Source organism: Pleurodeles waltl, chromosome 9 (genome assembly GCF_031143425.1).
Source record: "Pleurodeles waltl isolate 20211129_DDA chromosome 9, aPleWal1.hap1.20221129, whole genome shotgun sequence".
In the NCBI taxonomy this organism is placed as follows: domain Eukaryota; kingdom Metazoa; phylum Chordata; class Amphibia; order Caudata; family Salamandridae; genus Pleurodeles; species Pleurodeles waltl.
In genome coordinates, this window is record NC_090448.1 from 191,495,598 (window position 1) to 191,567,686 (window position 72,089).

A 72,089-nucleotide genomic window follows, 5' to 3' on the forward strand; every position below is an offset into this window, starting at 1 on the left:
CCGAAGCTGTTGTGGAGGTCGGTGATCTTGCGATGGAAGAAGGTGGCGAGGGAGTTGCACAGGTCTTTTGAGGGCGTGATGGCGTTGGCGTTGGGGTTGGAGAACTCTTTAACGATGCTGAAGAGTTCTCTGCTGTTGTGGATGTTTTTGTCCAGTCTGTCTGTGAAGAAATTCCTTTTGGCTGCGCGGATCAGGTGGTGGTGTTCGCCGGTCGCGTTCTTGAGGGCGGTCATGTTGTCAGCGGTGTGGTCCCTGCGCCAGGCTTTCTCGAGGGCGCGACAGGTTTTCTTCGATTCCTTAAGGGTGTCAGAGAACCAGAGCGGTTTTTTGCTGTTGGCCTGTCGATGCGTGCGTCTGAGGGGAGCAAGGTTGTCTGCGCAGTTGGTGATCCAGTTCGTGAGGCTGAGGGCTGCGTCGTTGGGGTCGTCGGTAGTGAGGGTAGGTTGGTTGACGGTGAGCGCGGAGAAGAGCTGTTCTTTGGGGATTTTGTTCCACTGTCGACGAGGGATGGGTTGAGTGCGGAGGTGGCGGGTCTCGCGTCGGAATGTGAAGTGGACACAGCTGTGGTCGGTCCAGTGTAGAGCAGAGGTGTGGCTGAAGGAGACGTGTTTGCTGGCAGAGAAGATGGCATCAAGCGTGTGTCCGGCGATGTGGGTGGGGGTGTTCACCAGTTGCTTGAGGCCGAGGTTGGCGAGGTTGTCGAGCAGGGCGGTGGTGTTGGGGTCGTTGTTGTGTTCCAGATGGAAGTTGAGGTCGCCTAGGAGGATGTAGTCCGGCGAGGCGAGGGCGTTCGGGGAGACGAAGTCGGTGATGGAGTCGCTGAAAGGGGCCCGCGGTCCGGGGGGACGGTAGATGAGGGATCCTCTGAGGGTGGTCCTGGGGTCGGTGCGAATCTGGAAATGCAGGTGTTCTGCGGCGAGGGGGGTGTCTTCGGTGGAGGTGGTGACGCTGATGGAGTCTTTGAAGACGATGGCGATTCCTCCTCCTACTTGGTTGGTGCGGTCTTTCCTGGAAATCTTGTAGCCTTCGGGGATGGCTATGGCAATGTCTGGGGCCGAGGAGGCGTTCATCCAGGTCTCCGTGATGAAGGCGACGTCCGGTGCTGTGGAGTCCAGGAGGTCCCAGAGTTCAACGGCGTGCTTGTGGACGGAACGAGCGTTGACCAGGATGCATTTGAGGTGGTTGATGGCGCGTGGGCTGGTGGTCATAGTAGTTGCGTGGTGGAAGATGCGTTTGCAGGAGTGGCAGGCGAAAGGTCCATGGGTACATTTTGGGTTAGCTTGGAAGCAGGTGTTGGAGCGTCCTGGGTTGAGGGCGTGGAGGGTGGTGGGGTCGTAGCGGAGCAGTGGGGTTTGGGAGTGCTGAGGACCAGGGGTCGTGGCGCTGGGCGCAGGCCAGGCGCGGACGGGCGCAGACGGGCTTGCCTCTGGCGCGCAGCGGCGCACCCGCTGCGCAGTCGTGCTGCGCCCGCCATAAAAAGGAGGAGGGGGGGAGGGGTCAGCTGGGGGCGAATGGGAGCTGGGGGGCGGGGGCGTGCAGGAGGTGGCGGCGGAAAAGCGGAGGGAGGGGGGACAGGTAGAGGGAGAAGAGCTGGGGGAGGGGGGTTTAAGGGTGGTGGGGGTGAGTTTTAGGAAGTTTAGTAGTTTAGGGAGAGAGATAGGAGAGAGGTTGGGAAGATAGGGGAGGGGGGGTTGTAGAGGTGGGTGAGGGTGAGAGGTAGAGTGAAAGGATAGGAAGATAGGGGTGATAACAGAGGGGGTGGCGAGTGGGGGGGAAGATAGAGAAATAGGTAGATAGGAGGAGGTGGTGAGTGAGGGAGATAGATAGAGAGATAGAGAGATAGGTGGATAGGTAGATAGGAGGAGTGAGGGAGGCAGATAGCGATAGGGGTAGATAGGGGTGATACAGAGGGGGAGGCGAGTGAGGGAGAGAGACGAGACAGGAGCAGGAGGACAGGCACGGGAAGAACAGAAGACGAAGAACAGAAGACAGAAGACGAAGAACAGAAGACAGAGGACCACAGAAGAAGGTACAGAAGACAGAAGACGAAGAACAGAAGAGTTCATTCTACATGATAAACTTATACTTATGTTATTTTCTCAGAGTTAATTTAATGAAGTATGTATTGTTTTTGACATCTCCAAAACCAATTTTGTGACACTCAGCCATGTTGATGAAACCTGTTTGCTGGAAATATTATTAAGGGTGAGCTCATGTTGTGCGTGCATATAACACTGGGAGGAATATTTACTAATCATTCACACAAGGCAGGGCAGCAAGCAATGTTGTTTCCCTGAATTGTGTTAAAGGAAGAGAGCAGAAATTATCCATATTTACAAAGATATGGAGCATTTCTGCTCTCTCCTGGCACTAGTGAACTGTGTGCTGCCTAACACTAGCGTAGGCACCCTTTGACCACAGTGTTTGTTGCAGCATTTTCAGCTACATATGAAAAGAGGAAATAAGTATGAGAAATAAAGATATTTATCTTTGTTCGCATCACTGGAAATTCCATCATCCATCGGCAAAGGAAGTTACAGCACTAGTCTTCCAGTCATCCATGGCCAATGGCCTGGGAATAGGGAGGTGTTTTTTTTTTCCTTGGCAGTAAGACATATTCAGGTTGGCACTAAGCACAAGGAAGAGGAAACTGTTAGACCAGACAGTCTTATGGTGGCCTTCCTGCCCATCTTTTTGCCTGCCTGCCTCCATTTTCTGACCTTGTTGTTGTTGGTGTTAGGACACTACGCTTGTTACGCCTGAGCACCAGTGCTACAGTGTGTTTGCTCTTTCCCCTAAAACATAGTAACATTGGCTAATACCCATATGCCATATTTAGTTTACTTACAAGTCCTTAGTAAAGTTCACTACTGGTGCAGAGGCCCTGTAAGTGAATTGCTCCTAGAGGTCCTACAGCACTGATTGTGCCCCCCCCCACCTAAGAAGCCCTTTAAACATATCTTAGGCCTTCCATTGCAGACCCTGTTTATGCAGTTTTCAAACGCCATGTCGACCTGGCATGTTCAATCTCTTGCCAGGCCTAAACCTTCCCTTTTTATACATACACTTCACTCCTATGGTAGGCCCTATGTGACCCACAAGTTTTACTAGCCCGGGTAGTTATAAACTCAGAAATGTGTTTTTCACTACTATATGGCCCATCTCCACATAGGATAAATTTAGGATTACCTTATTACATTGTATAAGTGTAATACTCAATCTGGAAGAGTTAGGTTTGTCAAGACTGGTGTCTTTGAACTCACAATTTAAAATCAAAACTTTTGGTGATGTTGGATTTTACATTGCAGTTCTGAGAATGCCACTTTAGCAATTTGGAGCCAGAGGTTCTGATCGCAAACGGCCCATCAGACCATTTTGGGACGATAAAAATGCTTTTTCCAATGTACAAATGGCAAAATGTGATTCAGTTACTTGCATTTTGCATTTGTGAAATGGTATTTTGAGGGGGCATGTTTACGGCATCCCTTCCAAATACCGAATTGGTATGGTGTGCTTTACTATTTTGTAACTGAATTTCGGTCGCAAACCCATCATATTTTCCCCCTAGTTTCACACTGGTGGTAACCCATTTGCATGTGGAAAGTGGTCCCTAAGGGACCCCTTCCCCTTTGACAAAAAATATGTTTTAAGAGCAGGTAGTGGTCCGATGGACCACTACTTACTCTTAAAAAATTTAACTTAATTTTTTCTTTTTAAATGCATCCAGTTTTACATTAAGGAAAATGGGCTGCATTAAAGAAAAAGAATACTTAATTAAAAAGTAATTGCAGACATGGTGGTCTACTGAGCCCAGAAAGCTACTATCGTTGTGATGAATGCACTCCTAATATGCAAGACCTAGGTCTTTTTGCGACCCACTAGGAGTGGCTAGTGAAACTCAAAGGAGTTTCGCACATTAGGAATACCGATTTCCTAATTGCAAATCGGAGAGAATAGCAGTTAGGAAATCGGTATTCCTAATGATAGTATGTCTAGGCATTATTACCTACTGCCAGTCTCCAATACATGGCGGGGATGGGGTGAAAGCTGGCATGTGCATACTATCTAAACAGCCACCACAAAGGGAGGTTAGGTGTGACTGATAAGCCATCAACTTCCTGATTGGTCATCCTGGGCAGGATGGGTGGGAGGAGCTACACTTACACATGAAAGGTCAGTGTCTTGCCACACAGAAAGAGCTGCATACCGCTCTGTAGTGAATCTGGAGCCAGGCAAGGAAGGGATGGTCTTTGTGCACTTCAAATACCCTTCTTTGAAGTCCCCCCCTTTTCAAAGGCACAACTGGGTAAAAGTACTGGACCTCTGACACCACCAATTCAGTACAGTTGTGGACCTGTGGATACTCTGCCAGAAGGAGGGACTGCTGTGCTGCTACAAGGACTGCCACTCTGCTGGGCTCCTACTCTGCTATGCCTGCCCTGCTGCACTCCTTTCCTGGGAGTGAGAAGGACTGGGCCTGCAGCTCTCCATCCCCAGAGCCAAAGTAACTCCAACAGCATGCTGGCTTGCCTCTTGTTCTGAAATCTTAGGGACATCAAAGACTTCTCTTCAATCTAGCAACAGCACCTGGACTTTCTTGCTACAATTCTTGCTCTGCAAGTGGTGTCAACCCATTTCAGGGTCCTTAGAAGTGTGTATAAAGTGCTGCTATTGCCAGAGCTTGTGAATAAACGCAGTTGTGTCAATCGGATCCGATGCATTGCCTGCTGCGAGATTGGAATCAATGCACCATTGCTGCAGGGACTTAACCGGCACATCTCACTCTGAACCACCCCACTGCCTCTGGATTCACCACTTTGGTCCCAACGCATTGCCGCTGCTGCTTGGAAAAGATGGATGCATCGCCGGCCAGCGTGGACTGACTGGGTGCATCACATTCAGAATCACCTGTGGAAAGGTTTATGCTTTGCAAGGCACAGATAGTGCCCTCCTTGCATAAACCAGTCTATACCAGTTAAGGGACCCCTTCTCCCCTGCTCTGGTGTGAAACTGGACAAAGGAAAGGGGAGTGACCACTCCCCTGTCCATCACCACCCCAGGAGTGGTGCCCAGAGCTCCTCCAGTGTGACCCAGACTTCAGCCATCTTGCTTTGCAAGGAGTGGGGGCACTCTGGAGGGCTCTGAGTGGCTAGTGCCAGCAGGTGATGTCAGAGACCCCTCTTGATAGGTCCATACCTGATAAGGTAGCCAATCCCCTTCTCAGGGCTATTTAGGGTCTCTCCTGTCAGTTCTCTTCAGATTCTGCTTGCAAGTTTCCTTCAGGAATCCTCTGCAACAACTTCAGCATCCTCTGGCCTCGGATCAACCACAGCCTGCTCCAAGAAATTCTGTAAGTGCAACAAAGTGTCTACAAGAGACACTTTTCTTTAGCAGCCTCAGCTCCAAGTCAGCAACTGCAACAGTTTCCACAGTGTGCATGCTCTGGGGACTTCCTGTCTTCATCCTGCACCAGAAGGACTGAAGAAATCTCCAGTGGAGTGACAGAGTCACTCCCCAGCTCCAAACAGGCACCTACCAAGGTGACGACTGGTACTCTGGAACTCCTCTCACAGCAACAAGCATCCTCCTAAGGACACAGAGGGTGGACATCATCGACAAAGACTGTCTCGAGGTCCTGCTGACGCAATTTGGAGGAGGTAAGACCTTGCCTTCCCTGAGAACAATGGTACCCCTGTGTATTGTTTCTTCTTCGCCTCCTGAGGCCTCTGTGCACTCTGTGCAAAATTCCTTTGTGCACAGCCTGGCCCCGGTCCCCAGCACTCCATCCTACGATGCTAAACTTGTTGAGTTGTTCTCCGGTGGTGTGGGACCTTCTTTTGTTGTGCTGCATCAACTATATTTTGCACCTCCTTTGAGCCCAGATCCTGTGGCTTCTGGGGGTGCTGTCTGGCATCCTGAGGGCTCTCTAAACTGCTGAGACACCCTTCTTCCTCCTCACACAGAGTTGGGGCCCCCCAGGTACCTCCTGGGTCTATCCAGCACCTTTTGTTGTAGCCAAGGCTTGTTGGTGCCTTCCAACAAGAAATCTCATCTGCAACAATCTTCATACCGTGGGACATCTTTTGCGTCATGCAGGAACCCGTTTGCATCTTCCTAGAGTGCATTTCTGCAGTCTTCCACTAACCGGGGACTCTTCTTTTGCACCTTCTTCTGGGTTGGCAGGGGCTCCTGCCATTCCTGGAAATTCTTTTGACTTCTGGACTTGGTCCCCTTCCTTTGCAGGTCTTCAGGTCCAATAATCCAGCAGTTGTTCTTTGCAGACTTGGTTGACTGCTGCAAAATCCCAAAAACAAGGTGTAGTGTGTCCTAAGGAAACTTGCAGTACTTTACTCCTGCTTTTCTGGGCTCTGGGGTGAGGTCATTTCCTTACCTTTACTGTATTCTTACTCTCCCAGTGATTCTGCACACACTACACTTATCTAGGGGGGAAATTGTGATTCACATTTCACTTTTTTAGTATATGGTTTGTGTTGCCCCTAGACCTATTTTCTCCCATTGCATTCTGTAGGATTTTCTACTGTTTGCATTGTTCTGTGACTATTTACTTGCTAATTTTGGTGTCTAGTATAAATATTGTGTATAAGGAGTATTGTCTCTAAGATATTTTTGGTACTGTATCAATCAAATAAATACCTTTATTTTTGGTAACACTGTGTATTGTCTTTACTTATGTATAAGCACTGTGTTATTATAAGTGGTATTGCATGAGTTTTGCATGTCTCCTAGTTAAGCCTAAGCTGCTCTGCTATATCTACCTCTATCAGCCAAAGCTGCTAGAACACTACTACATTCACCACCAAGGGATAACTGGACCTGGTGTAAGGTGTAAGTACCAAAGGTACCCACTACAAACCAGGCTAGCCTCCTCCAATCACCCTGCTCTCAGAGGAAATGCTTTGTTCTGCCTTCCTGGGAAGGAGCTGCTCAGACCCCAGAAGGGCAGAACCCTGTCTGTGTGGTGGCAGCAGCTGTAGCTGCAATGCAAGCCTCAGAGAGCTGGTTTGGCAGTACTGGGGGTCCATAGTAGAGCCCCCAGGATGCATAGAATTGGCTCCCCTATACCAGATTTGGAATGGGGAGTAAATTCCATGATCTTAGGCACCTTACATGGCCATATTCAGAGTTACCATTGTGAAGCTACATATAGGTATTGACCTATGTGTAGGGCACCGGTGTAATGGCGTCCCCGCACTCACAAAGTCCTGGGGAATTGCCCTGAACTATGTGGGGGCACCTTTGCTAATGCAAGGGTGCCCTCACACTTAATAACTTTGCACCTAACGTTCAGCAAGTGAAGGTTAGACATATAGGTGACTTATAAGTTACTTAGGTGCAGTGAAAATGGCTGTGAAATAGTATGTGCACTATTTCACGCAGGCTGCAATGGCAGGCCTGTGGAAGGGTTTGTCTGAGCTCCCTATGGGTGGCAAAAAAATGCTGTAGCCCATAAGGATCTCCTGGAACCCCATTGCCCTAGGTACCTAGGTACCATCTACTAGGGATTTATATGGGGTGGTCCAGTGTGACAATTGAAATTGGTAAATGAAGTCACTAGCCTATAGTGACAAATGTAAAAGCAGAGAGAGCAAAAGCACTGAGGTTCTGATTAGCAGAGCCTAGGTGACACAGTCAGGCACTATACAGACACACACATTAGGCCATAAACTATGAGCACTGGGGTCCTGACCAGCAGGATCCAAGTGAGACAGGCAAAAACATACTAATATACAGGTAAAAATGGGGTAATATGCCAAGGAAGATGGTACTTTCCTATAGGCACTTACCTTTGGGTGGCTACAACCACAATAGTGACCACTTCCTGTGGGAACGGTCACTTTCTTAAACCTAATTGGCTATTGTCCTTCCATCTAAGATGGAAGATAATGAAATGGAGCGTCCACCTCACAGGCAACACCTTGGGGTGGTGCATGGCAGATGGGGCCGCTCCCTCTACCCTTTGTGTGGTTTCCCGCCTTTGCTCCCACCAAAAGTTGGGGTTTGCAAAGGGGGAGGCCATCTGCTTCTAGCTGCAGGCTTGGGGGTTGAGTATCAAGAGCAGTAAACCCTTTGAAGCTCACCGGTAGGGCAGTGCACATTCCTGAGGGAGGGGGTGTTAGATCCTGCACCCAAGAAGGACATTGTTTTACAAACAAGAGAGACAGGGCGCTCCCACAATGTTTGTATATTGGCCGTCTGGAGATCACAGGCTGGATAGAATCGTTCAGCAACCATGCCAGAATAGTTAGCTTTTGCAGGGGGCACCTCTAAGGTTGTTTCATTTAGGGATAAATCCAATATTGGTAACAGTTTGGATTTATCATTGATACCAAACAAACCAGGGTTCAGAGTGGCCATTATGTAGCTGGGAAACTCGTATTGACCAGTGTCCATCACATGTATTAAAATGACTGCTCTGTTAATTCACTATGTCCCAGGTTTGGAAAGGACACAGTGGGTACATATTGCTCTTGCAACTATGCCCTCACATATAATATGGAGCACATTGCCTTAGGACTGTAACACCTGCTGGAGGGGTGTCTTCCCCATAGTAAATGCAGCGTATGTGGATAGGGCACACAGGCAGTGTGCCATCTGGAGTTTGTGTTTTAGGTTTGTACCAGGTCGTCAGCCTGCAATGGCAGTGCTGGGTGACGGGTGCATCTGGATGCATGGCCGTAGAGGCTGGCACAATCAGTGCTGCTGCCCTCGGCGGCCTACCCACAGTACCCCATGCAGTGGGCACATAGGTACCCAATTACTAGGGATTTGTAGTGGTAGTTAAGGGTGTATCCAATTGTGCCAATGCATCACAACAGTTTTAGGCAAAGAACTCTGGCCCAGGGAACCTGGTTAGCAGGGGCCCTGGGCACTACAACTTGTACGCTGCATCAAACATCAGGCAAAAAGTGGGGGCTAACCATGTCAAAAAGAAGACTTTTTTCACACTTTCCTCATCCCATAATGCGAATGTTAAATTGCAAATATGTTCCACTGAAGGAAATACACAATTTGAAAACAATTATATACATCAGGACACATTTCTTAATTGTTAAATTAAATAAATATTGCAATGATAAAAGCACGTTTTTGTGCAATGAATATTTTCTGTATTGTTTGATACAGTTTTGAAAACACAGTTCTTGTTGCATGCTTTATATCCCAGAAGGCACAATTCTAGGCATCGGCAGGCAAAGAAAGTAAGCTCCATTGACAACATTTTATACAAGAAGCCTGGCAGCAGTGACAGTAACTCCAATATTCACTGAGATGCAGGAAATATGTCTCTTCCATATCAGTGTTATGATCTCGGCTGGCCTTCTCCATTGAAAAAAAAGTTAGAAGTGAAGTATATTTTTCTATCAGAGACAAGTATGTCTAGAATACCGGTTGACAGGTAATGGTAAGAGAGGTAAGCAGAAAGTGACAAGTAGAGATGCAGTTCCGAGATGTCAGTTCATACCTTTCTAATCCTGAAATTGATAATGGCGTCCTTTCAGCATCACACAGATGATGTGCAATTGCATTTTGACTTCAAGAGGAGGTATGCACAAATCAGTCAAGGCTACCTTCCTTATCACATGTTGACAGTAATATAAAAAAGTGAGACTGTACATTTAAATAGAAATATTGTATTATTCATGAAGCATTTTGTTGAAGAAGAAAAATCGTACCACGGCATGACAGACATATCAAACTCTTGTTAAAACCACAGAAATCCATCTCTTTTGAATTTCCTACGTTTTTAAACCTGATATACACGTTTCATTGCTCCTCGATATTTTTTGGTTGGGTTGTAACTTGTATAAAATCATTTTTTTAAACGTAATCAATTTTGGGATTTTCGTTTTGCCATTATAGATTTTTTTAACCCCATTGTTCGAGACTGGGTAAAATGATTAATATTACAAGTTAGAAGAGATTTCATTCATTTTGCGGTTTTGGACACCCCCCCACTCCCCCTTATTTGTGCCCAGGGTGAGAAACGCAAGAGGTGACTTTTACTGTGAATCATTATGAAAATACATGTGTTTCCGGGCCTGGTATTATTGGTTCTTTAAATACTGCCCGTTGTCATCCAGAGCTTATAAACATCAGACCTGGAGTCCTCTGCAGTGCTATGAGTAGCTGTTCCACTTGTCCCCCACCTGCCTACTAATTGCAACATTGGGGAGAAGCAAACCCTCCCACATCTGCAACTAAACAAATGCTGAACTCCTGCTTATCACATGCACCGTCACTCCTTTACCACACCGCATAACCAGATCCCTGACATATTTACCACCTTTTCATAGCAGGTGGTAAATGCGGGTGGAATAAGACCCAATATATTCCCTCGAATAGTGATAAACCACAGTCCGTGTGTTATTTCTCAACTAATTCCAGCTAATCGCTATTCCTGCATCTGAATATGGGAAACTGATAAAAGGGGAATAATGTTCATATCTAAGGTCCTGGTCTTAACATTGTATTGTGCTTTCATTGTGTATCGTGATGTGTGTGTTTTTTACCATTTGATTTATCTTTACTGAAAATACATGCTATTAAAGTATTGTGCTTTTTCAAAATTCCACAATCCTGGCTGGAGTGTGCTATCTTTATCGACTCATCCCTAAATCACTACCTCTGAGTTAGGTCTTGAGTGAGCATCCACGTATATTTGAAGAGTCAAGGGTTTGGCAATCATGAGGACGTGAACAGCACCAATTTCCATAAATCTGTCCCTTCATATCATGTCCTGTATCTTGTTATTAAACACTTTGAGATTAATCAATATGTATGCATTATAATGTGCTGTCAGTATTTTGTCTGTCTTTTCCATATGGAAAAGGCTAGTTGTGTAAATCACTGCATATTTCTATATTCTTTATTGTATTTATTGCAAGAACTATAGAATGAATGCTACATTGCACCTTATCCCTTTTTGGTTGTATCCAAGTGCCATTGAAGATGCTGGCAGAGGACCTTATAGGCTAATTAGCAGAAGAAGGGCAAGCCACAGGGAAGAGTCTAGTTGAAATGCATGCTGGGACGTTTCAGCTTTCACACCTTTAATGCAAATGTTACAGTTTGGTTCTTTCTTTAAGCCTAGGTTTAATGTGTTCCTCACTTGAGAGGGTTCCTTAAGATGTCAGGTTTACCATTTTTCATTGCGTGCCTCAGTTGAGCTTGTAATGGGTGGCAAGTCTCACAGGTATTTCGGCCTCCCGCCCATGAAGCCTTGTGCATGCCATATAGAGTATTTAGTTAATCATTGGCTCGAACAGGAGTCAGTATAGTGTTAAGATTGGTTATAGGTAGTTGGTCTATACCAAATTCCTAAATGAAGTCACCATCTGGCTGCTTGATTCTAGAGCCTTCAAAGCATTTACTTGATTCCATTTGTAAGCCCAGTGGAAACAGTAATCTAAGTTACACATTTTGAGGGCTTTTGCTAGCTCTAACATGAGTTAACTTGAGATTCTGAGGAGCAAAGAGAGCTACAGATAAACGTCCTTAAAGAAGGAATGGACTTGTTCACTGAAAAAAGTAGAATCGAATTTTACTATATTGGTAATGATTTTCATTGTAGACTACAATTTATGGTGGATCAAAATGCTCTATGGATGGCAATTGACACAAATGGCTGTGAGGTGGATTCTTGTTTTTCCATAATCAGGATTTCGGTCTTGGCTGTGCTCAGACACAGGAAGCTTTCTTTCACTCAGAATAATAAATGATCCAGACAGGTGGATATATCATTCTAATTCAACAACCTTTGTTGTATGTAAAACTCGATTTGACTGTTATCTGCCTACATTTTAACCAGCGGTGGCTCCTCAGCTGCAAAACTTTAACAACAAAATGATAATGAACTGTGTTTATTATTGCTTCATTGTTCAGGGGCGAGGTGATGAGGGATGAAGTGGATGAAGGGGAGTACACTGTGCACTCCCCTGAATGCGCACATGTGTTTTGCTGGCCTGCACTGTGTTGCCGGGTTGGAGAGAGCAGGCAGAGGCTCTCAGTCTGCCTTGGAGTGCCCTGGTGGGCACTCCAGCCAATCCTAACGCTGCTCTGAGCAGTGTCAGGATAGGCCACAGGGCAAGTTGGGAGCCTGTGCCTGCCTGCAGTGACCAGAAAAGAGGAGCAGAGGTGGTGAAGCAGGTACGTTTTTATTTATTTCAAGTTTAAAATATTTTTATCCCCCCAGCACGCTGCCTCACCCCTTTACTGCACAGTGAGCCGTGACTGATTTTAACATTCTCCTGTGACTAATTTCTACACTGTACAAAGCAGAGCATGAATATTTTGAAGAACAGAAATGTCAGGGATCACTCCCATGGCAAGTCGTGTCAGATTCTGAAGCAGGCAATTTGTTGAGCTCAGGCTGAAGTGTTTGTGCTATTGAGGTATTTACAATATGCTGCTGCTCTTGGTGTGAACTATGACTCACAGAGTACAACACCAGAAACACAGTTCAGGGTTTCAGGGCCTCATTTACGTGTCCATAGCACCACACGGTGCTACCGGAGAGTCTTTTTTTTGTTGCTCTCCGGTGGTATGGTGTGCCAGCCCATATTTACAAGGTCATGTAAAGCCACCTTGCATGGCTTTTCATGGCCTTGTAAAAATTTACTCCTTTCACACATATCACTGCATGAAAGGAGCATTCCATGGGTGTTGCTTGGTGTGTTCCCAGGCAGCACCCATGGAACCTGAAGAAATCTGACACATTCCCACATTTACAAGTCTGGGAATGCGTCAGATTCCCACTCCATTTCAGGGGTGGTGTAAGAGTGATGCAGCGGAAACAAATATCTTTATTTTTCCCTGTTTTTTTCCTCTTTCTATGTGAGCTCCATTCTGAAGCACACACTGAAAGGGGAAACACCTCTTCTGATTGCTTTTGTGCAGGAAGGTGTTCCTTCCTGCACAAAAACAATCACCCCTGCAATGCAGGCATACTTGCACCGTGGTGCAAGGCTGCCTGCGTTGGTGCTGGCCAGCAATTTGTGCACCAGCGGAGGGAGAGAGGACAGAAATGTGCCATATCTTGTAGATATGGTGCATTTCTGCCCTTTCTTGGTGATGCAGGGTGATGCTGGCAGGAAGTTGTTGCACTGTCCTGCACGCAAGCCTCATAAATGAGGCTCTCAGTTTTCACTGCAGACGTCTACAGATCACATGATTCAATTTCAGTAAGACAGCCCAATGGGTAAGTGCATATGCTGAACATCTGGGACTAACTGTCATGATGCAAAATCCGATTTAATTAAAATATTTCAGCAAGTACATGTGCATAATGCAGAGATCCGTATGTAAACTGTAGGTGTAGGTTTCATTTTCAGTAAAAAGGATTAGGATTACTTCACATTTTGATGATCTGTGCATGAAATCTGAATGCCTTGGGCCTCATGTACAAACATTTGGAGTAGAGCAGCACCACAAGCCTTTTAGCTTCGCTGTCCTAGGCCAAGTCAAAAGAGCAGGAATGCAACATTCATACGATGCATTCCTGTCTTTTTCAGCCGGCACAGAAATTGCTGCTGAGCACCAACGCAGGTACCCTTCCACCATGGTGCAAGGGTGTCTGCGTTGTTGACACAATTGATTTTGTGCAGGAAGGGACACTTTTCTGCACAAAAACACTCAACTGAGGCATTTTCATCTTTCAATGTGTGCTGCAGAATGCCACACACATAGAAAACGAAAAAAAAAAATGAAGAGAAATGAAGTTATTTTTTCTTGCTGCACCTCCCCTAGGGAGGCCCACAATTTTGATTCATTCCCAGGTTTATAGATTCATGTAAATCCAGGATTGTGTCAAAACCCATGGGAGTTGCACTGGAAAACCCACTGCAACACCCATGGAATGTCTCCTTGATGTAGAGTAAGGCAACTCAGTGCATTGCGCTGCCCTGCCCTGCCTTAATCCATAGCTATGAGGCCATGCAAAGCAATTAACAACACAAAAGGATGATGGACGGACTACTGAACAATGCAAACACTCACCCCCAACCACAGATCTGGATTTAATCCATTGTTTTTTGCTGACCATTCCACCCCAGTTTGGAGACAGCCATATGCAAATCAGTCCTGGCTGTGTTCCTTGTGGGAACAGTCCAACCTGAACTGCCAAACCAGGTACTTCCTGGACCAGAAACAAGCATCCTAGGACCACCTTCATCAGCCAAGCTAACCTGAATGCAGTGGCACAGTGAGCACAGGTCCCACATCTGGGCATACCCTTCTGACTTAGGGCAACTTTAGCAACACAAAAGGATGATGGACAGAGTGCTGAACAATTCAAACACTCACTCCAGTAACAGATCTGAGTTTAATCCACCATTCTTTTGCTCACCATGCCACAGCACTTTGGACCCAGCCACATGCAAATTAATCTTGACACTGCTCCTCAAGAGAACAGTCCAGCCCAAACTGCCAAACCAGGTCCTCCCTGGACCGAAGACATGCATCCTGGGACCGGTTTCAGGATAGCACCCTTCATCAGACTAGCTTGAATCTAGTGGCACAGTGAGCACGGGACCCACATCTGGGCATACCCTTCACACTTACAGCAACACAAAAGGATGATGGGCAGAATGCTGAACAATGCAAACACTCACCCCCGTCACAGATCTGGGTTTAATTCATTGTTTTTTGTATTCACCATGCAACCCCAGTTTAGACCCAGCCACGTGCAAATCAGTAATGACCCTGTTTCTTCTGGAAATAGTCCAAACCAAACTGCCAAACCAGGTCCTCCCTGGACTGAAACAAGCACCCTGGGACTGGTTTCAAGACATTAGCTTTCATCAGACAAGCTAGCTTCAATCCAGTGGCACAGTGAGCATGGGACCCACGTTTGGGCATACCCTTTCCACTTAGGGCAGCATTAGCAACACAAGAGAATGATGGATGGAGTACTAAAAAATGCACTCATCCCAGTCATAGATCTGGGTTCAATCCATTGTTCTTTTGGACCAGTTTGGACCACCCCATATGCAAATCAGGCTTAACCCTGTTCCTCATGGGAACAGTCCAGCCCAAACTGCCAAGCCAGGTCCTCTCTGAAATGGAAACAAGTATCCTGACACCGGTTTCAGAGTATTACCCTTCATCAGCCAGGCTAGCTCAAATCCAGTGGCATAGTGAGCATGTGGCCCACATCTGGGCATACCCTTTCCACTTAGGGCAGCATTAGCAACACAAGAGAATGATGGACAGAGTGCTGAACAATGCACTCACCCCCAGTCACAGATCTGAAATTTAATCCATTGTTCTTTTGCTCACCATGCCACCCCAGTTTGGAGCCAGCCATATGCAAATCTGTCTTGACTCTGTTCCTCATGGGAACAGTTCAGCCCGAATTGCCAATCGAGGTTCTCCCTGGACAAGAAATAAGCATCCTGGGACCGGTTTCACAGGGTGGCTTTGTGTCACCTCCTAGATATGATTGAGGCACCCGCACCACCAGCGCGTCATAAAAAGTGAGCAGTGCAGGCCTCTTGTAAGTGAGGCTCCATATATTTAAGTATTGTGTTGCTAATTGAGTCAGCAGGTTAAGTGGCACTGGGTCCAAGAGCTTTAGAGTTCCACCCAAGCTTGATTATTGCTGCGTTTCAGAATTCAAACAGCTGCAAAGGGTGCCATTTCCTTCCTTGCTTTAGTACACGTGAAACAGTGACCATGCCCCTGGGAAGCTACTGCGCAGATCATAGGTCTCATTCCAATTTATATGTCTTTGATGGTCAGGGTGCCTTCTACTGAATCCTGTATGCAACATGCAGCTGACAGGCTTGAGTCCTAGTAGGACATATTCGTAATGATTTCCCAAAAGGCCAAGATAAACAGTATCTGGGGCTCGGCTAACAGTCTCAACTATCACAACATGCTCAAGTCACCTCACAGTTCACACCAGCTTGTACTGCACCCGGCCCACGGGCAGGGATGGAAGGGAAATCACTTCTGCCTCCTCCACCACCCCCCACATTCCCCAGTGACGTCTGATGACGTCAGCACACAATTGCTTGCTGAGCTCACCAGAAGCCAGCCGCATGGTTCTTGAAACTCAGCTTGCATTTCTCTTCCGATCTGGAGGCTGGGGCAGGCAGAGGGCATGAAAGGAAAGGAAAGGCCTTTCTTTTCATGTCTCTTTGAGCATTTCTGCAGCCCGATCGTGAAGCGGAAATGCCCACTAGACACCAAGGAGTTTGTCATTTTGTTACATAAACAATAAAGGGGAGCGACACCTTGAGCAAGGGTTGCTCCACTGGGGGCATTTTTTAAGGCCTTTTCTGCCTTTTTTTTACAGGAGGAGAGTGACCCCTCTGCAAGGGTCGCTCCCGTAGGGGGGAAATTGTTTTTAGGCCATCTCGATCCCCTTGGGGGCAGATCAACCTATTTTGATTAGGCCAATCTTCCCCCAAGGTGGGCAGAAACCTCTAGACACCAGGGATTTCTTTGCAACAATTTCACAAAAGGGGAGCGAACCCTTAGGCAAGGGTCGCTCTCCTGGGGGAAAATTTATTTTGGGCCATTTCTGCCCCTCTTGGGGGCAGATCAGCCTATTTTAATTAGACTGATCTTCCCCCAAGTGGGAGGGGAGGGGCAGAAACCACTAGGCACCAGGGATTTAAAAGAAACAAAACAAAATGACAGATGGGGAGCGACACCTTAGACAAGGGTCGATCCCCCTGGGAGCAATTTTATTTTAGGCCATTTCTGCCCATCTTGGGGGTAGATCAGCTTAATTTTCTGAGGCCAACCCCTTGACACCAGGGATTTTTATTTAGCCAATTTCACGCAAAGGGGAGTGACCCCTCAGGCAAGGGTCACTCCACTGGGGAGCACATTTATTTTAGGCAATTTCGGCCTCCCTTGCTGGCAGATCGGCCATTTCTATTTGGCCAATCTGCCCCCGGGGGGGCAGAAACGACTTAGGTACCAGGGATTGGGGTGTGTGTGTGTTTTGTTGGGGAGGCCGCCCGTTGGACAAGGGTCACTCCCCATGGGGGTACATTACCGTTGGCCATTTCTGCCCCCATTGGGGGTCGATCGGCCTATTTTGTAAGGGACATCTGCCCTCAAGGGGGCAGAAAGCCCAGCAGAGACCAGGGAAGATTTTGTTTAAAAAAAGAGCGTGGGGTATGGCCATACCCCCACCTCAAATAAATGGAAACAAAGTTGTTCCTCCCACCAGTGGGGAGACAGGGCAGTTACCCCTGATCCCCCTGAGAGCCTACTAGATGCCAGAGAATTAAAAACAAAAATGGTGGGGTGGTGGCCATCAACCAGTATGGGCATGGTTATGCCCCCACCCCAAATGAAGGGGGTAACAGTCTTTCAGCTCTCCCCCTTGCAAACTAAAACATCTTATCCCATGGCAAGCAAGAGGACATTTGATTATTTTGCGTTTTGGTTTTACATTTGGGCCATGAGAGATTGTCTAACTCTCAAAATTGTCCCACTTGGAATGGTGAAGGCTGCACTTTTTGGACTTTGGGACCCTGCCATGTAGAAAAATCTACGAGACCTAGTCACATCTGAAAACTAAACATCTGGGTGAGTCCAGGGTGGTGTGCTTCACATGCAACCTGCAGCATGTTCTTACCCATAATGCCCTGCAAACCTCCAACTTTGCTGGAAATCACACATTTTCCCCACATTTTTGTGATGGAACCTTCCGGAATCTGCAGGAATCCACAAAATTCCAACCACTCAGCATTGTTGCATCTATACCGATAAGAATTCTGCCCCACTTGTCAGCCTAAAAAGTTTTTTTTTTCAAACTACCCTTTTGGTTCCCCCTACAGTCCAGATTGTCCCCACCAGCCTGGCAGAGGTGCAATGGCAATAAGTAAAATAAAAACAAGCATTTGCAATGCAATGAGTCTCGTTTGCAAAGGTAGGGCTATTAAATTCATAACTGGACTTTTATTGCCACACAAATTGAAAATGAAAAGTAAAACAGTTCACAAAAGCGAGCTGATTCAAAGCGCCATGGCCCCATGAGCATGGGCGTGAAGGAGAGCCACAAAAAGAAAAAGAAGTTTGCTAGCAGTCAAAAGTATTGGCAAAAGTGCAATTATCCATGTAACAGGGTCGACGGCCAAGACATTAACAATACTGCCCCAAAGAGGGACAAGCGTAAAGCATTTGCCAATGATAACAAAGGATTTTTGAAAGGTAAGCCCATTGATTGGTGTGGTTAAAAGCCCAGACAGATTACAACAGGCCAGAGCGCTTGCGCATTCGACCTAAAAACAGCTGTCTGCGCTGCCTGCATTCTGTACAATGTGAAGTGCAGTGGAAGTCTGCGGGCCTTCACAAGCCCACTACAAAAACGGTTCAGCCAGCAATAAATGTTTGAGAAATGCAGGGGCATAGTTTGGTCACTATGATTGGGGATGGTTTTAGCTTCAGATTTCCCAACAATCACACTGACACATGATGCTTAAATACATTATACAACAAGCATATTGCACAGGAGGGCCTTAAGAAGCAGCGGAAAGGGAGAGTAATACAGTTTGGTAGGTGTACTAAGTGAGAGGCAGCACATTATTTTCTGAATTAACCAACATTTTTTAAGTCTTTCCAAACACAGAGAGTGCATTTTTGTCTGTGTGTAAAAATCCAGGGTGAAATCCGATAGGCAACTTACCATACCCTACTGAAAGCACCTGCTCCCAACTATTTATTACAAAATACATTTAATAAGGGGTGGGTGTAACATCCCCCCACCAAACGCCCCCAAAACCCGCCTCCCGCCCGAAACTACGACCCTGAAAAAAGGGAAAGGAGAAGAAAACGGGATAATCCTTCATCCTCTCCTAAAATTATAGGCATCACGGAGACTACTTTTTTCTTTAAATGGTGAAACTCATTCTAAGATTGCCCCGTAAACGCTATTGAAGACTGACCTGTTTTATGGCCGTAACTATTGTTATGGCATCATTGGAAAAGCACAAGGGCCCAGAGGTTGAGGGACCGACGGCACCCGGCCAACAGCTGACTTTTACTACCTAATCGGAGAGAGTTGGGAGATGTTACCTGCTTGCACGAGTAATGTCGGCACCCTCGGACGCCACTATCCTCTTTTCAATTCCTTGCACAAATAATTGAGTATCAAAGTATTGCAACAATTCACACGCCAATGAGTACAGTCGTACTCATTTTAACAACTTTAAGAAGTTAAAATGCAGAGTATGCAGTGGGACAAGGTGAGCTTGTTAATTGGTGTCTTATTTCAAATATTCAAAATAGGCAAACTAATCTACACACCAATCTTATTACTAGCTAGCAGTAGTTCTATTCACCTTGTTTTTTCCCAGTTTGTTTGGCATATTTGATTTCTTTTTAATAGCAATGCCATTTGCACTGGATGAAAAAAATACAGTACTGCTATAACGGTGGCAAATAACGTGATGAGGTGTCTTGATGTAAAATGTATATAAAGACGTTAACATATAGTCAGTCACGCACTACTTAACTTAAAAAAGTCGATGTATATCTAGGTGAGCATCATTGTAGGAGACGAACAGAAAACACATGTAATTTGGTATCCAGCGTGCACAACCGCTCTTTACTTTGCAACATTTCCTTTCTGAAATATCACCCACGAAAATATTTCCTGCGGCATCTGCACTGTGCGAAAACCAGTCCTGACAGCAATAGCTATACAAATATGCCAAGTGTCATCCCAAGATCTATTTCCTCAAAGTGAAGGACATTTTTACATGTCACAGTTGAAACAAAACATTTTCGATGTGCTTCTAAAGGACATTTTGAAACGTAAGGGGCCTGGCATATTCAGGTTTAGTCCTTTCGAAAGAAGAAACATGACAGACAGCACAGCTACTGCGTGGTCCCATTTGAAATTCTCTACAGACAGGTCGTACTTTCCTCACCTAAAGAAAAGAAATGAGGTTTTGCTCACCACATAGTTTTAATTTCAGTTCACATAATCGTACTTACTCATTCAGGAGGAAGGATCGTGCACCCTTACCCGTGACTACAACACGTTTACTCAACTAGGGCTGCAACTCGGCTATCTCTTAGCTATTATTATATGGTCTTAAATAATACCTAAAAGCTTCTACCCTAAATTGGATAGTATTTATCTGAAATCGGAATAGCACAACTCTGGGGCAAAAATACTGACTACAAATAAGTGGTTTACACAATTGTAAAAAAAAGTCAGATTTGTCATCAGCATGTACATATTGAAATCAAAATGTTTGTGTAGTAGATGGACATTTTCAACAATAAAATACAACTTTTTCGAGAAACTATGCAATTTTGCAAAAAACAAAGAGGCAAACCACCCCTAATGAACAAAACAAAGCACATCTAATGCATTTCCTATGCACCAGTAGATCCCACAGCCCACATACAAAAGTTGCAAATTTGGTTAACTCAACTATTTTACCTCACTCTACAGTTATCACACAAATGGAGTAATATTTAATAAATAAAGGAAGACCAAAAGAACAATAGTTCAATGAGCAGAGCCAGGGATATCCGATTTAAAGGGTTAGGTAAAAATAGGACCAAGAAGCAGAAAGTACCACATTGCGCCACATTAACGTAATTATTTTTTATGTTAATGTGGCCCAACGAGGACAAAATAACCGCAGGATATTTACAGTGTGGCGCAATGCATGCATGTGCCAGGCATAATGTATGCAAAGAGTGCGTTCCCCCGTTAGGGGAGCCAGAAAATTGGTGAAAGGAAATCTATGATTTCCCTGTGCCATTTTTTATGAGAAAGCAAGGCGTTAAAAGGGGGCTTCCATTCTTTAGAGTGTGCCCCTATGTACTCTGCAGGAGTAGCACCAGCATTTTGGTGCTTTTCTGCAGACTATATCAATAAAGTCTTGAAAAATTACGCTATTGCCCCCTACCCTGCGTCATGGTGTTCCGTATTTTAAATATGGCGCACACATGGTGGCGTTGGGGGGGGGCTAAGGGGCACAGGGAAAGTGGAACTGCATAAAGTCATAGGTTCTTTCCGACCACAAAGGAGTGCAGACAGAATACAGGGATTGGGTCAGTCCTATTGAAAAATGTTACCTTCTCAAAGACTGACACGCAGATTTTTAAAACTTCAGGATTTCACAGAAGGGAAACGTGTGACAACCAAGGGTCCAGGACTTGGGGAGGCACCTCTTGGGGATCAGGAATTCAATCTAGCAGATCCCAGCAGGGCTCAGGTAGGCCCAGTTGCAGGTCTAGGCAGGGACAGTTGCAGGAGGTTAGTTGGGCAGTTGCACAGCAGTCATCTAGGGAACAAGGCAGGCCTAGAGCAGCAGGAAAGTTCTCTTGGGAACAAGGCAGACCTTCATCAGTAATGTTTGAAGGTCAAGGTCTGTACTGATCAGTGGCTCTTGAGGTCCAGTATGTATACCAAGTGCCAACCTTCAAAGCAAGATAAACCTCTAGTCCACCCCCACATCTGGTTCTAGAAAGTTCTTTACTTCCTCTTTCTTTCTCTGCCCAGGGTACAAGAGGTTTATAGTGACAAAAAGATGGTGTCAAGTCCTTTCTGGGTGTGCTAGAGGCAACCCTTTGAAATGTAGGTGGGGAAGAAAACAGCTCCCCACCTCCTGGCAGGATGGCTCTCTGCAAGCTGCACCCAAGTCCTATTGTTCAGAATCTTAGCCAATAGGATTACTGATGGGGAGCAATTAGCAGCTGGAAACTCCTACACGGCCTCGCAAAGTTTAAGGCAGGAAAGTGCCAACTTTCTAAAAGTAGCATTTTCTAAATTGTGATGTAAAATAAGTCTTTACCATTAACAAACATTTTAAATTATTCATATTTCAAAGTTAGCACCTATTAAATGTAATAAGATAGTTCACTCCTATCCTATGGGAGAGACAGCCCTTAAACACATTTATGAAATTTTTACTACCGGAGCATGTCAAACTTAAAAACAAATGTCCAACTTTTTAAATACAATGCATCCTAGCTGATGGGCTGTTTTGTTACTAATTTAGAGGTGGCTTACATGTATTAAAAAGGAAAGCTGAGACCTAGCAGCAGGTTTATTTTGGCCAGTCAATTTGGCAGTATAAAACTGCACTACAGCTTGCAATGGCAGTCCTTAAACATGTTTAAAATTCTGCTTTTAGATCGTGGCACAATGAGGGCTGTTGCTCACTAGTAGCATTCAATATGCAGGCCCTGGGTATGCATAGTACCATTTATGATAGACTTCCAAAGAAATGTAAACATACCAATCAGGGGTGAGCCAACTGTACCATGGCTGAGGGGAACAACTCAAGCACTTTACAACTGGTTAGCAGTGGTAAAGTGCACACAGTCCTAAAAGCCAACAAAACTGGTACAGATACTGTATTGGAAAAGGCAAAAAAGTTTGTTGGTGCCGAAAGTGCCATGTCCAACAGAGAGATGAAACCAAAAATATAAAGAAAATGAGTTTCATGAAATCAGTGAGGAAGGATATGACTCAGCGAAAGAAAAAAAAACAGGGTAAAGAAGAAAATCACAAGTGGCATGATCAAAACACAAATATGATGGAAAGACATCCAATAAAGAGCAGCAGGCAACTAAAATGTAAAAGAACGCCAGGCAATCATGAAAAAGGAGGTGGCTCAAAACCCACTCTGTGTAGTATTTTTTTATGGAATGATGCGTACAAAACACAGCTGAAGCTCCCTGTAGGAATACCACAAAATGTGGATATTCCCTGTGTATAATAGAAAAAAAATAAGGGCAACAAGAATAAGAAATGCCCTGGATGGAGTTAGAACAATGGTATCAGAACTGATGAGAGTTATCCTCTATCTCAGAGGTCAGACGAAAACAACTAAGCCCCAAAACGCAGACTCCAATGCTTAGAAGAGGAGCTTCATGGATTAGTAGTAGACTTAGTGACATGCACGTACCTTGTGACCAGTGTTTTCTCGTCATGTCCTCAACTTCCCTCTACTCTAGGAGACAGAAGTAGAGCAGTGAAGCCTTCTAGTAAAAGATGTTGTTCACTGGACCAGGAGTGAGACAAGCCTTGAAAGGCAGTAAGCCAATAACAGTTGTGAAATGTTAATAACAATTCTAGCTTTCTATGAATCTGGATGGTGGTCCAACAGAGCAGAGGTTGATGTGAGAAAAGCTGTGGACTCACCAAAAAGGTGAGTGGAAAGAGAAGCCTAGCTTTGATGAGTATGATTAAGCAGGAGGTGAACCCTGCCCACTGCATGTATCAAGTAAAATGAACATAGTACAAGATGCAAATAATGATATTTTGTAGTAAGGTGTGTGAGGGTATGCAAGCTTAAGGTATAGCCATAGCCCACATTTAGCCAAATGGCAATGATAAACTGTACATTGTATAAGACAAGGTTAAAGTAAACAAATAATAGGAGAGGAAGCTGGTCTGTCAATAATAAATGCATTGTGATATAGTGTTTGTTAGAAATGGGGTCTTTGGTTGACAGTCAGGTTACCCCCTGTTCAAGCAAGGACCCTCACTCTAGTCAGGGTAAAAGAGAATCACCCTCAGCTAACCCCTGCTTACTCCCTTGGTAGCTTGGCAGAGCAGTAGGCTTAACTTCAGAGTGCTAGTTGTAAAGTATTTGTACCAACACACACAGTAACTTAATGAAAACACTACAAAATGACACAACACCAGTTTAGAAAAATAGGAAATATTTATCTAAACGAAACAAGACCAAAACGACAAAAATCCAACATACACAAGTCAAGTTATGAATTTGTAAAGATTAAACTCAAAAATAGCGCTTAGAAACAAAAATGCTTCGATGAGGTGTTAACAAGGCGTCGTGACGGAGTCGTTCCCAACAAGCCGACACCGGACGAGGTTGCAACCAGCGATCGATGTGAAGGCATTCACCAAGGATGCCTCATGCAGCAGTGGTTCCAAAGAAGCTACAGTGTCAATGTGGGTATTTGCAACCTGTCCAATCTATGACACAGCAGAAATGCTTGGGGTTGCACTGCACAGGACATGTGTCAGTTGCACTGGATCCACAGAGCCTTGCAAACCCCCTAGGCTCACTTCCAAGGTTCTAGGACCTGAGTGACACCACTTGGGAAGGGTATACTCACAGATGGAAAAGTCCAGGCGCTAGAGTCGAGGTTGTTAAAGTCTTCTGTCTCTAAGGCCCAAGTCAAGAGGCCAACCACAAACCCTTGGAGTCACTGTGGTGGTCATGAGTTTACCATATGCAGGTCCAGTCCTTCTCACATAGGCAAAAGGCCAGCATGCAACAAGTCAGCACAGCACCACTGCAGTCCTTCTGCCTAGCAGAGCATACACAGGACCAGAAGTGTACTGAAGAGGTGGTGTCTGAGGTCCAGTATTTATACCCAGTTGTGTCTTTGAGATGGGAAGAAGCTTCTAGGGACAGAACTTTGAAGTGCACATGTGCCCTGCCTTCCTTTCTCTGGCTCCAGACTAACTACAGGGCATATGCAGCCCTTTGTGTGGAGGCATGACACAGCCTATTTAAGTATAACTGTGCCTGTGCCTGGCTTCTCTGTCCCATCTTGCCACTGATAGCTGATCTAGGCATACCTCAACTCCCTATTGTGTGTGGCTATCTAGGAGGACCACACAAATCCCAACTGTCAACTACACCTAGTCATGTGATCCAGAGGAAGGCTGCAGGCACCAAACGGCTTGGGCAAGAAAATAGCAATCTTCATAACATTTTTTTAAAACAAAAGGGCAACCCAATAACCTCTTGTGAGCGTGGGTATCGAACAATAATAATATAAACGTCTGATGAGGGAATCATTCAAAAGCAAAGAAATGTAAAGATTTGTTATGATTGAAATGCCCAATCCGTGGCATTGTAAATCAGTTTACGTCATTCACATACAACTATTTGACATTACATTGTTAGTGAAAGACAACACAGACAGTCTTGTGAGATGACTGAATTCAAAAGAACATGTATGGATGAACGGAATATACTGGGGTTTAATATATCGACTTGTCCTAAGACAATGTCTTCTCCAAGTGCAGCTACAGCGTACCAATATTTTCTTTTCTCTGTCAATGTATAAGTAACCCACTCTCAAGTGAAACTATGTGAATGTCTTCCATTTCATTGACTCAAAATGTACACAGATGAAGGAAATTGTGCCAGAGAGATGGTCTTGTAGTCATCATTTCACTCTCAAAAGTTATCAATCCAGGATACCATCCTCAGGACCAATAAGATTTATGGAGATACATGGGTGACCTCACTGAAACTGATCACTTTAAAAGTGAAGAATATAGTGAGGGTTTGATAAGAAGGGGAGCCATAATATCTCTTGACTATAAATATTTAAGGAGCACTTCATTAAATGGAGGACTTTATAATGTAACAGCAACCAATCAATGGTAAAACTGCTCACTTTGAAAACTGGTGTTGCGTTTTAAAAATTTGATTTTAAAATCCAAGTTTACCACAAGAGAGGTTCTTTCATTCCAATTCTAAAGAGATAAAAAATTATCTGATTCCCTCTTCCTATTTGGAAATACAGTCTTATTAAAATGCAATGAGGTAACTCAAAGGCCTACCTTGCAGCAGTGAAAACAAACAAATGTTTTTAACTACCACAACATGCAAAACTAAAAAAGTGGATGCCCTACGGTTAGAAATGGGGTCTTTGTTTGGCAGTCAGGTTACCCCCTGTCCAAGCACAGACCCTCACTCTAGTCAGGGTAAGTCACACATAATCCAAATTATCCTGTGCCCACCCTTTGGTAGCTTGGGACTAAGCAGTCAGGTTTAACTTAGAAGGCAATGTGTAAAGTATTTGTGCAATAAATCATACAATAACACAATATAGCACCACAAAAATACACCACACAGTGTTTAGAAAAATATATAATATTTATCTGGATCTTTACAGGTAAAAACGATCAAAGATGCAATAAGTAAATGTAGAGATATCAATGAAAAGTGATATAAAGTGTCCTAAGTCTTTTTTAAAGCAAACAAAGTCTCTTTCAAGCACCAAGTACCTGGTTTGCGTGAAAAATCTCCACAAAGGGCCGCAGAGGAGGAGAAGCGTGAAAACAAAGGGGTGTGCGTTGATTTCTCGGGCTGCTCAGAGCGATCCGTCGTCTAGTTTCCACGCAGGGACAGCTGTGCATCAATTTCCAGCACTCAGTCGTGGATCCTCTTTGGGTTGTGGGGTTTTCAGACACCCCGGGGTCTGTGTGTGGAATTCTGGGCTTGCAGAGCGAAGTCACAAGTACTGCGTCATTCCGCTGGGCGTTGCATGGAAGTTTCTTCCGCACGCCAGGCGCTGCGTCGATTTCCCCTCTGGAAGTCGGGCTGCGTCATCCCAGGTCAGCTGTGCGTCAATCCGGTGGGCCGGGCTTCGAAGTTCAAGTCGCAATGCAGGAGCCGCGTCGATTTTTTCCTTGTGAAGTCGAGCTGCATTGTTCCCGTTCGGCATGCGGTGAATTTCTCACTGTGGGGCAGTTAGTGCATTGGTTTTAGCAAGCTGTGCATCAAACTCTCACCTCACAAGGAGTCCAGTTGCAAGAGAGAAGTCTTTTTGTCCTAAGACTTCAGGGAACAGGAGGCAAGCTCTATCCAATCCCTTCACCACAGCCAGAGAGCATCAAGGCAGCAGTGCAACAGCAAGGCAGCAGTCCTTCACAGAAAGGTGAGTCCTTTGGGCAGCCAGGCAGTTCTTCTTGGTAGGATGCAGGTTCTGGTTACAAGTTTCTTCTCCAGGAAGTATCTGTGAGGTAGAGTCTCTACCTCAAGAAGTGTCTAAAGTCTGTTGGTTTGGGTGCTCTTCTTATACCCATTTTGTCCTTTGAAGTAGTGCTACTTATGAGGGTGGCACAATCAGTGCTGCAGGCCCACTAGTAGCATTTGATTTACAGGCCCTGGGCATCTCTAGTGCACTTTACTCGGGACTTACTAGTAAATCAAATAGGCCAATCATGGATAAACCAATTAATAGTACAATTTACACACAGAGCACATGCACTTTAGCACTGGTTAGCCGTTGTAAAGTGCTCAGAGTTCAAAATCCAACAAAAACAGGTAAAAGAAAATAGGAGGAAGGAGGCAAAATGTTTGGGGATGACTCTGTAAAAAGGGCCAAGTCCAACATCTACTTTTTGAATGCATTGCACCCTGCCCTCTGGGTTGTCCAGGGCCCACCCTAGGGGTGACTAATAAGTATTGAAAAGAAGGATTGAGTCTGGCAAAAGGTTTATTTTGCCAAGGCACAATGACAGTTAAAAACTGCACGCAGTCTGCAATGGCAGGCCTGAGACACTTTTAAAATGCTACTTAAGTGGGTGGCATAATCAGTGCTGCAGGTCCACTAGTAGCATTTAATTTACAGGCCCTCGGCACACAGATAGTGTCTTCTTACTAGGGACTTACAAGTGCCAATTAGTATATACCAATTATACAGTGTTTTAGGGAAAGAGCAATAGCACTTTAGCACTAGTTATCAGTGGTAACGTGTGCTGAGAACCCCAGCCAGAAAAAATGAAGTAATCAAAATTGGTAGTTTAAGAGCAAAGGATTAGGGTGAGAATCATGCCAAGGATGCCAGGACTAACATGTGCCCCCCAGCTGAAAGGAAAGTGGAAGAACTAGTCAACCCCTTGGAGGTTTTGTTCACTATGGCAGAAAATCCTGAAGAGGCCATCAGCGTTCGCGTGGTCAATTTCAGGACGGTGTTCCACTGTAAAGTCTATTTCCTGTAGTGAGGGGTGTGTGGTCTGTGAACAAAAAGCAAAGTTCTAGCTTCTTCAATCCCCAGAACAATCTAAAGGCTTTCCTCTCTATTGCATTCCACCTCTGTTCCCAGGGAAGTACCCTCAGCCTAATAAAGGGTACAGGTTTTCCAGGCCGGCTTCATTTAGCTGTGAAAGCACAGCCCCTATGCCATGTTGTGATGTGTCTATCTGGACAATTAGTTCTTTGGAGAAGTCAGGGCCCTTGAGTACACGTTCAGGGATCATGGCCTCATTCAGGGTATCAAAAGTGTTCCAGCATGCCTCCATCCAGTCACCTGTCTGATATTCTTCTTAGAAGTCAGCTCCGTCAATGGTGCAGCAATGGTGCCATACCCCTTGATGAATCTTCTATAATAATGAGTGAATTTAAGAGTTTCTCATCTCTGTCTAGGTTTTTGTGTCTTCATATAACCTCAGGTGATCATATATCCAAGCTGATATTGCCTCCAATGCTCACTGTCAATTATAGTCAGGGGCCAGTTCTCTCCAAGCAACACATGGGAGCCATACTACTGACATCTGCAATGGAGGTATAATCAATGGAAATGATTTCTTTTGAGTGCTTTCCTTAGAGGGCCCCAGATGGAAGAGCTGTGAGGTGACTCTATTACCTTCAGTTTTTTTGACAACCTCATACATGTAGATCATTGATCTCCACCTATATGCTCGTATCGGGGTCCAGGTTGAGACACTTTTTCTGCATATCTCCCTCTTTGCCAGAAGGATCAGAAACAACTGTAACTTGCTTAGTTTATGATGGTTCAGGCCCAACTCAACTGCTTCCCCTGGTGTCCCAAACAGTATCTGTTTTGGAATGACCTCCCTTAAAATGCTTACAATTGCCATTACCACCAGTTACCAGAAGTGGCTCAGTTCTGGGGAGCTGACAAACATGTGGATATCATTTGCACCTTGACTTCCACACCTTCTATACCCAGGATTACTCTTTTATTTGATCTTCATGATCTTCAGATAGCAGATTTTACTGTAGAATATAGTAAGTTGAGAGATACTTGATAGAGCCCCGGTAACTCCTCCTGGGGTAAGTAGTCTTCCCATATGCAATATGATGGCTTTAATGTTTGTCCCAGCTGCATTTATTAGGTGTAAGTACCACTTGGATACTTCCTTATTCATGGTATTGCTGTCCTGTAGCTCGATTTCGATGATATTGGCCTTGTTATTGGCCCAATCTTTAGCCTTGATCCATGTGTAGAGCTAATAATATTTTAATCTGGGCATGCCAGATTTCACAAGTGTTGACCAGCCACCTCATGACATTAATCTGTCCCCCTCCATTACCTGCCCCTATCTTGTTATCCCGGCATTCCTCAAGGGCCCTGCTAAACAGTCCTTTAAACACTCCAGGGGCCAGATGTAGCAAAGGGTTTTACCCATTCTGTGTTTATGGGAAAAATCGTTGGTACATATGGCCCCAGGTCCATGTAGAGTCCCAAACTGGCAACAATTTGCTGTAGTATGGAATTCCTAGCAACACTTCCACCTTACTTTTTTGAAGAACTTAAGGGCTCCATATATGTGGAGAAAACCTTCATGTGTGTGGTTTTCTAACATGGCTTTATATAGTACACCCAAGCATGCCTCATCAAAGTGAGAAAACACCAGGGAGAGCTAGGCCACCTTTATCTAATGTTCTCCTCTTATTTTTCCAAGATAGCCGGATATCTTTAGTGGCCCAAATACATTAGGTTATTTCCCTTGGATCTTGTCTAAGGCTTTCTTCCAAAAAGTAAGCAGCATGTTGTCAAATAAGAAGGTGAACCTTGGCAGAATTGTCATCTTCAATGATGCAAGGATACCTGGAAAAAGCTCATAGTGACAGTTTAATAGGGAAATGGGTCAATATGACACATGCAGGGTTTTTGCCCAGCTTGACAATCAAAGAGATAACTTCCTCATTCCAAGATGGTAGGAGGGGAGAACCTTCCATCAATATTGAATTGAACACGGTTTTCCAGGAGGGAACTATGGTGGCCATTATGACCTTGGCGGTCAGGTTACCGCCACGCCAGTGATGGCGGTATTACCATCGCCAGGCTGGCAGTAATGAATGCCAAATAATGACCATGACAGTGATCACTCCCATAGACAGCCAATGCACCACACAAACCTCCAGCCCGGTATGACTATTGAACACAGCGGTAGCCACCTACAGGCAAGCAGAAGACATGGGTTCGCCCATCATATTATGACATAGCACAACACCAGGATGTCTGAGATGGTAGCAACAACACCAAAAGCCTGGCGAAAACACATCATTTAAAAGGAGACACTCACCTCCAGGGACACAGAGGAGTCTGCGGCCGCCATGGAACCAGAACTGCAAGTCTTCCAGATGCTGTACCACACCATGGCCATCCAGGAGCAACAACGCTGACAAAGACAATGACGGTGAGTACAGCTGCCTAGCACACAAAGGAGGGAGAGAGGGAAGGGAGAGTGACACACACACAAGCACAACGCACACCATAGACACACACCACACACCCAGAACCAGCTGCTGAGTAAATCAACTGTAACAGGACCCAGGAGCAAAGAAAGCCAGGACACATACCTCTGTTCCAACCACTGTAATCATGTTGGATGAAAATTCAAAATTAAAAAATATACACAACTGCATATGTACATACAGGCCCAAAGACCAATTCTAAGCCTCTAATGCCCACAGGACAAAGTCCAAGTCCCAACTTGACTCCTAACAACATCGGGACTCAACTGTTCAGGGGCATCATGTTGTAAATGGGCATGTACCTCGGGTGCAGGGGGGTGGGTGGGTCGTGCTTCTCATTGAGAGGGGGCTCCTTGTTCACTGGTTCTGGAGGGGGATCCTTGCTCACTGATTCTGGAGGGGGCTCCTTGCCCACTGGTTCTGGTGGGGACCATTTCCCACTGGTTCTGAAGGGGGCTCCTTGCCCACTGGTTCTGGAGGGGTTGACCCTTGCCCACTGGTTCTGGAGGGGGCTCCTTGCCCACTGGCTTTGGAGGGGACTCTTGCCCACTGATTCTCGAGGGGGCTCCTTGCCCATTTGTTCTGGAGGGGGCCTTTGCCCACTGGTTCTGAAGGGGCTCCTTGCCCACTGGCTACAGAGGGGGCACCTAGTCCACAGGTTCTGGAGGGGACCCTTACCCACTGGTTCTGGAGGGGACACTTGTGCACTAGTTACTCAGGTGGCTCCTTGCCCTCTTGTGACGGAAGGGGCTCCTTGTCCTTTGGTGATGGAGGTGGTTGCTTGCCCTCTGTTGATGGATGGAGCTCCTTGTCCACTGATTCTTGAGGGGGGTCCCTCTCCTCTGATGATGGAGGGGGCTGCTTGCCCTCTGGTGGTGGAGGGGGGTCCTTCCCCACTGGTTCTAGAAGGGGTCCCTGCCCTCTGTTGATGGAGGGGGCTCATTGACCACTGGTTCTGGAGGGGGATCCTTGGCCACTGGTTCCAGAGGGGGCTCCTTGGGCTTAGCTTTTGTAGGGGCCTCCTTTGGCTTACATTTTGTAGGGGCCTCCTTGGGCTTTGTTTTTGTAGGGGCCTCCATGGGCTTAGATTTTGTAGGGGCCTACTTGGCCCTTGTTTAGGAGGGGCCTCCTTGGCCTTGGTCTTAGGGGGGGTCTCCTTGGCCCTAGGTTTTGGAGGTGGCTCCATGGTCTTGGTTGTCTGTTTGGGAGGGGACGGCACGTTAGCCCTCCGTTTTTGGGGTAGAGGAGTCTCTTTGGGGTGGAGGGCTGATGTCACACTCATGCACCCCTTAGTGGTAGCTGGAAACTTTGGTGGTGGTACAGTGTCAGACTTGGTGCTTGAAGTACGGGGCTGGGGGCATGGGACCTTCCTCTTACGGGCAGGATGGGGGCGAGGGGAAGAGAAGATGTCAAGATGGGAAAGGAAAAGCTTCTTATGGCCACTGGGGTGGGATGTGGGAGGAGGGATGGGAGTGAAGGTAGAGGCAGTAGTTGTAGGAGGAGGAGGTGTCCTGTACATGGGTGCAGGTGCATGGAAAGTGTGCATGTGTGAGGTGGATGACTGTTGGAGGGTTCTGAGTGCTACTGTTTGTGTGTCTTTGGAGGGGGCAGACAGGGTGGGGAAGGACAAACAGGACATACAGATGGATGCTGTGGTGGTGTCTGCAAGTGAGGTGGGTGTGCTGCATGATGTGGTGATGGTGGTGGCGGTGACTGCACATGTGGTGTGTGGGGTGCATGTCTTTGGGCCTGTTGTTGTGGTAACTGTGGGCAAGGCTGTGTAGATGGCAGGTTCAGGGACTGTTGATGAAGTGCATGCAGGTGTGAATACAGATGTGACTGTGAGGGAGGAGGAAGAGGGGGAGACAGTGGAGGCAGTGGATGATGTTGTGTGTGCATTTGTCTGTTGGCTGTGTGAGTGCTTGGGGACTGAAGTGTGCTGCCTGTGTTTGTCTGTGTGAGTCTTCTGTGATGTTTTGTGCGCATGCTTGTCTGAGTGTGTGCATGGGATGGGTTGAGGGTGAGGAGACTGGGACTGGGAAGTGGTAGTTGGAGGGGGGATGAAAGAATCAGGGACACTGGCTGCCATCAGTGAAGAGGCCAGAGCCTGAACCGATCTCTGTAGGGCTCCAAGCCACTGTGAATGCCCTCCAGGAAGGAAATGCGTTGCTGCATCTGGGATGCCAGCCCCTGGATGGCATTCACTATGGCTGAGTGCCCTACACAGATGGATCTCAGGAGGTCAATAGCCGCCTCAGTAATGGCAGCAGGACTGACTGGGGCAGGGCCTGAGGTGCCTGGGGCGAAGGAGATGCCCACCCTCCTGGGTGAGCAGGCACAGTCAACTCGGTGGGAGGGCTACTGGAAGGGCAGTACTAGTAAAGGAGTGGAGGTAGAACCTGTAGCTGGGGTGGCCCCAGAGGGGTCCGCCACTACCCAGGAGCTCCCATCGGGGGAAGAATCAGAATCAGTGGTATCAGCTCATGTCCCCGCTGTGGTGCTCCCCTCGCCCTCCATCTCACCGATCCCCTTTGTGTCGGTGGATTCTGCCTCCTGGGGCCCTTGGGCTGCAGCTCCCTCACTCACCGGTGCCTCTGCTCCCTCGCCAGATGATGCTAATGCACACATGGACAGGATGACAAAAGGAGAGGGGGGAGAAGGAAAGGGAGCACAGGGTCAATCACAACACCAACAGCACAGATAGCATACACATCACTGTCACACACTGAGACTGAGAATGGGCAGTATGGACCATACTGGCATTCCATTGGCTAAGTACCACAGCAGGTAGGAGCCAAACACTTCCAGGTACACATCTACTGGGGCCAACTACGCCTTGTCTGCCATGGAAAGACAATTACCTAGCTATCAACAACATGCATTTACATGCATTTTACCCTATTAACCTAAGCTAGACCACACAGCAATGCCTAAACTGGCATATTGGAGCATCCACAGACTAGTGCCCTGCACCTAAATCCCATGCAAGGCAACAGAGATAGCTGTCAAACACACAGTACTCACCCCCTTGTGGCTGCTGTGAAGCCCTATGCCGGCCATCAGAGGGGTCAGGTTAGGATGGGCACCCTTCCCTCACTGGGAGGCCATCCCCAGCTGGGCCTCCAAGGTCTTCTGGGCACAGCATCTCAGGTCCTCCCACTGTTTCCTGCAGTGGGTGCTCTGCTGCTATAGACCGCCACGGTCCACACTTCCTTGGTGATGACACCTCACAACCTGTTCTTCTGATGGGCACGGACCTGCAGAGGAAACACAAACAGTAGAACACCATGAACCAGACAATCCAGCATGTTACACAGATGGCCTACAAACTGCATTAGCCCCTCATCAGGCACACACATGACCCGTACCCTTGCATTAACATTGCCACCAGCCATACCCCCCAAATGACACACTGCTAGTATACTCATACATCTGCATGCACCATGTCACATGCAACGCATCCATTATGTACTCACTGTTGGTCTGGAGGCCCATACAACTGTCCATACAGGGGTAGGACCCCATCCACGAGCCTCTCCAACTCTTCCAAAGTGAAGGCTGTGGCCCTTTCCCCTGTTGCATGTGCCATGGCAGGTTCCAAGCACAGGTGACAGCAGCACACGCAGTGGAGATGTTATAGAGTGGAAAGTCAGGAATCAAGTGAAGTTGTGGAAATAAAATGGCGGTCATGTACCCTGTGCTGAACACCGTCACGACCGGCATTGATCATCATTGGTTCCTATACCCCATAGAGAGCCATTTTAGCCAAAGAGGAATTGCACAGCAGTGCAGGCCGCCTCCAGCCATGATGAGAACACCGGCAGAGTGAGGTCACTTCGACCTGTACCTCCAGTTAGGACAGGCGGTAGCCATTTTCTAATGCTAGCATACGTTTACAGATTAATAAGTGTGTCGTAGTAGTTGAATGTAATCACCTATACAATCACAGTGTTCAACATACAAGCGTGCTCTGTGTACACTTCTGTAGTGTGTTCATGGTTCCTGTTGAAACTCCCTTCTTACTTTTGGGTCCCTTAGGTCAGTGTTCCCCAACCCCTGAGCCGCGGACCGGTGCCGGTCCGTGGATCAATCGGCACCGGGCCGCCCCACTGTGGCGGGCGGTAAATGTTTGATAATTTTTCCGTGGCCCGCTTGTCACACAATGGGACAAGCGGGCCACGGAAAAATTATCAAACATTTACCGGTCCGCGGCGATAAAAAGGTTGGACAACACTGCCTTAGGTAACAATCACTGTGGAGGAATAGGAGGAGGAGGCAGGCACCCGTGTACAGACCCCTTGTTTACTTTGCTACACTGAAGGACAGGCACAGCTATGGTCTGGAAGGGGCCACAATCACAGAGCTGTGTGCATAATTGGAGCCTGATCTGCTACCTGCTATCTGTTGCACAACAGCAATTCCCCCTCTTGTGTAGGAACTCTCAGTGCTCCATTTCCTGGCAACTGCCTCTTTCCAGGTGACAGTGGGCTTGGCTGCAGGAATGTCACAGCCAATGTTCTCTATTGTGCTTGCAAGGGTTTTGTCTGCCTTGCTCAGACATGTGCAGCTACATCACATTCCCCCAGGTAGATGATATACCCACTGTAAAGGCTGGATTCTATGCAATGGGACATATACCACATATACTTGAGGCCATTGACAGGGCCAATGAACAGGTGTACAGGAATCGGAAGAGTTTCCACTCACTCAGTGTCCAGATGGTGTGCCTTGCTGACCCGTGCATCTCCCACATCACGGCCAAGAATCCTGGGTCAGTGCATGATGCCTTTGTCCTGAGGAATAGCAGCATCCCACAGCTGATGGCAGGACTACAGAGGCACAGGGTGTGTCTTATAGGTGAGCCTGAGTCCCCACCCAATGTATGTCAGTGTATGCCTTCAGGAGTCATACCCCATGCCATTGTGCAGGACTAATGTGTATCCCTCACTTCTTGAAGGTGATTCCGGATACCCAAACCTGTCCTGGCTGCTGACCCCTGTTAGGAATCAGAGATCAGGGGCTGAGAATAGGTACAATGATGTTGATGGGCATGCTAGGAGGATTGTGGAAAGGACCTTCAGGCTACTGAAGGCCAGGTTCAGGTTCCTCCATCTGACAGGTGGATCCCAATGCTACTCCCCTGAGACGGTTTGCAGGATTGTTGTTGTGTGCTACATGTTGCACAATTTGGCCCTCATACGGCATGTGCTCTATCTGCAGGAGGAGGGGGTGACAATGCACCTGTGGCAACAGTGGACACTGAGTACAGTGAGGAAGAGGAAGATGAGGAGGATGTAGACAAAAGGTTACTTTTTATACAGCACTACTTTTAACGACACTCAATGTAAGACTGTTGAACTAAACATTTCTCCATTTCAGTATTGTGCTGTGTGGCTGTAGCATTAAGCTAGTCATTACCCTTGCATCCCACCTGACTGTCACCTATGCCTTCCATCATTGTTGCTGTGGTTACAATTGTGTACAGACTGCTGAGACACATTTGTAGGATCGATCAACATATTACTGGACATTTACACAGGATCATGCAGTTCATAACAGTGCTACACATTGTACATTACCTTCTGATCAAGCACGATTACTGAAGTTGTGTCCAAGGGTGTTTATGAAAAATGTGTATACAATGCAAAGTGCAGTAGAGTGGATTGACGGTTGGGAATAGTCCAGTGTAGTGGGCCAGTCTGTTTGTGGCACAGGTTCAGTGTCCAAGGGCCCATAGGAAGAGGAGCAATGGCAGTTCAAAGGTGACACAGTGGAACACAAGGAGGACATTCTGATGTCTGTCTGGATCGCAGGGACCTTTTGACGGGGTGGTTCACCTTCTGCAGGGGGAGGGGTGCTGGTGGGTCCTATGGCAGGGCCTCCTGTCCACTAGCTGCAGCAGATATGGAAAGCTGGTCAGTTGACTGGCTAGTGGAAGGGTCCCGCTGGTGTGCTGTGTAGTCCCTTGTGATGCTGGCCATATCACTCAGCACCCCTGCAATGGAGACCATGGTGGTGTTCAGGGCTTGAAATTCTTGCTTGATCTCCTGGTGCTGTTCCCCTTTGCAGTTCTCCTGCATGATGTTTATCACCTGACCCATCTTGTCCTGGGATTTTTGTTAAGCCCCCAGGATATTAGTGAGCGCCTCCTGGGCAGTCAGTTCCTTGGGCCTGACCTCGCCCTGGCGTACAACTGTCCTCCCACCATCTCTGGCCCCCTCTGCCTGTGTCCCCTGAACTGTGTGCCCACTGCCACTGACCCCAGGACCCTCATTGTCTTGCCTGTGAGGTGTGGACTGGGGTCCCTGTACAGGTGGGCACACTACTGATTGACGTGTCCTGGGGAAAGAGGTCTGGGGGCATTGGGTGGCTGCTGTGGTGATGGATTCTGGGGGGGAGGCTCTGTAGTGGACTGGGTGTGTGCTGGAATAGCTGACTGACCAGTGGTCCCTGATGGGCCAGGGAGTTCATCCAGATCCAGAGCTCTAGAGTTGCTGTCATCACTGGTGCATCTTCTGGCGGGTGACTGGGTAGCCATGGCACCTCCTCGCCGCTGACATTGGCTGAGACACCTGTGGGGATTTACGTGGTATATTATGCTACATCTCTGTGACATATTCTGCATCACTAGTTCCTCTATACTATTGCTGTTGCCCTGTCACCTTTGTTTGTTTATGGTGATAGATTGTGGAATTGTTAGTTCTCCATGCTGTGCATGCATTGATGGTGGTTGTACATGCAGGGCTGGAAGGGATGTACTTGCAGAGGGTATGGCATATAGCGCTTGCATTTAGGTTTGTTAATTGTGGTGGTGCACTGTGTGGGATGGAGTGGGGTGATGGGTGTCAGGGTGAGGGATGGTGGTGGCATACAGGTATGGGGGGTGATAGGTAGTAAATGTTGACTCACCAGTGCCCAGTCCTCCGGCTACTACAGTGAGTCCCTCAGGATGCAGGATTGCCAAGACTTGCTCCGCCCATGGTGTCAGCTGTGGGGAGGAGGTGGGGGTTCACCGCCAATCCTCTGGATGGTGAACTGGTGCCTTGCTGCAATGGAACACACCTTCACCTGTAAGATGTTCCACCTCTTCCTTATATCGTCCCTTGTGAGTGGATGTAGTCCCATGGCGTTCACACTGTCAACGATCCTCCCCATAGCTCCATCTTCCTGGCAATGGATATCTGCTGGATCTGTGCTCCAAACAGATGTGGCTCTACCCTGACTATTTCCGCAACTCCTCATCGGTGAAACGGGGGTGCCTTTGTGGGGACATGGGCGTTTTGTGGTGTGTTTAGGTTGTGCAGAGGGTGATGTGTGATGAGGTGGGGTGCTTGGTGTGTGGTGCATGTGGGATGAATAGGTAGTTGTGACATGTGTGTGCAGTTCTCTTTTGTGTTTGCGTCTCAAAGTGTATCCATCTTGTTGTGTTAGCAAAGGATTGTGGGTGGGTGATGTGGGTGTGTTTTTTTAGTGCTGTTGGTGAGTGTGTGGGGTGTGTGTATTTGTGTCAGGTGTGCGTTTTTTGTTCTGGCCAATGTTGTCTTGTTTTATATTTAAGTGGTCTTACCAGCCACTGCAGTGTTTACCGCTATTGATTTACTGCTGTTGAATGACCGTTGTGGTGATTTGTGGGTCATTATTTGGAGGGCATAGTATTGGTGGCATAATGGTATGGGTGGTAGTTCTGAAAGTTTAGCATGGTCAGTGGGTCAGACAGATTTGTGGTTGTGGCAGTTTTCTGTCAGTTTTGCATGTATGTGTCATAATCTGGCAGAAGGATGCTCGCCTCTGTGGCGGTAAGTTGGCAGCAGTCACCGCAGCTGTATTCAGAATTTACTGCCAATGTCATAATGAGGGCCTATATTCTCAGCTAGAGTAATATTGATTTCATTTGGGATTCCATCTGGGCCAATTGCCTTCCCCCTTTTGAACTTTTTAATTGCTGTCAAAACCTCTGACTCACTAATCGCTTGATTCAAAAACACCTGGTGCCTAGGGTAAGTAGAATGTAACCTATTAGCTTCCAACCATTCCCTTACTTGATCTGATTCTAGAGTTGTGTCTTCTGAGTAGAACTTTTGAAAGAGTCCACAAATGTCCCTCAATCCTTGGACTATCCTTTAGTAATGTCTTTGTTCCGTCACCTTACATTTCCTTCATGTTGTTCCTATTTCTGTTCCTATTAGCCATCTATGCCAGCCTTTTCCACTGTTCTCTCCATATTCAAAACTTCTTGTACAACTACATGAACTCTGCTTGCCGCTTGGATAACTCTTGTTCCAATTTCTTCTTATCCCTCTTCTTTATCCCTACTGACTTCAGCCTAACCAACCCATCCTCTAATTATGTCATCTCACTTCCCCCTTTTCTGTTCTTTTACACCACTAGATTTTGCAATAACCTCCTTAGGTAGGCATTGCATACATCCTACACAACTGTTCCCTTGTTATTTTAAAGAAATAGCTGGATATCGTCTGAATCTCCAAAACGTTATCTGTTTAATGAAGGAGCTTCCAATCCAATGCTGACATGACAGAGAACCATGAATAAGTATCACAGCATGATCAGAAAGATGCATAGGAAGGTTCTTTAGCCTCACCACATTCTACAAGGAAAATATTCAGCCTTGAACGGCTATCTTTTTAAAATTAAAATGTATATTTCTAACGTTTTATCTCCCTCTTCTGCCAAGCATCACAAAGGTTCATATCTTCCATCATGGAGAGGAGATGGGCTTACGTTCTCAGGGAGTGCACTTGAGATTGCAGTGATGACCTGCCTATGTTGTTGTTTAAGATTATATTAAAATCCCCCCTTATAAATATTGGAGATTGATAATCCAACCGGGATGAAAAAATTGCATTAAAGGTGTTTCATTGTCAATATTGGGACTATACTAGCTGTTTTTTGTGGGTCGTTCTGTACCACAATCTCAGCAATAGCCCATAGTCCCCCATCAGTTGTCATGCTTTTACCACCTCTATACCTGTGTTAGTCCTTATTACATTCACCACAACCTTAAAATGATGTTTCTGAACTGTAGCAATCACCTGTTCAACCCAGCTCTGCTTCTGTATCAACTCTCTACATTTAGCTCTTAATAAATGAGTTTCTTGCAACACCATAATATGTGCACCTCTATCCCTTAAGTAACTCAAAATCTGATTTTTTTTTCTTTTTTGAGCCTGAGGCCATTCACATTCCAACACATAATTTGTAGCAGTGACTCCTGTTCACTCCATCCCTTCACCTTCTCCCATCCTGATTGCATGGACTAAGAGCCAGCCTTGGGTCTTTTACATTTAATTTTCAGCTTACAATGAGGGCTCATTTGTCTTATTTTTTTCCCCTCTGCTGCCCACCTCTTGCTTCCCTCTCAAACGTCTCCCCCTCCAGTGGGACCTCTCTGTCTGGCATGACGCATTTTCTTTTTTTCATGTTTTAAGATTTTTCCTCACCTGCTTTCATACTTTGCAAAATTTCATCAATTTTTTTCGGGTCAGTAAAGTTATCTATTTTATCAATACCAAAAATGCTGGGAATTTGAGATGAACACTTACTCCAGCTTTCTTCAGTTCCTCCATCCATTTGCCGCGTTCCCACCGCCTACCTAATTTGGAACGCAAAAGGTCCATTCTAAAGGAGAGTAGGGAACCTTATACACTTAAATGTTTGTCCCTTAAGTCAGATGTCAAAATCTTCCCTTTCACTACATAGAATAAGAAATAAACTAGAATTCTGCAAGGCTTCCTCATCTCTGGATTTAGCCTGAAAAAGACTCTGTGTACTCTCTGTACTTCCAAATTTAAATTAGCTGTTTTAGTAGCCTGCAGGAGTGCATCTTTTAATATTTTACTACAAATAACTTCTGATCACTACCTTCCACAGTCAGAATCCAGCTTCACTTGCCCCTGGTGTATTATGAAAGTGCACTTGCACACTGCCGGCCACATGTTTAATTGATCTGAATAGCAATTACCTAATTGTGATTATCTACGAATCACAATTAGGTAATCGCTATTTGAATGTATTAAACTCCAGGAGTTTCATTTAGCGATTCCCAATGGCTTGTGAATCGACCTACCTTATTAATATTCATGAGCTAGGTCGCAATTTGCGACCCATTAGGAAATGTCTGGGATCTGCAAACCACCATTCTGTGATTGCTTTTAATTAAAGCAATTTTTCTTTTTTTTTAAATGCAGCCCATTTTCCTTAAAGGAAAAAGGGATGCATTTGAATAAGAAAAATGAGAACTTTTCTTTTCTCTTTGTTTAAGAGTTGGCAGTGGTCAAGAGTGCCTTCTCTTAAAAAATGTATTTGCACGTATTCACAAAGGGGAGGAGGGTCCATGGGGAACCCCTTCCTGTTTGCCAATGGGTTACCACCTACTTGAAGTATGTGGTAAAATGCAAATGTTTTGCGACCGCATTTCGGTCACAATACATTCCTGCATAGATGGAATTCATACATACCAAAATGCATTTTTGCTGTCACAAACAACCCGACCGCCCAGTTTGCAAATGCAAAAAAACATGATACATCTGGCCCTACATCATGTAAAAATAAATGTCCAACTCTTGCTCTTGCAGAGCTCATGTACACTTGTTCATATAAATGTTTGTGATTCCCTGTCTTATTTCCTTAGGAATGATATGATATCACTGTTGTATTTTGATTAGTGTGTTTTGATTATAGGAGCATTATTGTTTGCATGGTCATGTATTTCTAAACCTTGCTCATATTGCTTAAAAACTGGTGAGAGCCTGTCGCCAATTGGATGACTCAGACTACAGCACAGGGCACGTGTTGAACATCAGCAGCTGTGATTGTCACGTGCAAGAACACACGGACAAAGGACACATGGAGCTTTTAGGTGCGATCGTCTTTCCTATTTAAGCCAAACCCGAACCTTCAGCTTTGCTTTGCCTACTGGATCCTACCCTGCCTACCGCTAAAGTCAGAAGCTCTTCAGCACTTTGCAGGAGCTTGGCAGCATTTCTTGATACTTACTCGAATTCATCTTGTGCTCTGTCTCCACTGCAGTTTGTCTCTTCTCGCAGATACATATGAGAGAAACAAAAGACAGATAACTAAAAACAAAACGTACGCTTTACCACAGAAAATAAACAGTGGATAGTTTTTCTTTTGAACAAACTGGTATCTCTGATATTTGATTTGGCATTATTGAGTGGATAGCAAAACTTTGTTACAGACAAGTGAAGGCGCAGTTTCCTGTGCTTGTAAACATTTGACCTGGCACTTGATTTGGGGTATTGACTTGGCATAACCCAGGAATAATACGATAATGCCAAGGGTGAGAGTGCATTTACTGTGAGGAAACAGGATACAGTGCTATTAAACCAAAGATGAAGAAATATTAAGAAAGACAGCACAAAAAAGTGCCAGGTATATTTTAATAGGATATTGTCATGTAGAAGTGGAGTGGTGCTCCAGAGTAGTATACTATGGTGGTCATTCTAACCTTGGCGGTAAAAGGCGCTTACCGCCGTGCAGAAGACCGCCAGAACACTGCCGTGGCCACGGTAAACCGCCACGGTCATTCTGACCCACAACAGGCAAACCGCCAAAATACAGACATCCACAAAAGTCCGCCACACCAAAGGACAGCGAGAAACTGGCGATGACCACACCTCCACCGTCACGCCAACAGAAATACGCCCACACTATCACGACACACGAATCCTCGTGGCGGTCTTTCAACCGCGGTTTTCTATTGGCGGTACACACCGCCACGTTCAAAATACACACACTTCAACAAAACACCGCCACATTGGACAATTACAAATACACACACCTGATACACATACACACACCACACCCACACACCCAATTCAATATAAAACACACACCCACATCACTCACAAACCTCCACTTCTAGAGAGTCGGGACCATCCACAGAGAAAAGACATCCGAGCACCCAGACGCGCATTTCACTGTCACCCAGCAATATTAGCACGCACTTCACACAACACAACAATACACATCACCACACTTAGCACCACACAATCCACCCCACACATCACCCACACCACCCCATGGCACCGCAAAGACACCCCAGGTTTTCAAACGAAGAACTCAGGGTCATGGTGGAGGAAATTGTACGGGTAGAGCCACAGCTCTTCGGGACACAGGTGCAGCACACCACCATTGCCAGGAAGATGGAGCTATGGAGCAGAATAGTCGACAGGGTCAACGCTGTGGGACAGCACCCAAGAAATAGGGACGACATCAGGAAGAGGTGGAACTACCTACGGGGAAGGTGCGTTCAATGGTATCCAGGCACAACATCGCGGTGCAGCGGACTGGCGGCGGACCCCCACCTCCTCCCCCAGAATTTACAACATGGGAGGAGCAAGTCTTGGCGATCCTGCATCCTGATGGCCTCGCAGGAGTATCTGGAGGAATGGACTCTGGTGAGTGAAATCTTCACTACTTCATCCCCCACCCCACCATCATGCCAACTCATACCCCCACCCTCACCCCCATCACTCCTACTCCTTGCAAATGTCTCACCATCACAACTCACCCATCCCAACACCAATCCCTGCATGTGACCACAAAGCATGGACACCCATCACCAAAGCATGCCCACTGCACATACCCATCCCCCCCCAAATCACCGTCACCAAAGCCCCCACACGGGAATGCCAGTGCTGGGGTACAAGGGCACCCACCCATTACACGCTATGGCACACACAAATGCAATAACCATACTCTTATTCCCCTGCAGGACCCGAACGCCACGTCACCGCACAGGAGGGTCCATAAATGTCCACTCCACCCCCAGAAGAGGCCAACAGTGAGGACAGCACCTCTGTCGACCTGGATGACCAGCCCGGTCCATCGGGGACCTCTGGACAGTCGGTTCCCCTCAGACAGCCACAGTCCATAGCAGACCTTCCCCCCTCTGGGAACACCAGCACAGCACCAACCCAGCGGGCCCAGCCCTCAGTCCCCAGGACACGTCAATCAGTGGTGTGTCCACCACTACAGGGCACACAGGTTAACCCACCACCCCAACAACAACAGGGACCTGGGGGCAGTGGTAGTGGGCACACAGTCCAGGGGACAGAGGCCCAGGGAAACAGGGGAACTGGGAGGGCTGCTGTGCGACAGGGGGGGGGACAGGCCCAGGGAACCCACACTCCACGAGGCCCTCTCCTCCATCATGGGAGCATACCACCACTCCCAGGAGACGATGGCGACGGTCCTGGCCCGGTTTCAGGAGATCCAGCTTCTGCAGGAGGAACAGTATATGGGGTTCAGGGAGGAACTTCGAAACATCAGTTCTGCCCTGGCCACCATTGTAGGGGCTCTGAATCAGGTAGTCACCACATTGCGGGTCACTGTGGCAGGACAAAGGGCCCCTGACACTAGCATGGACCAAGAACTGCCTACCACCTCTGCCGGCGCTAGTGGACAGGAGGCCACCCCGCAAGCGGGCCCTGAGATCCAGGAATAAGACAGAGTAAGATGCCAAGACCCCCGCCAGGAAAGGAGACCTCCCTGAATGTCATCCCACTGTCCCACATTGACACCCTGTCCATCCTTATACTGCCCATGCTCCATTTTCCACAGGCATTTTGACCTTGCACCTGTGAAACTAACAGTCTGGACTCTGCCATGGACAATCCTCCACCATCACCCCTCACCGATTTGCGACCACCCACCAATATAGAGAACTGAAATAAACACAGTTATTGCACAAAACAATCAGGATTCGGGCTGTTTTTTTTTAACAAATGTATTAGACATTACCGTCACAAAATGCATATTTACATTGTGATGCCAACATACCACTGTCACACAGCTGTAGTCCATGGGTAAACAAAGCAGATGTCACGCAGTATGGCCCACATCTCTGAAATTGGAAGGGAAAGTCACAACTCAGTAACCATACACAGGGGGAAAAGGTCAGACAGTAGAGAGGTAGTAGGGGTTAAGTATATGTAATATGCCGGGTTGGAATCTTACCTGTGTGTCATTGAAAATACTGCTGTATTACTGTGTTCCTGTTGTCTATGTCGTCCTCTTTGGCTTCCTCGGCTTCACTCTCCACAGGCTCCACAGCTGCTACAACACCACCATCTGGACCATCCTCCTGCAGAAAAGACACCTGGCGTTGCAAAGCCAGGTTGTGAAGCATACAGCAGGCCACGATGATCTGGCACACCTTCTTTGGTGAGTACATTAGGGAACCACCTGTCATATGGAGGCACCTAAACCTGGCCTTCAGGAGGCCGAAGGTCCGCTCGATCACTCTCCTAGTTCGCCCATGGGCCTCATTGTACCGTTCCTCTGCCCTTGTCCTGGGATTCCACACTGGGGTCAGTAGCCAGGACAGGTTGGGGTAACCAGAGTGCCCTAATAGCAACACAGGGTGCCTCTGGAGTTGACCCATCACGTAAGGGATGCTGCTATTCCGCAGGATGTCGGCGTCATGCACTGAGCCAGGGAACTTAGCATTTACATGGGAGATGTACTGGTCAGCCAAACACACCATCTGTACATTCATGGAATGATAACGCTTCCTGTTTCTGTACACTTGTTCACTCCTGCTGGGGGGGACCAAAGCAACATGTGTCCCATCAATGGCACCTATGATGTTGGGGATATGTCCAAGGGTATAGAAATCACCCTTCACTGTAGCCAAATCCTCCACCTCAGGGAAAACGATGTAGCTGCGCATGTGTTTCAGCAGGGCAGACAACACTCTGGACAACACCTTGGAAAACATAGGTTGAGACATCCCTGATGATATGGCCACTGTTGTTTGAAATGACCCACTTGCAAAGAAATGGAGTACTGACAGCACCTGCACTAGAGGGGGGAGCCCTGTGGGTTGGCGGATTGGTGACATCAGGTCTGCCTCCAGCTGGGCACACAGTTCATGAATAGTGGCTCGGTGAAGCCTGTATGTCAGTATGACATGTCTTTCCTCCATTGTCGACAGGTCCACCAGCGGTCTGTACACAGGAAGATTTCTCCATCTCCTCGCATGTCCCAGCGGACGGTGCCTATGAAGGACAACAGCGAGTACAGAGTCAATCAGCCCACAGGTATGTAACCAGAGTTTACCAAAAAAACGACTCTCAATGCACTGAATGGATTGTATGAGTGTTGATGCAAGGCCTAGGTATGTGTGACGCAGTTAAAAGTAAGCCATGTGGGCCCCTGAAATGGCGGCTGCCTGACCTGTGAAGTGTGACAATGGGATGTGAGGTCAATGCGCTGGCGTGGCACACCGTGGCGGTAGGCGGTCGAAGACCGCGGTGCAAAGCAGCATTGGTTAACATTGAACCCTATGGGTCTCAGGAGCCAATGACGATGTGCGCCGGCGGTCGCAGTACGCACCGCCGCGGTACGCACCGCCGCGGGCGTGACCGCCATTTTCTATCTGCTTAATCACTCGATACCTGATCCTCCACAGGAGAGGACCTACACTGCAAGTGCTGCTGTGACCTCGGTCTGGAAGAGACAATGGCTCATGCGACTGGGGAAAGGGCCCCTGCCTTCACAGCTCAGGAATTGGAGAAACTTGTGGATGGGGTCCTCCCCCAGTATGCGCTACTCTACGGTCCTCCAGACCAACAGGTAAATACACAGGGACCATGCTTTGTGGGCAATGCCTTTGTTGAGTGCTGTGGATGAGAGATGGTGGGGAGGGGAGTGAATGAGGCATGCATCAAACGACAGATGAGAGCATGTGCCACATGGCAAGGGTGGGGATGGGGGGCCACTCACATCGAGCATGCAGAAGGTGATAAATATTTTTCTCTCCCTGTACATGTCACATAGGTCAGCGCCCACCAGAAAATCAACATTTGGCGTGCCATCGCCAAGGACGTCCGGACCCTGGGGGTCCACCACAGACGGGGCACCCACTGCCGGAAGAGATGGGAGGACATCCGACGCTGGAGCAGGAAGACGGCGGAGGCTCAGCTGGGGATGGCCTCCCAACGTGGGAGGGGTGCCAGTCGGACTTTGACCCCCCTGATGACCCAGATCCTGGCGGTGGCCTACCCCGATTTGGATGGGCGCGTGAGGACATCACAGCAGACACAAGGGGGTGAGTACACTCTCATTCTGCTGACTTTGCGCGCAGTGGAGGTGTCTGGGTGGGGGAGGAGGGCTGTGGGTATCCCTAGGCCAGGGCGATTTCTGTAGGCTAGGCTCCTCCGTAAGGCATAGCCCTGTGCCCCCGCCCCCCACCTCTGTAGGGTGCCAAGTACAGCTATTAATTGCCCTGTGTCATCTATGTGTGCAGATGTCGCTCATAGGCTTGTAGTCCATGTCGCACGGATTGAGTAGTGGACCCCAAGTGCGCGGCGTAGTGCAGGGGGCTTCTGTGTCTGTCCTGTCCGCCAACGGTGTCGCCAATTCATGCACTCAACATGCCTTTATTTTCTCCCCCCCCCTTTTTTGTGGTCTTCCTGTTCATGTGTGCATTAGCATCATCAGGCGGAGGAGAAATGGCATCGGAGCACGAGGGAGCTGCATCCCACATGGCCCTGGAGGGCCATGCAAAGGATTCCGAATACACCAGTGGAACGGAGGGCGAGGGGAGCTCCACAGCGGGGACTCGTGCAGACATTAGTGACACGGACTCGTCCTCTGAAGGGAGCTCCCTTGTGGTGGCAGCAACATCCGTGCCCCCGCAACAACAGGTAAAGCCGCCACCCAGCGCTCCAGCACCGCCCTCCCAGCAGCCCCTCAGCATTTGTCCCGTGCCCGCTCACCCAGTAAGGTGGGCATCTCCTTCGCCCCAGGCCCCTCAGGCCCTGCCCCTGTCACCCCTGCTGTCCTCAGTGAGGAGGTCATTGACCTCCTGAGGAAGCTCACTGTTGGGCAGTCTACCATTTTGAATGCCATCCAGGGTGTAGAAAGGGAGGTGCACCAGCGTAATGCATACCTGGAGGGCATTCATTCTGGTCAGGCTGCCCTTCAGCGATCGTTCAACACTCTGGCCTCAGCACTGATGGCAGCCATTGTCCCTGTCTCTAGCCTCCCCCCTCCAACTTCCTCCACCCAGACCCAATCCCCTGCACCTCTGCCTATCCCAGACACACCATCAGACCAGCCTGCACACACCTCAACACCCAAGGGAAGCTCAGGCAAACATAAGCACCACACATCACACAAGCATTCACACAAGCAACATCCACATGCAAATATACCAACACCTACTGCCTCCACTGTGTCCCCCTCCTCTTCGTCTCCCTCCTCCCTCCCTGTGACGTCTCCACTCACACCTGCATGCACAACATCTTCAGCCACTATGTCCATCACCAGCACACCCACCAGAACCCCCGCACACGTGCAGTCACCCCCCCCACTACCATTCACACATCCCCTGTGTCCTCTCCCAGTGTGTCTGTCACCCCCTCTTCCAAGCTACACAAACGCAGGCAGCCACCCACCCAACAGCCATCCACCTCACGACAGCCTCCAGCCCAAGCACCTGCACCCAAAGACACCAGACTGAAAACTCCTGCAACCACAACCTCTTCCTCCACTCCCATACCTACTACACCTACCCGTCCCTCTCTTCCTCAAATGCTTTTCCTTTCCAAACTTGACCTCTTTCCAACAACTCCCCCACCCCGTCCATCTCATAGGACTCCTGTCAGCACCTCAGCCACCACAAAAGCGGGCCCTGTGATGACAGTCTGCCATGGACTGTGGAGTCCCCCACCCTCAAGGGCAGCCAGTTCAGTCGGGAGCCAAGGCACGGCCAGCCCACCCCCGCAAAAACATCCGAAGATTGGCAGTGGCCTGCGCGAGAGGCCTAAAACACCAGGGACCAAAATCCCTACCTTGGCCCCGGCAGGAAGTGTGGTGCCAGCTGGCACACCGCCAAAGGTGGGGAAGGGCCACAGATGAACAGGGAAGGCTGGGAAGGGCAGCACGCCCGACAAGACCGCCAGCAGCCCAGCTGGGCAGGAGGGCCCTGCAAGCCCCATCCCAGGTGGGCAGGAGGACACCAACAGGCCCGGGACTGCAGCCCAGGAGGGCCCCACCAGCCCCATCCCAGGTGGGTAGGAAGGCGCAGCCAGCCACAGGTCAGGTGGCGAATGACCTCCACGCCATGGGCCGTCACATGCACCGCTGAACAGGGTACCGCCGTCTCAAGCACCGCTGAACAGGGCACCGCCGTCTCAAGCACGGCTGAACAGGGCCCTTCATCTCAAGCACCGCTGAACAGGGCACCGCCATCTCAAGCACCGCTGAACAGGGCATCGCCGTCTCAAGCACCGCTGAACAGGGCACCGCTGTCTCAAGCACCGCTGAACAGGGCACCGCCGTCTCAAGCACCGCTGAACAGGGCACCGCCATCTCAAGCACCGCTGAACAGGGCCCTTCATCTCAAGCACCGCTGAACAGGGCACTGCCGTCTCAAGCACCGCTGAACAGGGCACCGCCGTCTCAAGCACCGCTGAACAGGGCACCGCCATCTCAAGCACCGCTGAACAGGGCCCTTTATCTCAAGCACCGCTGAACAGGGCACTGCCGTCTCAAGCACCACTGCACTGGGCCCTTCATCTCAAGCACCGCTGAACAGGGCACCGCCGTCTCAAGCACCGCTGAATAGGGCACCGCCATCTCAAGCACCGCTGCACTGGGCCCTTCATCTCAAGCACCGCTGAACAGGGCACCGCCGCCTCAAGCACCGCTGGCCCATGAGCGGCAGGGGCTGGGCCGCATCTGTGTCGGGCAGGGCTGCACGATGCACTCTGGGCACCAGTCCCTCTCCAGAACCAGTGGAGACTGTTATCCACTTGAGAGACTGTGGCTTTGCACTCCCCAGGATGGTACAGTGGGCATGCCACCCACTGTATAGACTTGTGAGACTGTGGCTTTGCACTCCCCAGGATGGAACAGTGGGCAACCCACCCACTGTATAGACTTGAGAGACTGTGGCTTTGCACTCCCCAGGATGTAACAGTGGGCAAGCCACCCACTGGAGAGACTTGATAGATTGTGGCTTTGCACTCCCAGGATGTAACAGTGGGCAATCCACCCACTGCATAGACTTGAGAGACTGTGGCTTTGCACTACCCAGGATTGAACAGTGGGCAACCCACCCACTGCAGAGACTTGAGAGACTGTGGCTTTGCACTCCCCAGGATTGAACAGTGGCCATGGAGGCCCCTCGTGGATCTGGCGTCGTGCACTCATCTGGCTGAGGTGCCCCCCCTTCCCTTCCCCCTGAGGTGCCTGTAGTTTTCCTATCTGATGCCCCTGCAGTGTTCTCTCCGTTGGAGTCAGGTATCCTGTGTGGGCTTTGCCCATGTGATTTGGACCCAGTGGCCCACGGACAATGCCTGCTACAATGATCGGACTTTGAAATTTATGTATATAAAGGTTTTAGATGTGTGATATATTTTTAAGCCAGTGATACAATATATTCCAATGTTTAGAATCATTTCCTTTTGTCTTTGCATTCTTCCGGGGGATTTGGGGGGTGTAACTCTGAGTTGTTGCTATGCATTGATGTGTGTGTTGTAGTGGGTGAGGGAGGGGGTGGGTGTGTCGCGTATGTGTGTACCCGTAATTTCTTGCCTCCCCCCTCCCCTGTGTCGTAGGTGCAGTACTCACCGTTGTCTTCTGCGCCGGTGTTCGTGCTCCTGGTAGAGGAGCAGGAAGACAATCGCTGGGAGGATGTGTAGTCCAGATTCGTCGTGGGGTATATGGAGGTGAGCGTTTTCCGTTTGAAATGGCTGTTTCCCCCGTGTTTTTATCGGCGGGGCTACCGCCCTGGAAAAGGTGGCGGATTGGTAGGTTGTGATAGGGTGGGCGGTACATTGACTCTCGGCTGTCTGTTGGCGGTGACCGCCGCGCTGTTTGTTTGTCCCGCCATGGCGGGCGGTGTGTTGAAGTGGCGGTCTCTGTTGGCGGTTTCCGCCAGGGTCAGAATTCCATTTTTTTACTGCCAGGCTGTTGGCGGTTTAGCCGCCGCTTTAACACCGACCGCCAAGGTTGGAATGACCCCCTATATATCTCATGATGTTTTTTGTTTCCTAAACTCCTAGATAACATAGGTGTCTATAATCAGACAATATCAGATGCAATCAGCAATACAATCAATACCAACCTAGTCTAACAACTCTTTACACATGGAGTATGGAAATCAAGTCACAGAGTTGTATGTACAACTAAGATACGCTGTGCAGCAACTGTCAATGTATCACTCTCTCCACAGGTAACCTTGCCATTGTCACCATGGAGAGGATACCAGAGACTGTCACTCCCCCTCTGAATGAAGGCCACAGTGAGGACAACATCCTTGAATGTCTAGACACTGACAAAGAACCTGGCCCATCTGGGACACCTGGTCAGTCAACAACTCTCAGCCTTACTCTGCCCACATCAACTCCTCCCAGCCCTGTTGCATCGACATCACAGGCAAACATTTGCCCCCAAACCTGTGTCCCAAGGACTGTATCATCTATCTATACATATTGTGTGCTCCACAGTACAGGTACACAAAATACACCATTTGACAACCTCCTGTACACAACAGGTAAATATATATAGGAAAACACTTTTCCACCCCACGGCATAACAATCTTGTTCGCACCCCACTTAAATTTTTTTTTTAAACACTAATATTACCTGGTTTCAGTCATGTCCACTGCTCTTGTCTGTCAGCAATTCCCATCTGCTTTTGAAACTGTCTTTCATTTGCCAAGATTGCTGAAACATACAGGATCTAGCAAAATCTGTGAGTGACAGGGAAAAGGGATAGGACATAGCAGAATACATTCCTCATATCAGAGAAGTAATGTCCAAAAGTGTAAGTTTGCATCTGCTGTTACAATACGATACTGTAGACCACTCTGTCCTGCATTCGATACAAACTTTCAGTCAGCATTCACCACTCACTCATAGGCATTGGAGTTCACTACACCCCCACAGATGATGCAATAAAGGAGGTGACATGCTAGACATCAACATCTGGTTGCACAATTACATCACAGCAATAGGTCAACTTCATATACCTATTAGTCATTTGAAGTACTGATTGATAAGATCTGCCCTAAAGTCTCCTGCTTCATCTTACTCTGGTTCTTCATCCCTTGGCATATCTGAATTTCCACCCACAAGTTCTGCTTCCTCCCCCTCATCTGGTATAAAGGTTCTCTGACGTCTCAGGGCTAGATTGTGGAGCATGCAGCAGAAAAATATTAGTTGACCTACCTTGTTGGGTGAGTAGAGGAGGGCTCCTCCTGATAATTCCAAGCACCTAAATATTGCCTTCAGGAGCCCAAAAGTCCACTCAAATACACGCCTTGTCCATGTTCATTGTAGCGGACGTCCCTTGGCATGGTTGGGTACCTCACTGGTGTCAACAGCCAAGGATGGTTTGGATAGCCAGAGTCACCTATGAACAAAATGGTTGAACAACACAAACATGTATGTGGGACATGCAACATTGTGATGGCAGGAGTCATACATTGCAAACACACATTTCAATTGTAACTTCTCAACCAGCCAGGCCTTCTTGTGTAGAGATGTGTCATTAGCAGTGGGACATTGCTGATCAGCATGACGAAGGAATCATGGACTGATCCTGGATACTTTGCGGTGACTTGTGAAATGTACTGGTCTGCCAGACACACCACTTGAACGTTTATGGAGTGGTAGTTTTTCTGTTCCTAAACACCTGTTCATTGGCACTGGTGGGAACTAAGGCTACATGGTTGCAATCAATGGCTCCAACCACATGTGGATTGTGTCCTATAACATGAAAGTCTGCCTTCACATAGGCCAAATACGTTTGTTGGGGAAACCTGATGTAGCTGTCTAGGTGTTTCAATAATGCACACTGTACATCCTTCAAAACTACATTGTACATGTGCTGAGACATTCCTGCTGTTAGAGCCACTGTATTTTGAAAGGATCCAGTGGCCAGGACGTGCAGCACTGACAAGACTTGGATGATGGGTGGTATGCTATAGGGATTGCGAATGGCAGGCATCAGATCTGGCTCCAAGTGTTTACAAAGATCCATGATAGTATGAGGATTCAGACGATATGTCTATCTACAATGTCATTTCTCCATGTTGTGCAGGTCTACTAGTGAACAGTACACGGGTGGTTGTCTTCCTCTCCTCATGGCAGGGTAACTATGTAAAAAGATGTAAACATAGTATGTGACATGCAGAATACACACATCAAGTACAGCTAAAATACTCAAACATAACATTAGGCAAGAACGGCTACTACCTCTGACATATACAGTACAGCACATAGCTATGCATCTGATGACACCCTCCTTGGTGCACATTGCCTCAACTAACTTTGGGATTACACCTATAAATTCAACTATTACTATACATGTTTGTAAGACCAATCATTTGGACGTTTCACATACATTGCTTAACATTATCAGCATTTTCTAAACACATAGGAACCTCGAGTAGTTGCACATTGCTGTTACCACATGTCCTCCAACAACACAGCATTTAGAGCACAGATACAGAAATGGTCAGCTAAACATGAGGGCAGAACTTACAGCACAATATCGGGTACGGTTAATGACGCAAATTATTAAACACTTCCATACATGAAATGTGCTAAAAATGGAAGCCGCCTGACCTAATGTATTGGACATGTGGAAGTGACTTAAGTCCACCGGCAGAAGTCATCATGGCAGTAGGCGGTCACAACCGCGGTGTTCATTACCATTGGAACACATTGTTGCCTTTGGTGAACTTGGACTAGTGCAATGTCCACCGGTGCTAATGGTCATGTACGTGTCTTCTGCAGCCGTCTTCTGTAGTATTGCTCATTTGAATCCTGACACTGCTACGAGCAAGATCTCCAAGACCTGATCTGCTGTGTACTGCCTCTGAGAGCTATCATGCCATGCTCTGCCTTCACCCCTGAAGTGCTAGAGAAGCTAGTGGAGGAGGACTTACCCCTGTATGGACAGCTGTTATGGTACACCAGAGGAGCAGGTGAGTCTAATGTCATTACAATGTCTGATATGAAGGTGTATGAAGGTGTACGGTTAATGTAAACTATTGAAGGTGTTCATGCATGCAGATGATAAATTGTGAAAGAGTGTGAACTAAGAGGATGGGAATGTGTGCCTATTTGCTGTTACTGATGTGTTCTGCCCACTACTATTGGTATGGTGCATGAGGCCAGTGCTTTCTCCTTTTGTTTGTGTCATCCATGCAAGTCAACGCCGATCAGAAGAATAGCATCTGGCATGCCATCACGAAGCAAGTGTGGACAGTTGGCAGAGCACTCAATGGAGGAGGCAGTGGAAGGACCTAAGATGCTAGGCCTGGAAGACTGCAGAGGCTCAGCTGGGGATGTCCTCCCAACAAGGGAGGGGTGCCCGTCAGACCTTGACCCCCCAATGGCCCACATTTTTGCTGGTTGCCTACCCTGAGGTGGATGGGCATTTGAGGGCAGCACAGCAGCTACAAGGGAGTAAGTACTGACAGAATCCATGTACTTTCCTCTGATAGTTTAGTGGATGCTATCTAAATATTGCAGCTGTGATGATATTGTATGTGCTACAGGTGTGTTGAATACTGGGAATACATGGTACTTCCATTGCCAATATACTAACACAGATATGGCCATTGTATTGTGCATGAAAACATGTTGATCACCTGTGTCTAGCAAATAGTATGACTGCATGTGGAGATGTACATGTGACTGAATCATATGTGTGACTTTACTCAGCCATATCTATTTGTTACCTGCTCTGTCATCCTTCCCACTGAGTGTCCCCAAGTCCATTAATCCAAAAGGCGATTTATTTAGCTCTAAGGTGTCTGACCACTCCAATGTCACTGAATCTGTTCTATGTGCAACACTGGGTCTGACGGATGAGCTACAGGGCCTAGTAATCCTGAGTCCTGAAATAGTTGGACACTTCAGGTGAGGCTGTCATCCAAATCATACTTTTATTATGGCCAACTCAGTACTGTTCCTATGAGGTTTGAGGAAGTGTCCCCATTGTCATGTCATATACATACAATGAGCTGTATAGAGATAAATGTTTTGGTTAGCTAACCCATCATGTACATGATGCTTTTGGTTAACAGGTGATTTGATGGGTTGTTCAAGTGTGATCAGATGGGTTGCTTATGTTGTCAGTGAGACTGTTGTCGAATGGGAAAGTTGGAACTATCTTTTTGTGAGATGATGTAGGCTTCAAAGGGTTTTTAACTTGGACTTTCTTAGGAGGAGGTGTAAAGGTACTGTTGTGCATGTTGTAATGTTTGTGTGTGCGAAGAATGTGATGACCCTCTCTCTCTCTCTCTTTTTCTCTCTCTTTCTCTCTCGCTCACTCTCTCTCTCCCTCTCTCTCTGTCTATCAGCAGGCAAAGGAGACGGGGCACAGGTGAGTGGGGAAGTTTCTGTCCATGGGACCCGGAGTGCTAAGATCACCAGCAGTGATGGACCCAGTGGCCCGGAGGGCAAGGGGAGTACCATGGGGGAGACAGGATCCAAGTCATCATCTTCAGAATGTTCCTTCAGAGGACACTCCCTGGCAGTGGCAGACCAATCTGGGACCACCCCAGCACCATATTTGTCCACCACCACCCTTCCTGTAGCTCCCCGCCCAGTTGGCCGTACCCACTTGCTCAAAATGGTGGGTGTCACCTTTGCTGCAGGCACCTCTGCCCCTGCCCCTGTTGTTCCTGCTGCCCTCAGTGAGGAGGATATTGACCTCCTGAGGTCTATCTTTGTGGGTCAGTCGACCATCATGAATGCCATCCAGGAACTTGCAACTCAAGTCCAACAGAGTAATGCGTTCCTGGAGGGAATTCATGGTGCACTGGCTGGCCTACGGAGATCCTTTCAGGCTCTGGTCTTGACACTTACGACAGCCAGTCACCCCTTGTCTTCTGTCCCCCCTTCTCCTCCTCAATCCCAAACCCTTCTTCCCTGACACAGCCAAACTAAACCGACAGACATGCGTGCATCCACCTCAACATCCAAAGGTAGCTCTGACAAACACAAGCACCATAAGACACACCACCGGCATGCACACAAGCAACATACACCTGCAGATACAGCAATAGTCATAACCTGCCCTGACAACCCCACCACCCCCAGCATCACAGACAGTACACCAGACACACCTGCAGACACCACACAAACATTCACAGATCCAGCCACTACACCTATCTTACCCACAGACAACACAACCGCAGATCGTCCAACATTTACCCCAGTCAACACAGCTGCAGACACCACTATCACAGACATGCGTACATTCAGAACATCTACCATACCTGCAGTCACCAGCCCAACAGATACTCTTCCATCCACTACGGCATCTCCCAGCACCTCCACTCCTTCCTCCCAAGATACAGAAATGCCAACACTCACCCACCTAACAGACACTAACCACCCGCAAGCATACCTCACACAAACATGCACCCAAGACATCAACACCAACACCTCAGACAACCACCCCCTCTCCCTCCACACCCAAATTCTTTTGCTATAACCATCCCAGTGTGTCTAAAAAAGCTTTCCTTTCAGAGTTTGCCCTTTTCCATACTCCTTTCCCACCCCATGATACCCCTAAACATTCTGTGTCCCTCTCCAAGTCGGGCCCTTCCACCTTCAAGACCTCCCCTGCCCACCCTGCAAGTACCCATGCCCCTCCCCCACCCAAAAAAGCTATCCCTCCCAGGCGTACCCAACCCTCCCCTAAGTCTAGCCATAACCCCCACCTCCCAAGCCCATTCTCAAAGGCCATCGTCCCAATCCAAACCCCAACCCCCCCTCAATTCTCTCCTAATCTATAAGGTTCCTTTCTGCCCCTTTGATGTCCCTAGCTGTGGAGGTTACCTAGCAGTCAGGAGTGAAGTTGGGGGCACACTGTAGGAGGCTGGCCTGGCTTATAGTGGGTGCCTGAAGGTGCTTACACTTTGCGCCAGGTCCAGGTATCCCTTATTAGTAGATTAGTAGTGTTCGAGCAGCTTAGGCTGAACTAGGAGACATGCAAAGCTCCTACTATACCACTTATATCATATAGCACTATATCCTAAGAATCACAATACTCAGAGTTACTAAAAATAAAGGTACTTTATTTTAGTGACAATGTGCCAAAAATATCTCAGAGGATATACTCCCTTAGGAGGTAAGTAAAATACACAAAATATTCACACAAACCAAAATCAGGTAAGTAAACAGTTAGACAAGTATTGCAAACACTGTAGCATACAATAAGATGCAATAGGCCTAGGGGCAACACAAGCCATATACTAAGAAAGTAGAATGCGAACCACTTTAGGACCCCTGGCCTTGTGTACTATGTAGAGAGTCACTGGGAGTGTAAGAAAACACTATGGGTGTCCAAGATACCCCACCCCAAGATCTTGAAAAGTAGGAGTAAAGTGATACTACTTTCCCAGAAACATACTAAGCTTGCGATAGGAGATTCTGCAAAAAGACCACAACAGACTGCAAAGCACTGAAGACAGATTCCTGGACCTGAGGACCTGCAAAGGAAGGGGACCAAGTCCAAGAGTCGTGAAAGTGTCCAGGGGGGGCAGGAACCCACTAAACCCCGGATGAAGGTGCAAAATGGCTACATCTGGCTGGAAGAAGCTGAAGATTCTTCAACAATGAAAGGTGCCAGGAATTTCTCCTTTGGTCAGAAGATGTCCCCGGGAGGGCTGGAGGACACAGAGCTGTTCCTTTGGAGAAATACTACAAACAAGCCTTGCAAAGGTCACAGTTGAAGAAAAAGGGTGCTGCCTGGGCTCAGGAAGGACCAGGAGGTCACCACTTGTAAGAGGAGACAGAGAGGCCCTCAGCAACACAGGGAGCCCATGCACAAGAAGGCAGCACCCACAGAAGTACTTGAACATGGGTTCAAGAAAACTGAGCACAATGGTCATCTCAACACTACAAAAGAGAGTCCCACGGAGCAGATGGTCAACTCTGTGAGCTGAGCAATGCAGAACAGAGAGCTGGGGACCTGGGCTAGGCTGTGCATGAAGGATTCCTTGCAAGAATGCACAGAAGCCTTAGCAGCTGCAGTTCATGCAGTACACAGTATTACAGTCTGGAGAGGGGAGGCAAGGACTTACTACCTCCAAATTTGGACAGTTGGACCACTGGACACTCTGGATCACTTGGGTCTACCACCTGTGTTCCAAGGACCAAGCTCGTAAGGATGAGAGGGTTCCCAGAGTATCAGTGATGCTGAAGTTTGGTGCCTGCTGGAGCAGGGGGAAGAGTCCATCAACCCACAGAATATTTCTTCTTGGCTTCCAGTGCGGGGTGAAGGCAGACAGCCCCAGAGCGTGCACCACCAGGAAACAGTTGAGAAAGATGGCAGGATTAGGCGCTATAATGTTGTTGGTAGTCTTCTTGCTACTTTGTTGCAGTTTTGCAGGCATCCTGGGGCTGTCGGCGGTCGATCCTTGGCAGAAGTCGAAGAAGGATATACAGAGGAACTCTGGTGAATTCTTGCAAGTCGTTATCTGAGGAAAAGCCCACTGGAGAGAGCCTAAATAGCCCTCAGAGGAGGATTTGCCACCTAGTCAGGTACGCACCTATCAGGAGGGGTCTCTGACATCACCTGCTGGCACTGGCCATTCAGAAGCCTCCACTGTGCCCTCACACCTCTGGATTCAAGATGGCAGAGGTCTGGGACACACTGGAGGAGCTCTGGGCACCACCCCTGGGATGACGATGGACAGGGGAGTGGTCACTCCCCTTTCCTTTGTCCAGTTACATGCCAGAGCAGGGACTGGGAGTTCCCTGAACCGGTGTAGACTGGCTTATGCAAGGAGGGCACCATCTGTGCCCTTCAAAGCATTTCCAGAAGCTGGGGGAGGCTACTCCTCCCCATCCCTTAACAGCTATTTTGAGAGGGAGAGGGTGGAGCACCCTCTCTCAGAGAAAATTATTTGTTCTGCCTTCCTGGGACTGGACTGCCTGGACCCCAGAAGGGCAGAACCTTGTCTGTGTGGTGGCAGCAGCGGTAACTGCAGAGAAAACCCCAGAGACCTGGTTTGGTAGTACCGGGGGTCCATAGTGGAGCCCCGGGGATGCATGGGATTGGCACCCCAATACCAGATGTGGCATGGAGGGACACTTCTATGATCTTAGACATGTTCCATGACAATATTCAGAGTTACCATTGTGAAGCTACATGTAGGTATTGACCTACATGTAGTGCACACGTGTAATGGTGTCCCCGCACTCACAAAGTCCGGGAAATTGCCCTGAACTATGTGGGGGCAACTTTGCAAGTGCAAGGGTGCCCTCACACTTAGTAACTTTGCACCTAACCTTCACTAAGTGAGGGTTAGACATATGGGTGAGTTATAAGTTACTTAAGTGCAGTGTAAAATGGCTGTGAAATAATGCGTTATTTCACTCAGTCTGCAGTGGCAGTCCTGTGTAAGATTTGTCTGAGCACCCTATGGTTGGGAAAAGAAATGCTGCAGCCCATAGGGAACTCCTGGAACCCCAATACCCTCGGTACCTAGGTCATATACTAGGGAATTAAAAGGGTGTTCCAGTGTGCCAATTAGAATTGGTGAAAATGGTCACTAGCCTATAGTGACATTTTTAAAGGCAGAGAGAGCATATGCACTGAGGTTCTGGTTAGCAGAGCCTCAGTGACACAGTTAGTCACTACACAGATACACACATCCAGGCCACAGACTATGAGCACTGGGGTCCTGGCTAGCAGGATCCCAGTGAGACAGGCAAAAACAAACTTACATACATGTAAAAATGGGGGTAAAATGCCAGGCAATATGGTACTTTCCTACACATGCTTAAATAAAATCTCACTACTGTGTTGAAAATTTGAAGTTACAAATGCTTAACAAAATATTTATCCTGTATAATTTACTCATTTTTGGTACTTCTTTCTTTTAGGTTACATAGTAAAAGAAAATCAGAATAATGAAGACAATACCTATTTTCAATTACCTTTTTTTATACTAATAGTTAAGAAGAGTTATTGGCTACAACACGGAAGGACAAGAAATATATTAATTTATTGAATTGTTTTCCAACAATGTTTTATTCATGTTCTTACATGGAAAGCCAATAAATGGTCTAGTAGTGCGTAAATTTATAATGCATATGTCCAGCTGAACATTTATGGCCATGTACATGCATGTTTAGCTTTCAAATAAATTCAAATAAATTCTATTTATTTTGTGAAGGATATAAAGAAATCATATCAACCACTTCAATTAATACCCACTTATAGTGAGAGAAATAAGGATATTACTAAACAAGTATGCAATTGTGAAATAGCTCAGTGTAGAGCAAGGATACTCAAAGTACCTTTAATTGTGGCCCCATGAGAACAGCAGTACTGGGTGGCGTAATACTTGACAGAGCAGGAACATCCAGAAAGTTGTGAAGCAGGCATAATATATTTACACATTAACTAAAGTAACAGTGATAGAGCGTTGGTGGCAGGCAGAAGTCACATGAAGGCTTGGTTTCTTGTCCGCATCTGCTTCCCGTCCCCCTACGCCCACCTTTCATCACCCCGACCCTCACCCTGCTGGCTTAGGCTGGGCCCTCAGGCATGTCACAGATTGTACTGTGTGGCACCCATGGAAATGTATGCGGGTACCAATGGTGTAGAGAATACCTGGCAATAGTAAGCTTCAGTGTACATCCTAAAGTCGAATGCAAACACCTTGAAATGGCCAACAATGCTACACCACTCCAATTTCCAAATTAACTTCAAGATTCATTACTAAGGCAAATGCCACAAAAAATTAAATGTCTATAACACGAGAAAAATAATACAAACAAATAGTAGCATCTGCTGCAGAAGCAGGTGTTTGTGCAGTATATCCAGTATTTGTTTCCAAGCATTATTTTTCTGGAAGATTTGTTTATTTAATGCATACACTGGCAAACTGGACCACTGGTGTCATCTGTTCCTTTTTGTACAAAATCAGGAGGACCCCAGTGTCAATGTAAGGGTAGTCATAAAGCATCAATATGCATTCACAGCTATCTTTCAATGTGGTGGTTGTTCCAAGAATGTCCCACATTGTTAGGTGAGAAAGTTTAAGAACAGAAACAATACAATATATCAAATGATGCCAGTTTTGATAACTCAAATGACTCAGAGTTTGAAATGTCTCCCGCCACACCCTTGGAAGTGAGTGAGTACCCTCCAAATAAAAAGCATGTGAGGAAAAATGTGGAATACATACATGCTAATAAGCAGATTCAACCTAAAAATTCAACCACAATAAAATTCTGTAGAAACATTTTGTCCTTACTGTCCAGGCCCCACAATGCCATCACTTCTTGAATATAAACCAAACACAAAAAATGCAACAGTGTACGACATGTACAAAATGTACTGCATGTACAAAATGTACCGCATGGTACCAAAAGGCAAAAATTATTGTTAGAAATAGTGTTCTTTTGTTGGCAGTCAGTTTGCACTCTGTTCAAGCACGGACCCTCACTCTAGTCAGGTTGAGGGAGTTACACTCCTCAGACAACCCCTGCTCACCCTGTTGTAGCTTGGCACAAGTAGTCAGGCATATCTCAGAGGCAACACACAGAGTAATACAGGGAAAACACTACGAAAGGAACACAACACCAGTATATAAAAATAGCCAATGTTTATCTAAATCAAACAAGACCAAAATGACAAAAATACAACATACACAAGCAAAGATATGAATTTTAAATAAAAAAAAAGTCTTAATCCATAGAAATCACTGGATGTCTTGATTTTACACAAAGTACCTGGAATGCGTCAAAAATAAAGCCACACAAGTGAGCGTGCATCGGAAAAATAAGCGATGTGTCAATTCCTGACTCACAAGTGAAGCTATGCATTAATTCTTCTCTGGTCGAGTAGGTGATGTGTCGTTTTTCTCTCCGGCAGAACAGCGATGCATCGATTTCCTTCAGGCAGCCTCGGGTCCATGCATGTTCACTGTAGTTTTGACACTGATCGAAGATGAATGCAAAATCCTGATACACAATGGTGAAGAGACACGGTGCGTGGGTGATGCATCGATTTCAGCAGCCGCAGTGGGTGCTGCATTTTCTTTCCCGCTGTGATGCAAGTGTGGGGTAAATCTTTTACCCACTTAGCGCTGGTGCATGGATGTGAGCCTTGGTTCCACTTGCTTCTCCTTTCAAGGGCCCAGGGATTGGAAAGGGCACAAGTTGGCAGGGTAGGTGTCTCAGCAAGAGAGTCCAGGTGCTGGCAGAGGAAGTCTTTGACCGGCCTGAGACGTCAAAACAGGGGGTAAGCTCAGTCCAAGCTCTTGAAGACACTTCACAAGCAGGAAAACACATCAAAGTCCAGTCTTTGTTCTCTTTAAGGTAGAAGAAGCAGCAACTGCAGGCCAACCCAGCAAAGCACAGTCACAGGCAAAGGGGCAGTACTTCTCCTTCAGCTCTTCAACACTTCTCCTTAGCAGAGGTTCCTCTTGATCCAGAAGTAATCTAAAAATCAGTTTTTTGCATCCACTACTTATACTCATTTCTGTCTCTAAAGTAGGCAAACTTCAAGGGATGGTCTCTCTTGTTCACAAGATCCTGCCTTGCCCAGGCCTGGCCACAGACACACACCAGGGGGTTGAGGACTGCACTGTGTTAGGACAGGCACAACCCTTTCAGGTGTAAGTGTCAGCTTCTTCCGCCCCACTCTAGCCCAGGATACTCATTAGGATATACAGGACACTCCTTAGCTCCCCTTCTGTCACCATCTAGAGGGAGTTCACAAACAGCCCAACTGTCAATCTGACCCAGACGTGGATTCCACAGGCAGGCAGAGGAACAGAATGGTTAAGTAAGAAAATGTCCACTTTCTAAAAGTGGTATTTTCAAACTGACAATCTAAAAGATGTATTTTTAAATTGTGCGTCCAGGGACCCCAAACTCCAAATCTCTATCTGCTCACAATGAGAAACTGCACTGAAAAGAGTTTTAAAGGCAGTCCTGATGTTAACCTATAGGAGAGATAGGCCCTACAATAATTAAAACCAAATTTGGTTATATTTCACTATCAGGACATGTAAAACACATCAGAATATGTCCTACCTTTCATGTACACTGCACCTTGCCCATGGGGCTACCTAGGGCCTACTTTGCAGGTGTCTGACAAGCACAAAAATGGAGGGTTTGGGCCTAGCAAGTGGGTACACTTGCCAGGTCAAACGGGCGGTTCACAACTGCACACACAGATACTACAGTGGCAGGCCTGAGCATGTGTACAGGGCTACTCATGTGGGTAGCACAATCAGTGCTGCAGGCCCACTACTAGCATTTGATTTACAGGTCCTGGGTACCTCTAGTACACTCTACTAGGGACATACTAGTAAACCAAATATGCCCGTTTGGAAAAAGCCAAGTAGAGTTCCAATTTATACAGAGAGCACTTGCACATTAGCACTGCTCAGCAGTGTTGAAATGCCCAGAGTACCAAACCAGCAAAAACGAAGTCCAGCACACAGTCAAAAACACAGGAAGCAGAGGCAAAAAAATCAGAGGAAACCACACCAGGTCTAACAATTATCACTTAAGAAATTATCATAGTGGTGTTAACTAAAGTACATACTGAATCAACACGTTTTGCCCCACATACCTTTCAACATGCCCCTAACAAGCAATGCTAAACTGCACTAGAGGGCTTAAATCTGTGTGACCCTGTCTAATATTGATACCTTACATGGTGCTTTCAAGAGAAATGCAGAGAGATTCTCACACCACACACACAATTGTGCCCCAGTTGGATAGTGACCAGGGTCAACTTGCTGACCATATGTGGAGGGAAAGCAGAGGGATGGAAGAAGGGAGCAGAGAAGGGCAGGGAAGAGGAAAAAGAAGGGGGAACATGTGGAAGGGGAAAAGGGTGTCTACACCCATAAATTGACCTCTGATGTCAAAGGTCCGAGTTAACCCAATAGTATAACAAGATGAAGAGTATAAAAGCATTCTACAAAAAGAAAGTTATTTGCTTTGTCTATGGAAACATGGCTCTATCTACAACTATCTAGTGGCACCCTTAACATGCACTGCTAATTACCCTACAAATGAAGGCTCTCATGACATCTTTGATAACATCAATGATAAATATCAATGTAATATTTGCAGTAAAACGTTTGACAAAAAAACTATGCATGGCGAGGGAATAAGTTATATTTACCTTAGGGCATGAGTTATAGTTACTTCAGATAACTATAACTATAACTGGTGAATTTTTATGGTACTATAGACTTACATTTTTTTTTTAATATATGAATAACAATCCCTCAGCTCGCAAGAGAAAAACATGGACTCCGATATGCAGGTGCAGTAGTGTTTTAATGACATGGCTTGGTGGAGCCATTTCATTAAAACACAACTGCATCTGTATATCAGAGTCCGTGTTTTTGTCTTGCGAGCTGAGGGATTGTTGTTTAAATTGGATGGGCTGCCAGAGCCCAACATGGACCACCATGTTAGAGGCCATGATGACCCTAACTTTGCACAGTATTCCCTTAAAAAACAAAGGTTACAGGGACACTATAGTTAGGCTCTGAGTTTACAAAACCTCAGAAATCAACTGTTGTGGTTAGCTGAAGTGATTATAACTAGTGCTCTAAGGTGACTATAACTCGCGCACCCGCGATGCAGTTATCTAATCAATAATTTTACTGTATTTTGTAAAAATATGATTAAATATATTTTGGTTTTTATTATGTACATCCCCTTTAACAATTATTGATGCACAAATAATATTTCTTCTACTTTAAGTGTGAATTTATTATTTTATGGTACTTTCTTATTTACATTAATTAAAGCTTTAACCCCTCGGGTGCCCTGGACATAACGGTTATGTTTTGGGCAGCACCGTTACTTCCAAGTTGGAACCCTCGTTGAAGCGCTAGCGCTCCCCCGGGAGCCATGTAACCCCCTCCCCTGGGCAGGGATGGAAGGGGAATCGCTTCCCATTCCACCCCCGCAACCCTGACCCCCTGTGGTGTCTGATGATGTCAGCGCACGATCTTGCGCTGACCTCATCAGAGGCCAACCCCTCTCCTCTGGAAGCTCAGCTTCCAGCGCGGATCGGAGGAGAAATCAATCAATCAATCAATCAATTTGTAAAGCGCGCTACATACCCGTGAGGGTTTCAAGGCACTGGGGTTGGGGGGGAGGGTGCTGCTACTGCTCGACGAGCCAAGTCTTGAGCAGTTTTCTGAAGGAAAGAAGGTCCCGGGTCTGTCGTAGATCCGACGGGAGGGTGTTCCAGGTCTTGGCGACGAGGTACGAGAATGATCTGCCGCCAGAAGATTTGCGTCAGATGCGGGGGATGGAGGCGAGGGCGAGGTTAGCGGAGCGGAGATGCCGGGTGGGGGTGTAGAAGCTGAGTTTGTTGTTCAGGTATGATGGTCCGGTGTTGTGGAGTGCCTTGTGTGTGTGGGTGAGGAGCTTGAAGGTGATCCTCTTGTTGACGGGGAGCCAGCGAAGGTCTCTTAGGTGGGGGGTGATCTGGCAGTGGCGAGGGATGTTGAGGATGAGTCGGGCGGAGGCGTTTTGGATGCGTTGGAGGAGTTTGGATGAGATACCGGTGTAGAGGGCGTTGCCTTAGTCGAGTCTGCTGCTGACGAGGGCCTGGGTTACTGTTTTTCTTGTTTCTGTTGGGATCCATTTGTAAACTCTGCAAAGCATGCAGAGGGTGTTGTAGCAGGAGGAGGAGATGGCACTGACCTGCTTTGACATGGAGAGTGGGGAGTCGAGAGTGAAGCTGAGGTTTCGTGCGCTGTCAGTGGGTCTCGGTGGGGGACCCAGTGTGGACGGCCACCATGAGTTGTCCCAGGCAGAGGGGGTGTGCCCAAAGATGAGGACTTCTGTTTTGACCGAGTTCAGTTTTAGCCGGCTATCTCTCATCCAGTCGGCAATGGCTTTTAGTCCCTCATGGAGGTTGGTTTTGGCGGTGTGCGGGTCCTTGGTGAGGGAGAGGATGAGTTGGGTGTCGTAGTCATAGGAGATGATGTTGAGCTTGTGGTGACGGGCCACTTGTGTGAGGGGGGCCATGTAGATGTTGAACAGCGTCGGGCTGAGGGATGAGCCCTGGGGTTCGCCGCAGATGATGGTGAAGGCTTTGGATTGGTATGGGGGAGGCGGACTCTTTGGGTTCTGCCGGCGAGGAAGGATGCGGTCCATTCGAGGGCCTGGTCCTGGATTCCTGCTGCATGGAGGCGAGATTTTAGGGTGTGGTGACAGACGTGTCAAAGGCAGCTGATAGGTCTAGGAGGATGAGGGCTGATGTTTCTCCATTGTCGAGGTGGTTTCTGATGTCGTCTGTGGTGGCGAGGAGGGCGGTTTCGGTGCTGTGGTTGCGTCTGAAGCCGGACTGGGAGGGGTCGAGGATGTTGTTGTCTTCGAGGTTCCGAGTGAGCTGAGTGTTGATTTTCTCGATGACCTTCGCCGGGAAAGGGAGCAGAGATATGGGCTGGAAGTTTTTCAGGTCCTTGGGGTCCGCCTTTGGTTTCTTGAGAAGGGTGTTGATTTTGGCGTGTTTCCAGCTGTCCGGGAATCTTGCAGTTTCAAAGGAGATGGTGATGGCTTCCCGTAGGTGTGGTGCGATGACTGTGTCTGCTTTGTTGAAGATATGGTGTGGGCAGGGGTCTGATGGTGATCCGGAGTGGATGGAGCTCATGGTCTTGCAGGTTTTGTCGTCGCTGATGTTGGTACAGGAGGTCAGTCAGCTGGATCGGGTGGAGTTCGTGGTGGGTGGGGTGGGAGCGTCCGGAGTGTGAGGGGAGTTGAAGCTGTCGTGGATGTCCGTGATTTTTTGGTGGAAGGCGGTTGCTAGGGCGTTGCATAGTTCTTGGGAGGGGGTGATGTCGTTGACGGTGGCGTTTGGGTTGGAGAGTTCTTTTACGATGCTGAAATGTTCTTTGCAGTTGTGGGCGTTGTTTTCTAGGCGGGTTTTGAAGGAGGATCTTTTTTCTAGCCTGATAAGTTGGTGGTGTTTGCATGTGGCATCCTTGAATGCCGTGTGGTTATCTGGAGTGCGTTTGAGTAGCCATATTTGCTTGAGTTTTCGACAGTGGCGTTTGGAGGCTTGGAGGTTGTCGGTGAACCAGGTGGCTTTTTTGTTGATGTGGTTGTTTGAGGGTTTTCTGAGTGGAGCAAGGCTGTCGGCACAGTCATTGATCCATAGCTTGAGGTTGTGTGCCGCGATGTCAGGGTCGGTGGGGTTGATGGGCGTTTTCTGGGCTAGGGCGTTGGTTAGTGGAAATTCGGTGACTTTGTCCCATCGGCGGCGTGGTGGTTGTTCGGTGAGGTGGTGTTCTGTCTGTTTCTTGAAGGTGAAGTGGATGCAGTGGTGGTCGGTCCAGTAGAGTTCGGTGGTATGGTTGAAGGTGACGTGGTTGCTTCCGGAGAAGATGGGGTCAAGGGTTTGACCAGCTGTGTGGGTGGGTGTGTTGACGAGCTGTGTGAAGCCGAGGTTGGCAAGGTTTTCAGTCAGGGTGGTGGAGTTGGTGTCATTGTTGTTTTTGAGGTGAAAGTTCAGGTCCCCGAGGAGGATCTAGTCCGTGGAGGCGAGTGCATGGGTGCTGGCCAGGTCGGCGATGGCATTGCTGATATGTGCCCTTTGTCCTGGGGGTCTATAGATGAGTGTTCCTCTGAGTGTGGTGTTGGGGTCAGTGCGGACTTGGAAGTGAAGGAGTTCGGCGGCGCTGAAGGAGTCATCCAGGGTGGTTTTGACTTCAAGGGTGGCTTTGTGGACGATGGCTATGCCTCTTCCGGTTCTGTTGGTGCGGTCTCGGCGAGCGACTTTGTATCCGTTCGGGATGGCTATGGCAATGTCGGGTGCTAAGGAGTCATTCCACCAAGTTTCGGTTAGAAAGGCCACGTCCGAGGAGGTGGAGTCGAGCAGGTCCCAGACTTCGATGGCGTGCTTGCGTGCTGAGCGGATGTTGAGGAGTATGCAACGGAGGTGGTTGGTCTTGATCCTAGGAGGTTTGTGGGCTCTGTTGCAGGTGAAGCAGCAGTTGTGGCAGGAGAAGGGTCCGTGCGTGCTCTTTGGAGAGGCCTGGAAGCAGGTGGTGTCTCGGCTGGTGTTGAGTGCGCAGAGGGTGTCGGCGTTATAGCGAATGCTGACTGGGTGGCTGTTGCCGGGGTCAGGGGTTCTGAATCTAGGCGTGGTCCTGGCGTGGACGGGCGCAGACGGGCTTGCCTTCGCGGCTGCCATAAGAGGAGGGGAGGGTGGGAGTGGCAGCTGGGAGGCGGGAGGGCCTGGCGAATGAGAGGGCTGGGGGGTGGGGCCGCAGGGGACTCAGCGGCGGGAAAAACAAGCGGCAAGGAAACGGTGAGAAGGAGGGGGGAGGCGGGAGGGGCCGCAGGGGACGCAGTGGCGGGAAAAACAAGCGTCAAGGAAACGGGGAGAAGGAGGTGGGAGGCGAGAGGGGCCGCGGGGATGCAGCGGCAGGGAAAACAAGCGGCAAGGAACCGGGATGGAGGTGGCGCGGAAGGCGGAGCGGGGAGCAAAAGCATTTCTCCTCCAATCACGTGGAGGGGGCGAGAGAGGCATGAACAGAGAGGAAAGGCCTTTCCTCTTCTTTCATGTCTCTCTCAGCATGTGTCTTTGGTGTCTAGTGGGTATTTCTGGGGAAGAAAATTCATTTTAGGGCATTTCTGTTCCCCCTGGGGGCATATCCCACTTAGGCATCAGGGATTGATGTGTGTGTATGTGTGTGTTTTGTTTGGGGGGGCAGCCCCCATGGAGGCACATTACTGTTGGCCATATCTGTTAGCCTATTTTGGAAGACCCATCTACCCCCAAGGGGGGAGAAAGCCCACAAGAGACCAGGGAAGATTTTTTTTTTCAAAAATAAGAGGGTGGGGGTATGTCCATACCCCCACCCCAAAGAAATGGGGCCAAAGTTGTTCTGCCTACAAGTGGACAGATGGGGCAATTACCCCCGATCCACACCCCAGGGGGGCAGAAAGTATACTAGATGCAAAGGAATTAAAAACAAAAACAAAATAGTGGGGTGGTGGCTACCAACCAGTATGGGCATGGGTATGCCCCCAGTCCAACTGAAGAGGGGTAACAGTCTTTCAGCTCTCCCCGGCACACTAAAACATCTTATCCCATGGAAAGCAAGAGGACATTTGATTATTTTGGGTTTTGGTTTTACATATTGGCCATGAGAGCTTTGCTAACTCTCAAAATCGCCCCACTTGGAATGGTGAGGGCTCCAATTTTTGGACTTTGTGACACTGCCATGTAAAAAAAACCACAAGACCTAGACACATCTGAAAACTAAACATCTGAGTGAGTTCAGGGTGGTGTGCTTCACATGCACCCTGCAGCATTTTCTTACCCACAATGCCCTGCAAACCTTCAACTTTGCTGAAAATCACACATTTGTTTCCTCATTTTTGTGATGGAACCTTCTGCAATCTGCAGGAATCCTCAAAATTCCTACCACCCAGCATTATCTCATCTATACCGACAAAAAGTTTGACCCGCTTGTGAGCCTAGAATTTTTTTTTTCAAACTGCCCTTTTGGACCTGCTTTGGTTCCCCCTCAATTTCGACATGTTTTTGGCTCTTCCCTGTCACAGGCACTTGGCCCACCTACACAAGTGAAGAATCATTTTTTACCGGGAGACTTAGAGGAACGCTGGGTGGTAAATTTGTCCCGGTGTGGTGATCCCACACAGAAATGTGAGAAAAATATGGGCCCTCATTACAACCCTGGCGGTCGGTGTTAAAGCGGCGGTAAAATTTACCAACAGGCCGGCGGTAATAAAAATGGAATCATGACTGTGGCGGAAACCGCCAACATAGATAGCCACTTTAACACTCCGACCACCACGGCAGTACAAACAAACAGCGCGGGCGGTCACCGCCAACAGACAGGCGTAAAACAATGTACCACCCACAGTATCGTGAGAGGCCAATCCAGCACCTTTTCCGGGGCGGATTCACCGCCAACAAAAACATGGCAGAAACAGGACTTGGAAGGGAAAACGCTCACCTCTACACCCCCCACGAGGAACCAGAACGTCATGGAGCCGGAACTCCAAATTCTACCTGCCATTCTCTTCCTGCTCCTCTACCAGGAGCACGACCGATGGCGGCACCAACCACGGTGAGTACTGCACCTACGACACAGGGGAGGGGGGAGGGAAAAGAGAGTGACACACATACGCAACATGCAAAACCCTCACCCCCACCCTCACCCACTACAACACACCCACAAATACATATTGATACATTACATTTGCACCCCCCAACTCCCCCTGGAAGAACGCAAGGACAAAAGGAAATGAGTTGAACAATTGTAATGAGTAAAAATCCATTAGTTAAAAATATATATACACTATTAACAAATATATACACCAAGAATTCAAGTCCATGTACTGCCCCTACATAGTCCGTGGACCACTGGGCCCAAAATGCATGGGCGAGGCCCACACAAGATACCTGATCAAAACGGAGAGAACACTGCAGGGGCATCAGATCGAAATAAAACAGGCACCTCAGGAGGAAGGAAAGGGGGGCACCTCAGCCGGATGAGTGAACAACGCCAGCTCCACGAGGGGGCTCCATGTCCATTGATGTATCCTGTGGAGTGGAAAGCCACAGTCTCACAAGTCTCTCCAGTGGGTGGTATGCCCACTGCTTTATCCTGGGGAGTGCAAAGCCACAGTCTTTCAAGTCTCTCCAGTGGGTGGTTTGCCCACTGCTTTATCCTGGGGAGTGCAAAGCCACAGTCTCACAAGCCTCTCCAGTGGGTGGTTTGCCCACTGCTTTATCCTGGGGAGTGCAAAGCCACAGTCTCACAAGTCTCTCCAGTGGGTGGTTTGCCCACTGCTTTATCCTGGGGAGTGCAAACCCACAGTCTCTCAAATGGATAACAGTTCTCCACTGGTTCTGGAGGGGGCTTTGTGTCCAGAGTGCTTTATCCTGCCAAAGACAGAGGTAGGGGATGCCTTTCTCCACTGGTTCTGGAGGGGGATTTGTGCCCAGAGTGCTTCATCCTGCCAAGGACAGAGGTAGTGGATGTGATACTCCACTGTTTCTGGAGGGGGCTTTGTGCCCAGAGTGCTTCATCCTGCTAAGGATTGGGTGAGTAGATGCCTTTCTCCACTCGTTCTGGAGGGGACTTTGTGCCCGGAGTGCTTCATCCTGCCAAGGACAGAGGTAGTGGATGTGATACTCCACCGGTTCTGGAGGGGGCTTTGTGCCCAGAGTGCTTCATCCTGCCAAGGTTTAGGTGAGTGGATGCCTTTCTCCACTGGTTCTGGAGGGGGCTTTGTGCCCGGAGTGCTTCATCCTCCCAAGGACAGTGGTAGTGGATGTGACACTCCACTGACGGTGGTCCTACATGTAAGCTGTCCAGGCCCCTGGAACTGACCACCAGCTTCGTACGACTGACCACTGGGGATGGCAGCCATGTCTGCGGTGGTGCCACTGGCACATGATGTGGCATGGCCGCTGGCGGTGGTTGCGGCGGCCTCAGTAGCGGTGGTGCTTGCGGCGGCCTCAGTAGCGGCGGTGTTTGCGGCGCTCATTGGCCAGCAGTGCTGCTGGGTGGGTCAGTGAGCGTGCTGCTGGCGGCGGTGTCCTGGGCAGCGGTGCTGGTGGCGGCGGTGTCCTGGGCAGCGGTGCTGGTGGTGGCGGTGTCCTGAGCAGCGGTGCTGGCGGCGGTGTCCTGGGCAGCGGTGCTGGTGCTGGCGGTGTCCTGAGCAGCGGTGCTGGTGGCGGCACTGTCCTGGGCAGCCGTACTGGTGGCGGCGGTGTCCTGGGAAGCGGTGCTGGTGGCGGCGGTGTCCTGGGAAGCAGTGCTGGTGGCGGCAGTGCATGTGAAAGTGCTGGTGGCGGTCTTGTCCGCCGTGCAGGTTGGCGGCGACTTCCCTTTCTTTTTCTGCCCCTTCCCCACCTTGGATGGTGGCGCAGCTGTCTTGCCACTCCCAACTGTTCCTGGGAGAGCCCTTGGAGGCAGGTGTTTTGCCCTTCTCCCTCCAGGCTGTGGCCAACTTGTTATGTTTCTGAGTTGGGGGATTGTCCTTGGCCTGGCTCCTTGGCACACTGGCTGCCCTGCTGCTTAGCGCACTCCAGAAGCCGGTTACTGCTGGCACCACTGTTCCCGGTGATGTCCTGGCTGAGGTGCTGGGTTGGGACCTGGAAAGGCGGGCACTGGGGGACGGAAGGGGTGGGGGCGGTGAAGGGAAGAGGTCAAGGTTTGAAAGGAAAAGTATTTTAGACACACTGGGACGGGTAGATGGAGGGGGTTTGGGAGTGGAGGAAGAGGTAGTGGTTATAGGAGGTATTTGTTTGCTGACTTTGGGTGAAGGTGCATGGGCTGGAGGCTGTCGTGAGGTAGATGGCTGTTGGGTGGGTGTGTGCCTGCATTTGTGTAGTTTGGGAGGTGGGCTCACTGACACACTGGGAGAGGACACATGGGATGTGTGAATGGTAGTGTGGGTGGTGACTGCACGTGAGCAGTGTGTGGTGATGGGCGTGCTGGTGATGAACATAGTGGCTGAAGATGTAGTGCATGCAGGTGTGAGTGGAGACGTGACAGGGAGGGAGGAGGGAGACGAGGAGGAGGGAGACACAGTGGAGGCAGTGAATGTTGGTATGTGTGCATAGGTATGATGCTTGTGTGAGTGCCTGTGGGATGTGTGGTGCTTATGTTTGCCAGAGCTACCCTTGTGTGTTGAGGTGTGTGCATGCTGGTCTGATGGTGTGCTTGGGATAGGCTGAAGTACTGGGGATTGGGGTTGGGTGGAGGAAGTTAGAGGGGGAGGCTAGACACAGGGATAATGGCTGCCATGAGTGCTGAGGCCAGAGTCTGAAAAGCTCGCTGTTGGGCTGCC